This window comes from Malus sylvestris, chromosome 9 (genome assembly GCF_916048215.2).
Source record: "Malus sylvestris chromosome 9, drMalSylv7.2, whole genome shotgun sequence".
Classification (NCBI taxonomy): domain Eukaryota; kingdom Viridiplantae; phylum Streptophyta; class Magnoliopsida; order Rosales; family Rosaceae; genus Malus; species Malus sylvestris.
The window spans coordinates 3,100,079-3,171,620 of NC_062268.1; the positions used below are offsets into that span (position 1 = coordinate 3,100,079).

At 37.8% G+C, this 71,542-nt stretch overlaps 5 protein-coding genes, 1 long non-coding RNA gene and 1 pseudogene across 8 annotated transcripts; 3 read left to right on the plus strand and 4 right to left on the minus strand.

Annotated features, from left to right (window-relative positions):
• Positions 1-2,240: 2,240 nt before the first annotated feature.
• On the minus strand, positions 2,241-6,895 carry LOC126582519 (uncharacterized; annotated as a pseudogene).
• Positions 6,896-7,047: 152 nt separating this feature from the next.
• Positions 7,048-10,013, plus strand: LOC126583687 (uncharacterized). 2 transcript variants are annotated; one of them, XM_050248185.1, is made up of 10 exons: positions 7,048-7,214; positions 7,328-7,564; positions 7,742-7,908; positions 8,007-8,105; positions 8,201-8,269; positions 8,349-8,489; positions 8,596-8,685; positions 9,321-9,488; positions 9,598-9,676; positions 9,781-10,013. In XM_050248185.1, exons 1-10 carry the CDS (start codon positions 7,085-7,087, stop codon positions 9,906-9,908), a joined length of 1,308 nt encoding a protein of 435 aa, XP_050104142.1. In that variant the 5' UTR covers positions 7,048-7,084; the 3' UTR covers positions 9,909-10,013. The 2 variants fall into 2 exon arrangements, with proteins under 2 accessions (XP_050104142.1, XP_050104143.1); XM_050248186.1 differs by having other exon boundaries at positions 7,076-7,214; positions 7,347-7,564.
• A 220-nt stretch (positions 10,014-10,233) lies between these two features.
• Positions 10,234-14,925, minus strand: LOC126583686 (serine/threonine-protein kinase PBL34-like). Its single transcript, XM_050248183.1, has 6 exons — positions 14,063-14,925; positions 12,392-12,729; positions 12,145-12,280; positions 11,412-11,548; positions 11,209-11,332; positions 10,234-11,075 (listed from the first exon to the last, which is right to left on the minus strand). Exons 1-6 carry the CDS (start codon positions 14,241-14,243, stop codon positions 10,555-10,557), a joined length of 1,437 nt encoding a protein of 478 aa, XP_050104140.1. The 5' UTR covers positions 14,244-14,925; the 3' UTR covers positions 10,234-10,554.
• A 16,513-nt stretch (positions 14,926-31,438) lies between these two features.
• On the minus strand, positions 31,439-33,860 carry LOC126583690 (homeobox-leucine zipper protein HAT7-like). The gene is made up of 3 exons (XM_050248188.1): positions 33,507-33,860; positions 32,966-33,375; positions 31,439-32,108 (listed from the first exon to the last, which is right to left on the minus strand). Exons 1-3 carry the CDS (start codon positions 33,604-33,606, stop codon positions 31,716-31,718), a joined length of 903 nt encoding a protein of 300 aa, XP_050104145.1. The 5' UTR covers positions 33,607-33,860; the 3' UTR covers positions 31,439-31,715.
• A 16,296-nt stretch (positions 33,861-50,156) lies between these two features.
• On the plus strand, positions 50,157-52,200 carry LOC126583691 (uncharacterized protein At5g39865-like). Its single transcript, XM_050248189.1, has one exon. It carries the CDS (start codon positions 50,653-50,655, stop codon positions 51,955-51,957), a length of 1,305 nt encoding a protein of 434 aa, XP_050104146.1. The 5' UTR covers positions 50,157-50,652; the 3' UTR covers positions 51,958-52,200.
• A 4,904-nt stretch (positions 52,201-57,104) lies between these two features.
• On the minus strand, positions 57,105-61,501 carry LOC126583692 (binding partner of ACD11 1-like). 2 transcript variants are annotated; one of them, XM_050248192.1, is made up of 5 exons: positions 61,297-61,501; positions 59,129-59,272; positions 58,430-58,505; positions 57,954-58,064; positions 57,105-57,835 (listed from the first exon to the last, which is right to left on the minus strand). In XM_050248192.1, exons 2-5 carry the CDS (start codon positions 59,242-59,244, stop codon positions 57,389-57,391), a joined length of 750 nt encoding a protein of 249 aa, XP_050104149.1. In that variant the 5' UTR covers positions 59,245-59,272; positions 61,297-61,501; the 3' UTR covers positions 57,105-57,388. The 2 variants fall into 2 exon arrangements, with proteins under 2 accessions (XP_050104149.1, XP_050104147.1); XM_050248190.1 differs by lacking the exon at positions 61,297-61,501 and adding an exon at positions 61,076-61,107.
• Positions 61,502-65,672: 4,171 nt separating this feature from the next.
• LOC126583693 (uncharacterized) lies at positions 65,673-67,584 on the plus strand. The gene is made up of 2 exons (XR_007609800.1): positions 65,673-65,913; positions 66,789-67,584. It is a non-coding gene; the product is annotated as an uncharacterized LOC126583693 (long non-coding RNA).
• The last annotated feature ends 3,958 nt before the right edge of the window (positions 67,585-71,542 follow it).

Here is a 71,542-nt window from a genome sequence, read left to right on the forward strand (position 1 = left end):
AACGGGTGTTACACGACACGACCCGTTAAGATATCGGGTATGACACAAAAATGACACGAATGCCAGGCCACACCTTCTCTGCTTCCCTACAATATATAATATATTGCAAAACAAACTAATTTGGCAAGAAATTTTGGCTTATCTAGTTAACATGATATAAGACTTTCTGCCTTGCTAATTAGATATACTGAAAATATGAGTATACCCCTTGGAATTCAATTTTCATTAACTAAAACCCCCAATTGTAAAATTTTCTGATAAAAACCCAATGACTAGGCTCCAACTAAGCAATATCCATAATTAAGTATCACTTGGCAAAATTGGTATTTTTGAATGTCTAAATTACCCCTAATATTATTGACTTTGGGTTTATTACTTGTTATCTACATTTATTTTATATTATTTCATTCAATTAAACGTTTTGAAATGTTTATGCAGATTTGGAAAAGAAAATTTTGAGTGTCATGATTTCAATGCATATTAATAACAAAAATTACATGACATTAAAGTTTTGTTTCCTTATATAGTTGTGTTCATATTTATGTAAAAATGAGCATTTTTTTCCTTTTCAAATAATTGTAACAAGTAAATTAGCATTTTTTTACAAATATAAAAATGTTATTTTATTCAAAATTACCAATATATTACATATATAAAATAACAATATAAGTTCCAGGTAAAATAATACATGCAAAATAATTTACCTACGTAATAAATAAATAAATACTGTTTGATTCAAAAGTTATTTAAGCTATTTGCATACACATATATATAATAATATCAAAATGTGCCTAACTTATGTAATAATACATGCAAAATAATTTACCTACAAAATAAATGAATGTTGATTGATTGCAAACAACACATAATAACAACAAATGTGCCTAGTATATGTAATAATACATGCAAAATTATTTACCTACAAAATAAAATAATGTTTTTAGCCAATTGATTCAAAGTTAATTAATTACCCTTATTCTACTTAAAAATATAGGTAATTTATTTCACACAGATATAATAACAACAAAATGTGCCTAACGTATACATGCAAAATAATTTACCTACAATGATTGTCAAACAAATAAAAGAAACGGAACAGATGATGGTAAGACAAGTATAAAGTAGATAATTTTGTAATAATAAAGCACTTATTTGCTATAATTATGGTGGTAATTAAATTCATCAACATAATTAGGGTGTTGTGGCACAATTGTATATATTTTGAAAATAATAGGTATTTATTTGTTTACATGGCAATTTATTTCAAATTTGGGTTTTATTTGAATGTTTAAAACGAGATGGGTTTTTGTTAAGAAAATAAGTGTTGCATGAGTTTATATCTAAAGAACCCTTAGATATATTCCGAGACTTCCAATATAAAGTAGTAAGAGATGTGGATGGTGTTTGGTCTTCAATATATATCATTTTTTTTATTGGTTGATGTATATAACCGTAACTATATCCCTTGATTTGGACGATTATACTGCAAAACTGTGCACGCATTGGTCGGCATCATGATTAAAAATTAAGTTGAATCATTCTGTATGGTACTATTCTATTATGTTGAAAAAGTAAAACGTGAACTGGATTATTAGATTAATATGTATTGTTACTGGCTTAAGCGGGAAGTCTTTGCCCTCAAAAAACAAGAAATGTGCATATTTTGGACTCAAATCTAAGAACCCGAATACAATATCAGCACAGAAACCTTCATATGTTCTACTAAGTGCTTCTCTAGAAGGGGGAAGTTGCTTTTATTTCACTACTAAGCTGTGCTTCTCTAGATGGGGGAAGTTGTTTTTATTTCATTACTAAGCCTTTAATGTAATTGTGAAAAGGTTGGAAGATCTGGCCAAAGAAGGTGATAGCCCTGTAGATTTGCTCCCATGGTTCAATCCTTCTCAGTAAAACGCCACGTGTTCGAATTCAATCGCTTTTACGCAAGAAAGGGGGACCGCCCTCTAAGCCTAAGTATTCCTGAATGACTGATAGCATGCAAGTACCGGGAGGATTCGAATAACTTAGATGCATGTATAAGATTGAATAAAAAGAAATTTAAGTGTGGGATATAAAACCTTACCATATAGTCTTATCTGTGTGACTCTTACTCTTCAAATTAAATTTTACTTGGTACATTTCCCTTCATGGGTTAACATCAAATATCATACAAGTGATGCTTTCTTATTCCATGGACTACAGAGATGCCTTATGAATTAACATTCTTCAATGAAAGTGTTCGATCATTTGACACAGAAGGCGAAAAGTGAGGTTCCGGCAGTAAACGTTGGATTTATAAATCTGAGATTAACTTTATACCCACTTCCGACGTAAATGCATCCATTGCTTATTGACATGCCATCATACACGGTTGCTCCGGTGTCATAAGACCACAGGATTTTTCCACTTCCTGTGTCCATTGCGTATATAGAATCTTGTGGATTTGGAGATCCAGCAAATAGAACGCCGTTGGCGACACTGACTGGGCTAGGAGAAGCTGCACCAATAGGGCTGGCAGTTGACCATATGATTTTTCCACTGAGGATTCATTGCCACCCATCCGCCACCAGTTGTTATGTTATTTGATGGTTTCAGAGTAAAGTTTTTACCATCAGCGTTACCGATGTTGGTGTACACCATTTTCTTGTCAGTAGCTGCTCCCCAAGTTCCTCCTTCTTGAATGCTTCCAGGCCCAGCCTCCTACATAGCACATAGATATCATTTAAAGATGACACACATAAGTGGAATTCATGTAGTGATTGATTTGAACCGAGTACTAATCTATCGTACCTGCTACACAACAATTTTGATATTTGATCGATATTTACATCAAACAAAATATCAATGAAGTATCAACATAATTGAACAACGTGTAAAGTAGGTATATTGCAAATTGATACCTTATACCAAACAATCTTTTACTATGTAAGTTGTGGTGGTTTTCATGCATGAGAGAATGATGAGTGAGTCCAAGTCAACTTACCGTTGACCACAAAAGGCTGCCATTATTCCGATCTAGAGCTCAAGCAAACCCACTTTTCTGAACGGCCACAACTATATCTCTATTGGTTCTATTGACACGAATACCGAGCATCATTGGTGCTTCTCCAAAGTCAGCATCCACGTTTGGTCCAGTAGGGCAAGTTGAAACGTTTAAGAAACAAGCAAGAAACCATACATCGTAGCCACCGAGCTGACGGCAGAGGGGGCGCTGCCAATTGCACAGGATTCCGAATTTGAAGGGACTTCCAAAATTTTTGTCATCTAATCTAATATTTATATGTAATAATGTTCTATATTTAAAAATTACTTTTGTTATGTAATAACGTTCTATATTTAAAATTTATTTTTGTTAGCACTTTAAAATTTCATTGTACACCCCTTATAAGCGTCTTTTTTTCCTTTCTAACACCTTAAAAATGGTACTCTTTTTTTTCAATTTTGTTATATAATAATGTTATATATTCAAGTGAAACTTTAAAGTTAGAAATTTTTAAATTTTTTTCCTTGTTTGGTTGTTTAAGATTAAACTGCTTTTTATTATTTAGTGAACGTTATATTGGTAGCCCTTTTTACTTATTATTAATGACATTTTTAAACTTGCAATCAATGAGTACTAAACTTTATTTTGATTAAGTGATTCTTTTCTAGCGTCAATACATTGTCCTACTTTTTTTTAAAACTATCTTAAGAGGGGCTCTTTCATAAATTTCGTACAGAGCCTCCAAAATCTCAGAGATAGTCATGGCTGATGGTACCACTTGATATCGCCGCTGTCCAAATCAAGGGCCAGAATTGAGTTGCCATGATTTTCCGGCTCAACACACGCATCTAGATGAGTGGGCATAGTTGAATTATTCTGATTGTCTTGGCATTGGCTTACATGTTCAGGAACTGAGTAGACATTTCCGGTAGCAATATACACGTGTTTTCTATGGACGTCAATGGACGGACCGCTTCCCCATATAGCTGCCCCGGCATACTGTCCTAGCTCTCCATGGTTATCGAGCAGCATGAAGGTCTGCCATAACACGGCACCGGATTTTACATCTAATTTCGCAAGGCTGCCGCCAAAGGTACACATGGCCGGGCCAGTTCCAGTGCGGGTAGGACAACCGTCCAAGGTCAAAAAAAATTGGGGCATCAAAATTATTAAGTTAGTATAATAATATATGTTTTAATAAGAGTATAAATTTATAAAATTTGATTTAGTGACAAAGAAATTTTACTAGAACTAGTGGTTTTGTTGTTTGAAATTAATGAGGAGGTCTTGGGTTTGCTTTCCAATTTTTACAAATTTCTTTGCATAAGAGTATAAATTTATAAAATTTGGCTAAATGATTAAGAAGTTTAATAAGAAGCAATGGTTTTTGTTGTTTAAAATTAACGAGAGGTTCTAACTTCGAAATGTTATGTGCATGCTTATTCTTTTCAATTTTTACGAATTTTTGTTTGTTTGTTAATTTATTTTTAATTACTAACTAGTAGCTATATGGGTTGCTATTTTTAAACATTCGCATTCGCTCCAATTCAAGTCTAATCTTCAACAAAGAGTAATGCGTTGACCAAATTTGCAAATCATATGACGTGTCATCAAAAGATTTAATTTAGTGGCTATTCATTACTTATACATATCAATTAAAGACTTGAAAGCATCATTATTTTTTTAGTCCTATATTGACAAGGTTAGTAAATAAGAAAAAACACCTCACGATTTATACAAAAACACAAAACTCATCATCTATCTACTTGTAAGCCCGGAGTTTTTTGGTTTCTTTCTCTCGATATAAAATAAAATAGTTTTTCTGTGTTTCTAAATTATTAATTTTGAAGTGCTTTTCTAAGTATAATTTTATTAATATCTGTTGACCCTAGAAATTACAAAGCCTACGTGGCGCGCAGGCCGAGTATATTCTAAGCTAACTACGTCCTTCGGTGATTGCGGGGCGTGCCAACTCGTCGGCCGAGGCTCGGCCGAGGAGTAAATTTGATGATGCTGCGTTGGGTCGCGCTACTGACTTCTGCGTCTTGCGATTGCGGCCGAGAAAGGAACACGTCTCGGCCTCTTGGGTTCTCGAGCCTGAAGACAAGGCTGCTATTTCTTACAAAGTTCACGAACCGAATTCGGCTTGCAATGTGCCGAATGTAATAACTGTGACACCTCACCTCGCCGAGAAGGCTAATGAGATGACCTCGACCAACAAGGATTCGAAAACCCTTCTCGACCGAGACTTGGATAGGTAATCGACCGTTCTCGCCGCAGTGCTGTTGATGCCAACGGAAGATACTGCGAGACCGACCGATTCTACGGTGACAGAGCTATCTATGCCGACTTAAGATATCACCGGTTGCTTCCACAGTGCTGTTGATGCCAACGGAAGATGTGTCAGCGAAAAAGGAAAAGAAAAAGATCTCAAGTTGTGAGAGTTTGCGCAGGGCAATTTTGTGTTGATTTGCAGGGTCTTTCTAAATGGTGCTTGCAGCCTGGTATTTATAGAAGCAGATGTGTGCCGTTGCTTCACCAATATAGAATTTGATTTTAACTCAAACTCGTCAACTAGAATTTCAGTCAAATGCTTCCAACAGCTTATCTTTTAGATGCCATGCTGGAACCAAAGCGTTATCTCCTATTTATTTCAACGGCCTTGTTCGAGCCGATAATGTAAAATCGGGTCCAAACAATATCTTAGTGTGAAAACAAATAATTTTCCTATATGAAGTGAGGGCACATTTTTTGGCTTTGTCCCAAACCTCAAAAATCTCTAGACCGACCCTGAAGGTACAACATTCCTCAGGGCTAGACCCTTCTGCAAGTGATGTTGTTCCAATGTAGATGCTCCTGTAATAATTGGACTAGATTAATATGTGATATATATGTGTGTGTGTGTGTACATAGAGGTGGATTTTATTTACAAATGAAAAAAAATATCACTAAATCTTTCGTGGCTTCCCAATTTTCGTTTCTCTTAGGAGTTTTCTTAATTGTTATTTGTTTTTAATAGCTTTCTACTTCTTATTAAAGTTTGGCTTCATGTCCCCTCTAACTTATTGTATTTTTATTTTTCTTCTTCTTTAATATATTCACAATATTGTCTTTTTTCATGACAGCAATGCTAGAGTGATGACATTGCTGTTTTCACTAATGTCTAACAAGTTAGCCACCTCATTCCCACCGGCAAAATAGCTTTCGTAAAAGGAACCCCGTACAACTTCCTCAAGCCTGATGCTGTGGGAAGCAGGATCAACAACTGCCTCAACAGCTGCGCAGGCAACAAACCGAAGCCCGCCACGGTGGTGCACGACAAGAAGTCCGGGAGGGTTTTAGAGCTGTCGACGAATGCACCCGGTTTGCAGTCCTACACGAGAGAACCTTCTCAAGGATGTGAAGGGGAAAGGAGCCTTTGTGTATGAACCGCATGCAGCGTTGTGTTTGGAGACTCGAGGGTTTCCGGATTCTGTCAATCACCCTAATTTCCCTTCCACAATTGTGACTCCTAAAAAGTCTTACAAGCCTTGTATGCATTTTAAGTTTTGAATTAAAGCTAAAGCTTCATTTGTCTTATCGGTTGTAGTAAACGCAGGAAAAGTCGAATTACTCATGTAACAGTAAATACGTTAAGAATTGAGAATGAAAAGAATTTAAATTCTCATTTCAAGTACGTAAACATGTTCTCGAATGATGTACACTAAAATTGTCATAATCTTAAGATTGTACAATGGACGGCTTATTAAAAACCTCTTAAAACAACCCCTACCCCAAAATTTGGAAAGATTTTTTAGTGTGCCAAGAAGACAACATGTTACATTAAGTGTCATGATGCAAGTTGTTGACATTTTTTTTATTTTAAATATCCATCTATTTATATTATGACACTTATTATACAATGTTCGGAACCATGTTTCTAGTACATGAAAAATTGCTCCAAAGTTTGATCAACCGAAGGGCTCGTTTTGACGATCCATAAGCTGAACCGTGACTCGTTCTGGGTCGACCCTCAACTTTCCGGTTCAATTCGGGTCGTTATTAGAAGTTAGAAAACGTTAGTTTGTTGTGATTTCCTGTCGATACAAAAACGCCGTTAAAACGATGGCAGTTGAGGTCCTTGGCGCGCACCGGATTATATCTCCAAGACTCCATAGACGAAAAAGAAAGATGGCTGCTGGTGTGCTGCATTCTGCTTCCTTGGCCGGAATCTGCTCCTTCACTCCCACCACAGGTTGCTGTGCATCCTCGCCTCCCATGCCACCAAAATATCAGAAAGCGAATATTTTCAGTCAATTTAATTATTAATTTTCATTATATTTTTTGTTTGCTGATTAATGTTTGCAGATAAATGGAACATTTGCAGATTGATTTCATCGCACAGACACTCAATGGTTTCCCAGAACTCTTCCTCCGCCGCCGCTATTGGGTTTTCCACGACGTCGTCTTCGGGGACGTACGGCGAGTCGAAGAGGGTGTGGGTGTGGACGGAGAGCAAGCAGGTCATGACGGCCGCCGTCGAGAGAGGCTGGAACACCTTCGTCTTCCCCTCTCAAAGCCGTGAACTTGCCGATGAGTGGTCCTGTAAGCTCATTCAAACTTTTTAAGTTTTGGGTTTTGCTGTAATTAATTGAAGGTAAAGGGGAAAACTTTACAATTTTAGGGTTGCCATTTGGGAATTTTTGTGGAATTCCATATAATTTCACCTTAGAATTTGTTTTTTTTCTCACTTTTGATGATTTGGGTGTGGAATGCGAGCAGCAATTGCATTGATAGATACTCTCTTTATCGAAGAGGGAGCGATTTTGGATGGTGAGAACAGAAGAGTTGCCACAATGCTTGAGGTCGCCAACCCCAAGGAGTTGGAGCTGCTTCAACCCGAAAAAGCGCTTGGCGAAAATTTAGTTGTTGATTTGCTAGATTGGCAGGTATGTTGTTTATTGATTACGAAAATGTAGTTTGTTGCTTTTTATTTCGGTTTCTAAACCTTCCCAGGTATTTTTTTTACGTTGTTTTTGTTTCTTAGGTCATACCTGCAGAGAATATAGTTGCTGCATTTCAAGGGAGTGGGAAAACAGTGTTTGCTGTTTCGAAAACCGCATTGGAAGCTCAAGTCTTCTTTGAGGTATATATCAAACTTTTCAAGATTGAACTTCGGACTATCGCCTAGATTCTATGCATCCTTAACTACTGTTCGTGTTCATTATTTTGCGCTTGTAGGCCCTCGAGCATGGTTTGGGTGGAGTTATCTTAAAAATTGAAGAAGTAAAAGCTCTTCTCGACCTAAAGGTAATTAGTTACTGGCTAAGGGCTTGTTGGGCTTATGGAAAGCATTTTTTCTTCTTCTTATATTGGTTATTATTATCAGGACTATTTTGACAGAAGAGATGAAGTGAGCAACATATTGAGCCTGACAAAAGCCGTTGTAAATCGAGTCCAAGTAGCTGGAATGGGGGATCGAGTTTGCGTTGATCTCTGTAGTCTCATGAGGCCCGGGGAAGGACTACTTGTATGCTGTCACTCTACTTTCTGTTATCATGCTGCTCTTTTTATTCAGATTGAGTTGGTTATCGATGATTGTCGTTCTTATAGTCTAATGTTTTATTATCGTCAAGGTTGGCTCCTTTGCCAGAGGATTATTCCTCGTTCATTCGGAGTGCTTGGAATCAAATTACATTGCAAGCAGGCCTTTTCGTGTGAATGCGGTGAGTTTGGTTTTGAGTTTCCTGGAAATGTTATAAAGAACTGTGATCATGTAAATTGGTGCTTGCTGCAACAGTCATCATTCCCATTACACAGCATATTTACAGAGGATTGATTGCATTAAGTTACTTATCCGGAGCATTTAGGGTTAAAGGGTTTTCATTTATAAATGATATAATTATAAAAGCTTTACCATATTCCATATCATATCTATCAGGCCTGCTCACTTTCGCTTCAATAACTATTGAGATGATTCCTTCGTAAGTAAAAACTATTAAAATGCAATGGAAGTCGAGAATAAATCCTTTCAGTTTCATGCAATTTCCACTTACCTTCTATATATTTGGTACCATAAGGCTATGAGATCACCTGCTTTTGTTATTTAGACAAATCGAGACGAAAATGAATAAGGATGTTAACATTATTTCTTTATGTTCTGTTTTTCCTTACTCGTCAATCTTATTATTGCTTGCATCTCTGCAAGTAAAGTTGATAATGTGTGCGGCTTATTCCTAGACAAACAAATAAACTTTCTTATCAGAAGAGTCATTGGATTATTTTGGAGCTACTTTTTGGGTGGCTTTAAAATTTTACTTTCCATTGCCTATTTTACCAAATGTATGTGCGAAATGTGCAGGGACCTGTGCATGCTTATGTTGCTGTTCCAGGCGGAAAAACGAGCTACCTCTCAGAATTGAAAGCAGGTAAGGAGGTGATCCTGGTTGATCAGAAAGGCCATCAACGAACAGCAATTGTTGGGCGTGTAAAGATAGAGACTAGACCGCTAATCCTTGTAGAGGCAAAGGTCTGTAACAGCTACGTTCGCAAAATTTGATTAATCTTTTAATTAGAGTTGGGTACTTTTGCTGGTTAGTAAACTTTATTGTTGATACTGGTAATATTTTTGCCTTCAGAGAGATTCGGATGATCAAACTTTCTACAGCATCCTTGTACAGAATGCGGAAACAGTTGCCTTGGTTTGTCCCTCCAAAGGTCTTCCTCAACTCTCGTAACCGGTTTCTTAAGTTGAATTATATTGTTTTTCCTATTCTCCGTTCATCTTACAGTCGCTGAACCTTCACTTACACTTGCTGCAGAACGCGAACTGCAAAAAACTGCAATCCCTGTGACTTCGCTTAAAGTTGGAGATGAAATTTTAGTTCGATTACAGGGAGGGGCTCGGCATACGGGAATTGAAATTCAAGAATTCATTGTGGAGAAATAAGAAATGGAAGATGATGTGAACATGAAATTTGTCGAGAATTCTTACAGCTATGTAAATTTGTAACTGACATAACTGATATAACTAGATCATTTTTTGGCCGTGAAATTGCTTGTGTACTACTTTAGTCCTGTTTCTTCCTCAGCAGAATATACAACCCAAGTGCAAATGCAAGGAACAATTAACCACGTGCGCGTGCACAATTTTCCGCCGTGGATGTGTTTGCTGCTTTGAAACTTCTGGCAGTTTCATGCACATCCACGGTTGGCAATTGCTCAGGCAGTTCACGTATGACGCAAATAAATCGATGAGAAACACAGATTGCAGATTACCGACAAAGACAGTTACCAAGGAAGAAACAAGAAACATATGAAACCTTTTACAATTGACATGCAACAACCACCTATAGATTCTTTTCTTTGGCTATTTTAAATGTTCCTTTGGTAAATTTCTATGCTCAATATCTATGTCTAGCCATACAAGTTAAGCTTGATGGCAAAACCCTATAAACTCGACTCTACGAAGAACACATTGACATTTAACTCAATACAACAACTGAGGTCTTTTCTTTTCCCACTATCTGTCATATCCCTTAAACGATAACTTCTGACGCAAGGAAACGAAATGGATATCAAAGAGGAGCTCAATCTTACGATTGTGCAGATTGCGAAATAGGTCTGGGTGATCGGTTAAGATGGTATAGGTGAAATGGTGAGGCATGCGGACCATTTGGCATGGATCGGGTTCTCGTTGGTTGTCCGTTCCTTGAAACCCTGACCAGCCCTCTACCGCCATTTCGAGAATTTGGATTAGACCCAGGAGCTTGCAAGGCTTGGTAGTAATATGAGGATCTGGCCATGTCATTGAGGTCAGGAAGAGGCTTCAGCACTTCAACAACTTCACTCATCAGAGGTCTAGCCTTGGGGTCACGGCTAAGACAACGGGCAGCCAAATGAAACGCCTTCTGAGCACCTTTGATAGAGAAGTGGCCTTCAAGTCTAGGATCTATTAGACGGTAGAACCTTTGCCTGTCTCCCAGATGCGGGCGTGCCCACTCAACCAAGTTATGCTCCCCATTGGGTCGGTTTTTGTCCATAGATCTTTTACCAACCAACATTTCAAGCAAAACCACCCCGAAGCTATAGACATCGCTTTTTGAAGTGAGGTGTCCTGATAGAAGATGGCTCACATTATATAAATTACTTTACATTCCATGAAAGCAAAAGAGCATAAATGACGAGATGCAGTCAGGACTGTTGAGAACAAGGCAAAAAAAGAGATTCATATGGTTTATGATACCAACCTGTCATTACGTACTCAGGGGCTGCATAACCGTAAGTGCCCATAACTCGAGTGGAGACGTGAGTTTTGTCTCCCTCTGGAGCATCTTTCGCGAGCCCAAAATCAGAAAGCTTAGCGGTGTAGTCCTGGAAGAGTAAATCATTGATTAGAACAATAGGTATCAGGTAAAAACAATGACATTCAAACCCGAGCTCATTAACGCACCGCATCCAGCAGTATATTAGATGTTTTGAAATCTCGATAAATCACTGGCCTTTTGGCTTCCTCATGAAGAAAGGTAAGACCCTGTGCAGCACCAAGAGCTATTTTCATCCGGATAGGCCAAGGGAGCGGCAAGGTCCCTGAAATGGGGGGAAAAATTATTACTGAAGCATGTGACAAATCAAACTACCAGAACTTGTACTGCACACTCTCATACACATTTTACTTCCCCTTTTTTGTTTTTCTAAGGAAACATCTCATGGAAATTTTTCAAGGTGTGGCGATTTGAACTCTAGCTTTTTTACCACCTCACCGTATTTAATTGTGATGTGCCCCCAACTTTGGTAAGTTTTAACCCCTTTCTTTATTTAGATGTAAACAGGAAATAAATCGTAATCTACAACCTCCAAACATAAATTTAAGATTGTCGTATCACATTTTGCATATGAATGGCATCTAAAACATAGAAACTTTTCTTTCCTAAGAGAAACACTTTCAAACACACTATTAACAAGCAAAAAACCTCTAGGACCTGTGCTAAAACAGTATCCACACGTCAACACTAATACTAATAGAAAACCGGTTAAATTCAGTAGGAGTCACAATAGTTCAAATCACTCGCAAGCATTAAAAAGTGAGCATAAATCTTCGAGCCAAAAGAAAAAACATGTTTAATCACTTGTCACAAGGAAATACCATATTCAAATTTCGAGGAGATATAGTTTTGAGCACATACTTCTAAAGAGGTGATTCTCCAAGCTTCCTCGAGGCATAAACTCATAGACAAGTAACCTTTGATCATCCTCAATGCAATAACCATATAGCTTGACTAAATTTGGATGAAGTAGGTTGCCAAGATAATTAACTTCAGCCTACAACACGGAAAAGACACAATGTTATCTTTCATCCACAAAAGTGAATAACAAACACGCCATAATTCTAATTAGTGGTAACGGACAAAAAGTGGTAATGAGGTTCCATACCAGCCATTCTTTATGACCTTGAAGTCCCTCATGGTTCAGAGTCTTTACGGCAACTGCAAGCCCAGCTCCAGGTTTTACTGGAGTAGTTCCATGTTCGTCAATCCAGCCTTTATATACACAACCAAATCCACCCTCGCCTAGAAGATTCACAGGTCTAAAATTCCTTGTTACAGACTTAAGCTCATCAAAGGTGAATTTTCGTAGCTGAGAAGCAACTTTCAGTTCCTCAGCTTCCTTGGGAGTAGACACAGTACTTCCTGTGTTACTGGTGGATGAAGACGAAGCAACCGGAGCAGCTGGCTGGTCTTTGATCGAGTCATTTGCACCTTTACTTTCCCCTGGTTTACAAATGGCACCACGTCAAATCATCAGGTATAATTTAAGACAATCAGCTTAGCTTTATATAAAGAGTAGGCACAGATTCTAAATTTGGCACAACTAGGATATGTAGATGCATTGATAGAGAAGTCTGCATAATTATCAACCATTGATAAGGTATTTTATGCACCAGAACGCGTAATAAGAAAATGCTCTGCCAATGTGAGTATCCCGTTAAATGTTTGCCTTGTCTAATTTTGTTTTTTATTATGGGAAGCATACTTTGTGGATATGTGGAATTGTTTACAGATTAACATCTAGATGATCATAAAAAATTGGACAAGGCTATTTGAAGGAGTAGCTGACCATGATAAGAGCCCTCCCTACTAAAGATAAGCTTGCTAAACAGTTAAACGGACACAGGTAACACAGAGTCACACCTACGTTACTTTCATGAAAGAGTTTTGTTTCAGTCAGTTGCCCACGTGCACGTGGAGAGTAATTGACACAAGCATTGTCGTTACAAAATGTACATATAGAGAGACACGTCTCATCACATTAGAGATGCATTAATTGTCAAGACAACTCTAAAATCTTCTACTAAATGCGGAAACATAATCATTTCACATAGCGCACGTCCAAATTAACACGTGCACAGAATTTATACATAACGATGAAAGGGTACTACCTGCGCATCCCTCTTATCCCGCACTCAGTGACACGAGTCAAAAAAATCTACCCATATTTCATATAGAACAGAGCGAATCAAACACGTGCACAGCATATATCCAAAACCACAAAAGAATGATCTAGCTCTATATCCTTATGTTTGGGAGCATCCAGAAAACACAAGTCAAAGTCGAATCTAGATAACAGAACATACTTAAAAGTCAAAATCAAACATGCTGGAAATACTTATGCACGTTGGAATGTTCGGTAGAATTAGTACAATTCTAATTAGAACACCTCATGGTTGAACTTTCGAAAGCTCTTAGCCATTCTTGATTAAGAAGCAACAAAACTACCAACTAAAGAAACCTTATCACTGGATAAAACTAAAACCTGGAAACAATGCACCAACAGATACGATCACAGAATAATCGATTTATCCAACCAGAATAACAAATGCAGAACCGAATGAAGATTTGATGAGCCTAATAAGCTATTTTAAACCAAACATCTATATCTATATGCACGGCGCACCGACGTGCTAAATAACATGATCACACTAGTACATTGTCAAGGAATCAATCCATATCTAATCTGAAAGTAAAACCGCAACAATTGAGACAAATTGTATGAGGAAAACATCGTAAGACAAAACGAAATTTTAAGGAATGAATTGAATTATACCAGCTGGTGAGGTAGTTCCACTTGTAGGCGTATTCAGTTTGGTCTTTGGAGACATGCACATCCCCATGAACCTTAACTTCATCCAACATCCTGTCACTTCATCTTGATCATCTTTCCTTTTCTTTCCCTTCGATTTTCCGACATTCTTAGATACAACAGAAGCACCACGTCCCAATCCCATGCTGTCAAAACCCTAAATTAAGCAACCAACCTTTCAATCCCCTTTGAAGACAAACAAATATGGAATTCAGAGAACAACTTCGAAAGAGAAAAACTGCCCAAAAAATCAAAATTCTAGGAAACGCAATGGGCCCTTTTCAGATATGAGGATCCTGAATTCAAAAAACCCCAAAAAACACAGAAACCAACTTGAAAAATCGAGCTTTTTTGCTTGAAATCACTCCACCGGACAGAACCCTCGCAAGAAAAACGACATGCAAGCCAAAACGACGACCGCCTAGTAAAATTTGCAGCTAAAACATAAGAGAAAGCCGGACTCAAAACGAGCAAAAAAAACCCAGAAACAGAATCTCAGAGGGCGACGAGTTCGAAGAGAAAGAACACATTTTGCACTAAAAAATCATCACTTCGTCTCTCCCGGCAAAACAGAAAAAACACACGCATTCACTAACACAAAAAAAAAGACATAGAGACACAGTGACAGAACGAAAACAACTGCGAAATCGTGTCGAGGTTAAGCTAACCAGAAACCTAAGAACAATGCGGTTTGGTTTGGTGGGAGAGAGACACAGAGAGAGAGGAGGTAAACGAGCGTTAAGCATGAAAAGGAGTGAAGGACAAGGGTGAGGACTGAGGAGGATGTTTGAAAGGCGTTTTAAGAGAGAGAGAGAGAGAGAGAGAGAGAGAGAGAAAGAAAGAGAGGGGAGGGGAAAGTGTAAAACAACAGGCATTGAGTGAGCCCCAAAAAAAAAAAAAACGGTTGCTGGGCATCCTCCAACTTGTGACTCTGAAGCGTTACCATGCCAGTGCTCGTTTGCCACAATTCATGTGTTCTTTGGTTAAAAACGAAATAAATTTGAAAATTTAAAAAGATACTTACATATTTTGATGATGACGTGGAGCTCATGCAGATGCTCAACATGTCGTTTGATTGCATAATTATGGTGTTATTGGGACTTAATTTGTCCTATTATTGCTTATTAAGATAGGATTCTGCTATCCACACACCATTCTCAATTTGCGATCATCGAGTCGAATAGACTAAAGAAAATTAATGATAAAAAATTAACAAGGTGCGAGAAAGTTAAAATGGGTGTGTGAATACCACTTTCGGTTGAGATAAGGGTTTTTCTTTGCAAATTTGGATTAGGCCAATGTTAACTGAGTTCAAATTTCTCTTATTGTAAATTAGAGTAACTTAAACAGGCTAACAATAATGTTGTTTACATACATAAAATTAACAGACTTGTTGACACACTCTCTAATCTAGGTATTTTTTCTATTATATGTCTAGATTAGTTGTGTATCAATTAGAAACATAAAACTGATATCATTGTTCACACACTGTGGAGATCTCATATCGTTCTAATGCTATTTAGACACACTTGATGACACACTGGTAAATTTCACATCAGCGTAATGCTATTTAGACATAGATAGTGTTATTCTCACAGCTAATTGTACTTCCTACACACCCTTACTAATTTTTGTTCATTAATCTTCTTCAATTCATCCGATCTGACAATCGAAAATTGAGAAGGGTGTGTGAGAGTTAAAAATGAATGTGTAGATAACACCACTCTTTAGACACACTCAATGACACATTAAATGTAGTTAGATAAGTCCCATCTCATTAAATAGTGTGTCAGCAATGTAAAACGTTTTGTGTGTCTAAATTGCTTTTTAAAAAATTAGAAGAAAAAAGGCAGAGGTTTTTTCTTTTTACTTTATCTTTTAGTGGTGTGGTTTTATGGTATTAACTTTCTGCTATCTTTTTTTTTTTATGGATAACTTTCTGCTATCTTTTTTAATTTTCTGTCGAGGACCCTTTTAATGCATTTTTGTCGGATTTTTTAAACTTTTGTTCTTGTTTTTGTGATGCAATCCCATTTGCCACTCACCACGCGCGCGTAACGGGTTCTCTTCAGATTTTCCCTCCTTCCTTTTATATTTGGGCCATTTTCAAAGAAGCCCATATTTTCTTTCTTGGGTTTACTTGTTTGTTGGCCCACTCAACAACTCGAATTATATATTTTGTTTTTAATGGACTCAAATTAAAATTGGAAATAATGGTAATAGTTTTGTAGATAAGGAGGCTATGAACAAAATAATAGTGCCATACATCATTTGTTAATTTGATTGCATGACTTTTAAGGTCGTGAAATAAATGCGGGTATAGTTATATTAGTTAGAATTGATATCTTGCTTTTTATGTATTCTAATTTAATTTTTATTTTCGTGGAATTTAGATTAAATTATTTCGGATTTTAGTTTCCCTTTGGAGCTATGGCTTGCTTAGACTCTTAGATATATAAACAACTTTTAGGGTTGTATTCCTCAATACATTCATACTATTGTCAATTAACCTTAGAGTTTTCTCTATTTTTTTAGTGGATTCTGGATCGCTGATGGACTTCAGCTTATGTTCTAAGATTTAATGATGATCGATCCTACCTATCCCCTTTTTCGCTATGTCAACTATTGTCATGAATGATTTTTTCTTTTCATCTTTTAAGAAGAACCAATAGTAGACATGAATAATTTTTTTTTTCTTAATGCCGTTAATAAAAACTACATTGTCAATTTCATCAACATGTTCGTTTCTTGTTCTCATAAAAAGTAATACTTTGGCGTATCTTTTGGTAGTTACTCTGTTTTTGATGTCCCTCCATAAAATCACTTATAAAAACGAGAATGCTACTCTTTCCAAATGGGCCCTAAAATCATTATCACATGCCTCCCCATGAAGTTGGGCTTACACTAAACGAGGCCACATCTCCATCTATGGATCTGGGCTACAAAATTATGAAAGTATATAATTTTTGGGTTTTTTCCACTTTACCCAAAAAGAAAAGAAAAAAAAACTAATGAAAATGAGTTGAAAACTTTGAGTTTTAAATATAAGAATAAAATAAATGGTAAAGTGAATAGTACCATGATTGACTTTTTAGTGTAAAAATGTGATTTTTTGTTGAAATAAACAATACCTGAAGCTTTTCTAAAAAAAAATTGAGAAAAAAGAAAAACTCTGGTGGATTGTACAGCCAATGGCGGGAGTGGAGGGAGAGAGTTGCACACCACCGTTCATTAGTCCGACTCCGACATGCATCAAGAAAGTACAATGCCCAATGCATCAAACCGCTGCGATACAGACTTTAGAAACATGCTCCTTCAGAATTTATATTGTTATATATAATACATATTATAGAGAGAGAGAGAGAGAGAGAGAGAGAGAGAGAGAGAGAGATTTGATCAGATCGACAAACAACATGCAACTGCAAGTACGGTGTTCAAGACTTAGGCATCCATTGTGTAATCAACGATTTAAAATGTAAATTTAAAGATATTTGAATACTTTCTTTTTTGTTAATTATTCTTTCGTTTAAATCTGATCTACATACAAATATAATATTCTTTGTCAATCAAAAGAGGGTAAAGGACTATTCAACATAACAAAATTTTGTTATTTTTTGTTTAAGTCTCACATACAGTGATTTTTGTTAGAGTATAATCAAGGATAGATATGGTGCCACCTGTCAACTCCATATAGGTGTAGTTAGTTGGGATTGTTAGAAAGGTGGTTATGATGTATGGTCCTTATATAAATATCAGTACAATGTAATAATTTTAGTAAGAAGAAATAAGAAGAACAGTTTTACAGAAAATATCTCTCTCTCTCTCTTAAGCTTTCTCCTTCTCTCTCTAAGTTCTTTAGATTCTTCATTAGTTTGTTAATGGTTAACATGGTATCCATCGCCGGTGTTGCTTGCGCATCTTCGATTCTCTAGTTGCTTCCGCTACTCGCTACTTGTTGCTCATTGTGTTCTTCGTCTTCTTTCCACAGCGATTTCTGTCATTTGTGTTGTGGTTCTTTCAAGATTGGTATCTTCTCCTTCGATTACTAGGGTTTCTGGTACCGTTCTCTTCGATTCTCTTCAACAGTACACATTGTTTGTTCTGCCTGCCAGGTGTTTGTAGTATTGTCTCAATTGATTTACGACATTATGGTGACTGCTTCTCAACTTCAGATTGTTCAATCTCCCATAACATCTCTTGTTTCCACTATTTCTGCATCTGTTCATGTGAAATTGGATGATTCTAATTACCTTAATTGGCAATTTCAAATGCAATTGTTGTTGGAAGGCCATGGGATTACGGGATTTGTTGATGGGTCTACTCCTTGTCCTGTTTGATTTGTTCAACATTCAGGAACTTCTACGGTTGATAGTAATGCTGAGGCTTGTTCATCTACTGTTGAAAATGAGTCTTACACTGTCTGGAAAATGCATGATCGAGCTTTAATGCAGTTGATTACTGCAACTTTATCTCCGGTTGCTATCTCCTGTGCTATTGGCAGTGTCAGTTCTCACGATTTATGGACTCGATTAAAGGAACAATTCTCCACTGTTTCTCGCACTAGTATCTTCCAAATGAAGTCCAATCTCCAAACAATCAGGAAAGGGTCTGATAATGTGTCTCAGTATTTGCAAAAGATTAAAGAAGCTCGAGATTATCTTTCTGCTGCTGGGGTACATTTTGCGGATGAGGATATTGTGATTCTTGCCCTTAAAGGGTTACCTCCTGAATATAATACTTTTCGATGTGTGATTCGGGGTCGTGAGAATGTTATCTCTCTTAAGGAGTTCCGATCTCAACTTCTTGCTGAGGAGCTTATTGTTGACAGTCATGTTCATAATCCCCTTTTGTCTGCTATGGTTGCAGATCATTCTTCTGCTACCAAAGGGTCTCCGTCTCCATTTCAACATAATTCAGGTCCATCGACTTTCTTCTCAGGAGGGACCCGTCAGTTTAATCATACCAAACAAAAGGGCAGGGGCAAGTATAATCAAGGTGTAAAATTCAACAAACAGTCTTATAATGTGTATCCTAATTCTACCTCCGGGGTTATTGGGTCTTCTCCAACTTTGCCTAATGGTGGATCTCCTTCAGTTATATGTCAACTGTGTAACACATATGGGCACTCTGCAGTTTTTTGTGGATCGAGATCTCCTTCGAAACAAGGCTGTCATATCTGTGGAAAAACAAACCACTCCACTTGGTTTTGTTTTTATAATGACAAAGGGCCCAATTATATCGGTGCTTCTCAATCTCAGTCGATCATTGCTTCTTATGCATCTGCTGGATATCCCTTACAAGGGCCACTGTCTTATACTCCATCTTCAGCTCCACCTCATTTACATGCTATGAATACTGTGGATCTTCAACAACCACACAGCTCATCTTCTCAGACCTCTCCTCAGTTTTGGCTTGCGGATTCAGGAGCTTCCAACCATATGACTGCCGATCTTAAAAACCTGTCTCTGGCATCTCCATATCCAACTGCTGAGCTTGTGCAGACTGCAAATGGTGAAGGTTTGACTGTGTCTCATGTTGGCAGCAGTGTTATTCAGCCTTCCACTTCTCTTATTAAACTGAATTCCATTTTATATGTACCCCAGTTAACTCATAACCTGTTATCAGTTCATCAAATCTGCCTTGATAACAATTGTTGGCTCATTTTTTATGCCTATTGTTTTTGGATCCAGGACAAAGCCACATGGAGGATTTTACACAAAGGACCGTGCAGTAATGGACTTTATCCCATACCAGCTCGTGCTTCATCTAGACCTTCACTTCCTCAAGCTAGTGCATGTCTTGGACAGCTTATCAATTCCAGTGTTTGGCACAAACGTTTAGGTCATCCTTCTAATAATACTACCTCATTGATGCTGAAAAATGCCAATATTCCATGTGATAACGATGTTACTTCCACTGCGTGTCAGAGTTGTTTAGAGGGTAAATTCACTAGGTTATCTTTTTCACCTAGAACTCATCACTCTTCTATTCCATTTGAAATTGTACACAGTGACCTTTGGGGTCCTACTCCTTGTACTTCCATAGATGGTTTCATATATTATGTCACATTAATTGATGAGTGTACTCGGTTTTGTTGGATCTTCCCTCTTATAAATAAATCTGATTTCTTTGACACCTTTGTGCGGTTCTGCTCTTTTGTCCATACTCAATTTTCTACTACTGTCAGAACATTACAAACTGATGGTGGTGGTGAGTTTGTTAATCACAAGATGCATTCTTTCTTAGAACACCATGGCATTTTACATCACAAATCTTGCCCTTATACCCCTCAACAAAATGGTTTGGCGGAGCGAAAACACAGGCATGTTCTTGAAACCACAATCACACTACTTCAACATGTTTCTCTACCTTCCAAGTTTTGGTCTTTTGGTTGTCAAACTGCTGTTTACCTTATCAACCGAATGCCTACCTCCACCCTACACTATAAATCTCCTTTTGAAGCTTTGTATGGCACACTCCCCATTATTTCCCATCTTAAGATCTTTGGCTGTTCCTGTTTCCCATTTCTTCGACCTTATAATGAAACCAAATTACATGGGACAGAGCAAATAGGCTTACTGACGCTCCGATTAGAAGATGCGACTATGGGACAGAGGTTCAGGGCCGAAGGGGTAGAGGAAGACCTAGGAAAACTTTGGAAGAGACTCTAAGAAAAGACTTAGAGTACTTGGATCTAATGAAGGACATGACACAGGATCGAGCACAATGGCGTTCTAAGATTCATATAGCCGATCCCACTCAGTGACTTGGATTTTCCAAGTCTCCAACCGAGAAGTTTTCCTCACTCGGGAAATTAAGGGAACACTACCCCAACCTACATGCTCCACTCAGAAAGCTTCAACATATAAGCTTCAACAAAAGAAAATTCAAAGAACTTAGCGAAGAAGGCTTTGGTGTATTTAACACAATACGTTGAAATGAAGGAAAGCTTATTTATTGATCTCCCCGATAAGCTACAAATATGTACATATGCATGAGTCAAAATAAACACACAAGAGGGAGCCTTCACAAAGGTTGCTTAGGAGAAGTCTCAGCAGTCGGTAGAGCCCCAGAAAGAGAAGGCACCGGAGGGGGATCATTTGGAGCCTCAGTACTGGACAGAACCCTAGAAGGAAGAGGCATCAGAGGTTGATCATTCGGAGCCTCATTATGCGGTACAGCCCCAGAAGACGAAGGCAATAAATGCCTTTGGAACAAACCCACAAATCTCTGATGATCAAGTAAAACCTGACCATCAGTTTCCTTCATCTGGTCAAGCTTCCTCTTCATGTTTGTAGCATAGTCATGTGCGAGCCGGTGCAACTGTTTATTCTCATGCTTGAGCCCCCTAATCTCCTGTTTGAGACTCATCACTTCAGCCGCCAATGATTCAACTTGGCGGGTTCGAGCAAATAGGCGTTGGGCCATATTAGACACAGAACCTGCACACTGAACACTGAGAGCCAGCAAATCCTTAACAGCTAACTCATCAGACCGTTTGGAAAGTAGTCTGTTATCTTTGGGAGTGAGAAGGTTCCTGGCCACCACCGCAGCGGTCATATCATTCTTCATCACGGAATCCCCAACGGTAAGATGACCAGTAGGGGAGACGAAGGATGGGCGCCATATGTTGTCTGGAGAAGGCGGGGCTGCCTCTTCAACAAGGTTCAAGTCAAAACGACGGTCGGAGGGGCCAGACATTTTCAAAGGTGTTGAAGAGAGAAGAGGTCGGACAAATCAAGATCTTAGAAGTGCAAGAATGAAGCTTCTACTGGTGGAGATTCAAGTGTGCTTTGGAACTTAATGCCAGCCCCTATAAAAATCTGCACTCGACGGAGCTTCAGAAATCGAAGAGGCGCCTGCTCAGAAATCGAAGAGGCGTTTGCTTTCTCAAAAGTTGGGCTGCTTAGAGATCACGAGGGTTGATCTCAGAAATCGAAGAGGCGTTTGCTTTCTCAAAAGTTGGGCTGCTCAAAGACCACGAAGGCCGATCTCAGAAATCGAAGAGGCGCTCGCTTTCTCAAAAGCTGGGCTCCCCAGAGACCACGAGGGCCGATCTCAGAAATCGAAGAGGCACCTACTTTTCCAGCCTTGTCAGCACCTGTCACACGCACACTCAGCTTTGCGGAAATTATGGGCATTCTGTCGAAGACTTTTGGGGAAGTAGAAAACACATGAATCTTACTGTTCAATCACCCACTTCCCACACGCAACAATAGCTCACGGGTACCACAGATAACTTTGCCAAAGTTCTCTGCCAAAGTTGAGCACGTGAAGCTTGCAGCTCCCACTACATCGCTCTGACCAAGAAGGGTAAAAGAATAGCAAAGAAACAGCACTAACAAAGTTTAGACCCATAAATTTTGAAGGTCTAGCTACCATATTATTACCCACAATGGTAAAGGAACAGTACCACTGCTGGATAATTGGAAAGTCCATGTGTGTCAACCTCTGTGCACAAAAGCTGGGCTGCTCAGAGACCACGAGGGCCGATCTCAGAAATCGAAGAGGCACCTACTTTTCTAGCCTTGTCAGCACCTGTCACACGCAACAATAGCTCATGGGTACCACAGATAACTTTGCCAAAGTTCTCTGCCAAAGTTGAGCACGTGAAGCTTGCAGCTCCCGCTACATCGCTCTGACCAAGAAAGGTAAAAGAATAGCAAAGAAACAGCACTAACAAAGTTTAGACACATAAATTTTGAAGGTCTAGCTACCATATTATTACCCATAAGGGTAAAGGAACAGTACCACTGCTGGATAATTGGAAAGTCCCTGTGTGTCAACCTCTGTGCTTCGTGGCAAGGTAGACTAGCAAACATGCCCAACCTTTACTCACATTCGAGAAAACACTCCCAATAAGATTGCTTGCTCCAAAATCGAAGAGGCACCGTCCTCCGAATCTCGAGAGCCAGACTCCCAACATGACTACTTTCTCAAAAGCGAAGAGAGGGTAAAGGAACAGTACCATTGCTGGATAATTGGAAAGTCCCTGTGTGTCAACCTCTGTGCTTCGTGGCAAGGTAGACTAGCAAACATGCCCAACCTTTACTCACATTCGAGACAACACTCCCAACAGGATTGCTTGCTCCAAAATCGAAGAGGCACCGCCCTCCGAATCTCAAGAGCCAGACTCCCAACATGATTACTTCCTCAAAAATCGAAGAGACACTGCTCTTCGAATCTCGAGAGCCAGACCCCCAGCATGATTGCTTTCTCAAAAATCGAAGAGGCATCGTTTTCCGAATCTCAAGAGCCAGATACCACAGACCACTTTTTCAAAGTGCTCTGACAGAGTTAAAACATGTGAAACTGGCAGCTCCCACTACCGTGCTATGACCAAGCAGGGTAAAGGAATAGCATTACTACTTGTTGTTAGGGAGACTCCTATATATGTCGACATCCATCCCCAACGGACAGGCAGACCTGCAAAAATGCTCAACCCTTCATCATATCTGAGAGGGCACTCCCAACGAAGCCTTTCGAAATATTCAGCTTTCTTTCCCCCCGATAATACCTCTGCAAACAAGCTATACTAGAGCAAGAATATCTCATATCATCAGGGTTAAAAGCAAGAGTATCCCATATCATGCTTTTTCCCAGTCTTTTCCTTTGGCCTTGTTTTTACCTGCAAGACAAGGAGAAAGAGAGCAATCAGTCAGCACTTGGAATCAAGCTTCCAGCCAGGAACTGACTGCCTGGAACCCCTTACTTGATTACTTACCTGGCATTGCTCTCGAGTACTCATCTTCAACATGTTATGTTTCCAGGGAAGATTCCGCATCTGCTTGAGGAACAGATAGGGCAAGTGCGAAGGATACAAGGAAGCATGTGGAGACAAGCGTAACAGCACACGTGCCGATACATCCATTACTCTGTCAAAAGCAAAAGTATCCCATATCAGCAGGGTGGAACGTACTCTAGATTTGATGGACTTGTTTTGACCCTCAAATTCTTCAGTCGGCCTTATACTCTGGAGGAAACCAGAAAACCCTCCAACTCAGTTCAAGAATAAGCCTGTGGAAAGTTACTTCTTCAAAAGCAAAAGTATCTCATATCATCTCTTCTCATTTTTCTTCTCTTTATCCTTCATGCTGCTGCAAGATGGGGAGAAGGTGAACAATCAGTCGGAGCTCTGATTGCTTACCTTGTCTGTCACCTCTTTCAGCAGACCCCCTAGCTCGGCGACTTGGGGGACTCCTACTACATGGTTTGTATCGCGCTTGACCAAGCCTGAAACTACAAGTAAGCTTCAAGTGAAATTGATACATTACCTTGTGCATCTCCACCAGTTAAAGATACCACCCCTGGATGGAGGAAGAGTACTTCCAGAGAAGATGCCACATCTACCTATGAGACAGATAAGGCAAGTCAAGACGACACCACACTCCGATACTTAGAAGTTTCGTGATTACGAGATCATTCTCCCACAATATTTCCTAATGTCATTTGAACTAAATCATTCACTTGTACTCACTAAAGGAGAGCTTGAACCTATGTACTTGTGTAAACCCTTCACAATTAATGAGAACTCTTCTATTCCGTGGACGTAGCCAATCTGGGTGAACCACGTACATCTTGTGTTTGCTTTCCTATCTCTATCCATTTATATACTTATCCACACTAATGACCGGAGCAATCTAGCGAAGATCACAAAAAGCGACCGTTTTCGCTACCTAGGATCTATCTTGCAAGAGAACGGAGAATTAGATGGAGATCTCAACCATAGAATACGAGCTGGATGGATGAAGTGTAAGAGTGCATCCGGCGTGTTGTGTGACCGTCGTAGGCCACTGAAGCTCAAGAGAAAATTTTATAGGACGGCAATAAGGCCAGCGATGTTTTATGGCACAGAATGTTGGGCGGTGAAGCATCAACACGTACACAAAATGGGTGTAGCGGAGATGAGGATGCTTCGTGGGATGTGTGGGCACACGAGAAAGGATAAGATTGGGAATGAGGATATCCGAGGTAAAGTAGGAGTAGCCGAAATTGTAGGAAAGATGAGAGAAAATCGGCTCCGGTGATTTGGACATGTGCAAAGAAGGCCGACTGACGCTCCGGTTCGAAGATGTGACTACGGGACAGAGGTTCAGGGCCGAAGGGGTAGAGGAAGACCTAGGAAAACTTTGGAAGAGACTCTAAGAAAATACTTAGAGTACTTGGATCTAACGGAGGACATGACACAAAACCGAGCGCAATGGCGTTCTAGGATTCATATAGCCGACCCCACTTAGTGGGAAAAGGCTTTGTTGTTGTTGTTGTTGTTGTTGTTGTATGCTTCTCAGTACAAGGGCTATATTTGTTTTGATGTTTCTCGAAACAAATTTTACATATCTCGGCATGTGGTGTTCAATGAGTTAGACTTTCCATATACCGACTTGATTTCTTCCACTACTAAGTCTTCCCTGCCTGTGGCTACCAGTAGTCTTTCTCATTCCACTTGCATTCCCAACATGAATAACATTTTAGTTTCTGATTTATCTTCATCCCCTCATTCACTATCACTGGCACCCGTGTCTCCTGCAGTCTCTTCTTCCCCTGTTTCTCAGCACCATTTACCCTCACAGTCCATTACTGCTGGCCTCGGTTCTTCCTCTCCACTCCCTGTGGATTCTCTACTGGATTCTTCACATGGTCTTGAGGGTTCTATACCTGTTGAGGGTTCTGAGAATTTGCAAGTGGTTCTTCCTATTGCTCCCATTAACTTGCATCATATGCAAACACGGAGCAAAAGTGGTATCATCAAACGCAAGGCCTTTCTTGCTGCTTTGGCAGACTCTAGTGAAGTGGATCTCTCAGTTATTGAACCTACATCTTATAAGAATGCTCTTAAGGTGTCAGTTTGGTACAATGTTATGCAGGAGGAAATAAATGCTCTTCATTCTCAAGGTACTTGGTCATTGGTTTCTTTACCATCTCAGAAGAATCTTGTAGGCTGTAAGTGGGTGTTTAAACTCAAACGGAATGCTGATGGTTCCATTGCAAGACATAAGGCTCGTTTGGTTGCAAAAGGGTTTAGCCAAGAACCTGGTTTAGATTTTGGTGAAACTTTTAGTCCTGTGGTCAAACCAACCACAGTGAGGTTAGTTTTATCTCTTGCTGCTCATTTTGGTTGGCCTCTTCGGCAGTTAGATGTCAAAAATGCTTTTTTGCATGGTTTACTGCACGAAGAGGTCTACATGTCACAACCTCCAGGGTTTGAGGATCCTAGTCATCCGCATCTTGTGTGTAAGCTTCACAAGTCTCTCTATGGCTTGAAACAAGCCCCTCGTGCATGGAATGAAAGATTCACTTCCTTTCTCCCACAAATAGGGTTCAAATCCACATACTATGATTCCTCTCTGTTCATCAATACAGTTGGCAGTGCAGTTGTGGTTCTATTGTTATATGTTGATGATATTATCATTACTGGCAGTTCTTTGCCGGCTATACAACAGGTTATTGGTTCCCTTACTTCTGAGTTTGACCTTAAAGATCTTGGGGAGTTACATTATTTTCTTGGTATTCAGATCACTCGAACAGCTTCTGGATTGTTTCTATCACAGGCTAAATATATTCAAGATCTTTTGCAGAAGACAGAAATGGTTGATTCCAAGTCTTGTGAAACTCCTTGCTTACCATATAATCGTTTATTGAAGGATGATGGCATTCCATATACCAATCCTACTGCCTATCGCAGCATTGTGGGTGCCTTACAATACCTTACATTTACTCGTCCCGATATATCTTTCTATGTGCACCATGTTTGTCAGTTTATGCAAAACCCTATGGTGTCTCACTTCACTGCAGTCAAGCGGATATTACGATATTTGAAAGGCACCATGCAGTTTGGTCTTACTTACTCTAAGAGTGATTTGACAAATCGGGCTTTTAGTGATGCCGATTGGGCAGGTGATCCGAATGATCGACGGTCAACTACTGGAATGGTGGTCTTTCTTGGTGCTAATCCTATCTCCTGGTCTTCCAAGAAACAGTAAACTGTCTCTCGCTCTTCCACAGAGGCTGAATACCGTGCCATGTCTATTACCACTGCTGAGATTGATTGGATCTTACAACTTCTCTCATTTCTGCAGGTTCACATCCCTTCGTCCCCTATTCTTTTCTGTGACAACTTATTTGCCATAGCCTTATCATTTAATCCTGTCCAACATCAAAAGACGAAACATATCGAGGTGGATGTTCATTTCGTCAGGGAGCGGATTGCACAAAAACAGCTTGCAGTTCAGTTTGTGTCTTCTCGTGAACAGTTTGCTGATATCTTCACTAAGGGACTCAGTGCACCCTTATTCCACACTCATTGTCACAATCTCATGCTTGGTTCATCCAACCATGATCTTGCGGGGGGATGTTAGAGTATAATCAAGGATAGATATGGTGCCACCTGTCAACTCCATATAGGTGTAGTTAGTTGGGATTGTTAGAAAGGTGGTTATGATGTATGGTCCTTATATAAATATCAGTACAATGTAATAATTTTAGTAAGAAGAAATAAGAAGAACAGTTTTACAGAAAATATCTCTCTCTCTCTCTTAAGCTTTCTCCTTCTCTCTCTAAGTTCTTTAGATTCTTCATTAGTTTGTTAATGGTGATTTTAACATCTATAATTAAAAAAAATTAAAAAATATACACTAACTATACTTTTTCCGCGATTTCTTATGGGCACACTCTGTATTTTTCACTTTTTTTTTTACTTCATCTTAAATATTCCACTAAATACATACTTGTTACTCAATAAATAGTAATACATTATAAAGATTTTCTTAATGCTCACGGAGAATATTTCGAGAAAATAAAAAATTTGCATTTTTGACCAAACAAACTTGGATAAGGACTCACGGTTTTTCAGTTGGTTTTGCAAATTCGTACATAAATAACCGTTCAATTTATTTATTTTCATTTTCGTCTCACTATGAAGTTTTAAAAATTAAGATGAGACTTTCCGTTGAGATTCCTGAGTGTCGAACCCTATTTGACAATGTTATGGGCCTCACTGTCACTACTATGTTTTTCACTTATTTTTTTAGTTTTTGGCTCAAATATTATACTAAATATACATTTTATGCACAATTAATTGTAAAATCACATCTAACTTCCTTAAAAAGTTTGGCTAAATGCTCAGGAAAAATATTTTGCAAAAATAAAAAATTTGCATTTTTGTCAAAAAAATATGGGTGTTAGGCTGGCTAGATCATGCAAAACGAGGCGGATCATGGCAAGCAAAACAAGAAGGTGTCCGCTCACAAAAAACGGGGCAGATTTATAGGATGCAAAACGAGGAGAGCTCGCACACGAAAAACGAGGTAGGATATGACACACAAATCGAGGCAGCCATGCGCATGGAAAACGAGGCTATCTCCGTGCACGCCAAAACTATATTTTTGTTGTAGTGGTAATAAAAGAAAAATTAACAAAAGTGTAGAAAAATGACTCAAAGTCTAGGAGTGGTGACTTTTTGGCTACCCCACAAAGCCGTGTGACTTTTTGCCACCCCTAGACTTTGAGTATTTTTGTACATTTTTCTTTTATTTCTCTAACCACTACAAGAAATTGTCATGCTCATGCTCTTCAAAATATGCTCTTCTGTGCAATTTTTTTTTTATTAATTTGAAGATATTTGAATTTGTCTTTTTGTTAATTTTTCTTTTATTTAAATCTAAACTGCATATTAATCGAACTCTTTTTGTCAACAAAAAGAGGGTGAATGACTATTTAACAAAACAAAATATTGCTCTTTTATGTATACGCCTCACCTACAACTAATTCTAACATCTCTAATTTTAGAAAAAAATATATACACTAAATATACATTTTAGCACTCTGTATTTTTCATTTATTTTTTTACTTTTTGGCTTTAATATTCTACTAAATATACACTTGTTGCTCAAAAAATCGTAAATCCACTTCCAAATACATTTTAAAGATTTCCTTAATGCTCACGGAAAATATTTCGAGAAAATATAAAATTTGCATTTTTTACAAAAAAAAACGTGGATTAAACACTCACAGTTTTCAATCGTTTTTGCAAATTTGTACATAAATCACCGTTCATTCTTCTTTTTTTACCATCGCTTCACTATAGTTTTTAAAATTAAGGTGAGACTTTCCGTTGAGATTCTTCAGTGTCGAACCCTGTTTGACAATGTTTTGGACCTCACTATGATGTTTTTTTTTTTTAGTTATCAGCTCAAATATGCTACTAAATATACCCTTGTTGATCAATAAACTATAAATCTGCTTCCAAATTGCTTAAAAAGTTTGACTTAATGCACATGAAATACATATTATTTATAAGCACCCCTCTAATGTTGTGATGATCATGTCAATCGTATACTGCAATTTCATGCCAGTTGAAACTTGTCACTAAACTGAATTGTTGAAGAAAATTGAGGTTCCACCATAAAACTAGTTGGCTACATGAGAAGTAGCCCAACTTACTTAAAAGCACATGTAGGTCCCTTCTTTCCCCTATGTGAGATTCAATAAGCCTCTCACGTGTGGTAAATTTTCAAGCCAAACACGTAAACAACACAAACGGGATGGTGTAGAGCATGTGTGGTAGTTGGGCGTCACTTACCTACTCTAATACCATTAAAAAATTAAGATTTCACTCTAAACCCAATTCATTTTAAGGAAAACTAATGAAAATACCTTGAAAACTTTGAGTTTTTACGATAAGGACAAAATAAAGGGTAAAGTGAATAGTATCAGGATTAACTTTTTAGTGTAAAAATGTGGTTTTTCGTTAAAATGAACAGTAGCAGGAGCTTTTTGTTAAAGTTCCTTTGATTTTATGGTGGAACCCTAACTTTCTTCAATTCTTATGGTCTAAATTGGAGGAGACAAAAGCCTTACATTTTCTCATGTACTCCTACACAAGCTTAAGCTAGTACTAGTATATGTGTCTTGCCAAGCGTATACATAATCGTAAAACTTGCGTGTTGTTCAACAGTTTTGCGATTACAACTTAAAGAAATCGAACTATTGATTTAGCCTAATTCTAACTCATTCACTCACCGACCCTCACTGCATATCCCAGGCTTATATATATATTGGATTAATTAGTGGGTTGACTGTTGTGAACTCTTTTTCATTAGTTAACTTGATATGATCATTTCGGTCTCCTAAACACCAACCCAACAACACAAATCTATATTAAATCCTATTAAAAATGATACGAAGATTACACAGGAAAAGAGATCTTTCGTAATAGTGCCTAACTCAAGAAAACTACATATATAGAACTTGAATGATGTGACGACTCAGAAAATAAGTACTCGGGTACTCTGTTGAAAATAGATATATCATGAAAAGTATTGCAAAATAATTACGTAGGCAAATTAACCAACTTTAATATTATGAAGGTAATTGAGGTTTCGTCTTAAAGTCAATTAGCAATAGAGGAGTATTTGAATTATTTTTAAGTTCATACAAAGTTTTCTAATTACTCTAACGCGAAACTCACACTCTTAACAGAAGTATTGTCGTAATGATATTTTCGTTGTATGAATGTGCGGTGTAAAGTAAGACGCATGTAGTTGCGTTGAATGAAGGATAGGAAGGGATTCACATTTGGTGTGGCAGTAGGTCACATGGATAAGATAGTACACAGTTAGATACTTTCTCTTGTCAGATGGAAATGTACAGTTAGATACTTCCTCTTGTCAGATGGAAATTTACAGTCCAATGACCATTTCCTAACTCCATTTGTTTTCTTTCTCCTCCCATCTCTTTGGCTTCTTTCTACTTGGAATGTGTGCTCAGAATCTACCGCTCAACCCTATTTTCTCCACCTCTTTCATTGGCCCTTCGATCTTTACCTCCCACAGTGATTTTCCTCAGAGTTACCTTTAAGGCTTTAATCTTCATGAATATTTCTGTAGCTAATCTGCTACGTGAAGTCAGCCTTTTTCTCATCACTGCAAGTCTGCAACTTATTTTCGCAGAGCAATTCTATATATAGAATTTTTTTAATTATATTACAATATCATGATTCCCAAAGAACCAACAAACAAAGAAATTAGAAGTAAAATTGAAAATTTTGCCGGGTAAGAGAATCCCTTTGATCTTATTCATATCCCATATGCTCCATGGCAGTGCTGGAAATCCACTCACTGGCACATGCATATATATCCATTTATCTTAATTATTTAGTAGTGCACTATACAACATTTTGCGAAATTGAGCGTAACTAAGTTGTTATTAATTCTTTTGCACTCAAAATTGAATATCTTCATGTAGATTAGATTAGACTATAACATCGCTCGAACAAGAAAAATTCTTAATATGATCTAAAGCCCAAACTAGAAAATTAATAAGCCTAGACAATCAAGAAAAATATAGGATAGAAACTATAAAGTGTATTATTCAGAGCCAAATCCTACACTTATTTTTCAGCCCAACCGATGAAATTGATGGAGCAAAAATATTGATCTCTGTACATCAATAAATCTACAGCAAAAAAAAAAAAAAACTTGAATATTTAATTGAAACTCATAGGAAAAAAAATTCCTAATTTTTAATTAATTACTTGTCTGATCACAGAGCCTTTGCCAAACTTGCTTCAGAATAATGTAATTAATCTTCAGGGTTTGGAAATAATTGGATGATCAATTTATTAATGAAAATGGTGCTGCTCAGGCCATGGCCAAAACCCTTGATGCTCCTGATCAATCCCATTGAACATGCTGCACAAGCCTTCATCCTGAATCATCTGATCAACTTTGAGGCACTGAAGATCTGACCGTGATGATCCTTGGAGGGGTTGGGTTATGCTTGCAGACCTGAGGGAGGAGGAGGACGGTGGGAAGAGGTTTTTTCCATTCATCTCATGCGGAGAATCAGAAGGCGGGCTGCTGGTGGTTGTCGGTGTTCTTGAAATTTCTAGGTTGAGATGGTGGTGGTGGCCTGAACTGTTCTCACTTCCATTGCTCCAAGAACCCTGGTCAGTTTCTTTCTTGAAATTAAACCCCCCTTCATTTGATGAATCTTTGCTTTTTAGAGCCAATAACTGCATCATAATTAATTTTAAACCAGACAAATATAAATATGTAAATAATCGGAATGGAAAATGTAAGGAACATCTTTTTGTAAACCACATTACATGACAGTTAATGGCTAGATTTTTTTGTTTAAATAATTAAATAATTTCAACCATCAAGTACCATGATGTGTGATCTTCAAAATATAATTTAAGTAAATAATATCTCTAGCATAATCTAATTGGAATTAGGTTAACTATTCAAGCAACTAAGATTAAAATACCTTTGTTCATTCAGATGCACATCTGACAGACTGGCACTGATTAAGAGGAATTAATTAAGGAATATTACTACGATTTTTATGCTAATTTTATATTTTTATGTGCATTGGATCAAGAGCAGATCCGGCAACCAGTAGAATTAAGATTAAGATGTCCTAGTAATCATAGTGCACCATAATCCATGCTGATGCTATAGATAAATATTCCTCTTACAATAATAATTTATTAAATGTTCAAAAGAGAAATTAAATTAGCATTTCCCTAGCTACTTCAAACTGTACATCTCAGAAAACCTAAGAGGAAGGAAGAACAAAATCAATCTGCAATGAAATTATCGAGAGGGAGATTCAAACTGCAAATTTTGTATTTATCCCAGAAGAAGAATGAGAAATATAAGAGAAAGTCAGTCTGCGATATTCTATTTTAATCTAATATAGATTAGACGAAATTCAATTTAGAGTGCAGAGTAAGAGTACATCTGCTCTATCCAGCTTGGTTATGCTAAGGATACAACAATTTATTCTTCAAAACTTGCTCAGTGCTTGCGCTAAGGGCCTATAGAAAGAATTAAGTTAAAAGCTTGAGCTAAAAACTTAATAGATTACCTCAGCTTGAAGCTTCTTATTGTGAGCCTGAAGAGCATCATTGTCAGCCTTAAGAGCATCAAATTTTTTCTTCAAAACATCATAGTCTTTCTCCAACTGCTTTGTCTTCCACCTCGCCCTCCTGTTCTGAAACCATATAGCAACCTGTCTCGGTTGCAAACCAAGCGCCTTAGCCAGCTGCATTTTTCTCTCCGGTTCTAGCTTGTTCCCGATTTCGAAGCTCTTCTCCAGAGTCTTGACCTGCTCAAGATTCAGCCTCTTCTTCTTTTCTCCCATCTGGGATCCGTCGTCCGACAAATCATCCTCTCCTCCTCCATGCAGCGCCGCTTCTTGGTCGTGATGGTGGCATTTATTGTTCTCAACACCTGAAAACGATAGTGATCTCTTCATCATAAAAGGCATCCCACCACCTGTAAAGACCCCACACAAAAACCACACAAATTAATCAATAATTAAACACCCCGTTTATTCATAAATAATTTTGATTAATCACAAACTATACAAATGAAGAAAAAAATAAGAGAGAGAAAGAGAGAGAGACCATGGAAGTGTTGAGGGGGGCAAGAGGAATTAGCAAGGTGGAGGTCTGGATCTTCATGGTTTTGAAACATGAAAGTGTGACAAGGAGGGAAGGCCATCATATGTGATGTGAGCTATGAATAATTATAATATTATGATTTTTTTTCATGCAGGAATGAAAAGCATAGCATAGAAATATGGAGGCATCATGTACTAAAAATCCCAATTGGCACTGTGAGCTTTTTGGGACAAATTTTATAAGGGAGGGAGCTTTGGATTATGGTGGTGCTGGCTCTCACTCTCATGGCTGACAGGGCTTTCAGAAAGAGAAAGGGGATGGGTGAGATGGGTGCACAGACTGAAAGACAGCGATTTTTAGGTGAGTAGAGAGAGAGAGAGAGAGAGAGAGAGAGAGAGAGAGAGAGAGAGAGAGAAAGAAAGAGATAGAGATCCATATCCTAGGTTGGGTCCACGAAAGCTCCCCTCCAATATTATACACAAATACCTCACACTCAATTTACTGAGAAATCTTTAATTAACTATGGTGAAATATTTTAAAAACTCTCCCCTGAAAAGTGTAACAAGACTAAATAATAGTAAAACTAATTCTAACTTTCAATTTTTACACTCTGGTTTTCTCTTCATGTAAAAAAATGTAAAAAGAGGAAAGTATAGTGTGAAACATTAGTACAATTTAACATAGGACAATACTTCCGTCATTTTCAAGAAGGAGAGCATTTAGTTCTTTTTATAAATATCTAAAGATCCTTTAAAAAAATTCATTTTATTTGGGACTGTTTAGTCATCTATGTCGAACAAATATGGTAACAAGTAGAATTCTAATTATGAACCATCAAATTCTAGAATTCATATAGATGTGCTTTATGTAAAAAAAATCTCACATAGACCATCCTAAAATAATTGTATGAAGGCATTTTGCATAAAAACCCCACATACCTATTGCTTGCACATAAGGTTAATTAAGTAGGAAAAGTATTGATGCAATTAGTGGTGGACTGTGGTCAACCTCTTTGAAAACTTTAACTTAGAATTAGAGCACTACTTTAACTTTGTATTTGATGCGCATTTCTTTGAAACTTTAATATGGTATCAGACCAGGTTTCAAATATGAATTTGAATTATTAGATTCATATATCGCCCATGCTACAAAGCAAATCACAACTTATATCAAATCATTCCCTACTTAATTATATCGGACGTTTTGCATTAAAAACTCCACCCCTATTGGTTGTATGGGTATTGAAGTGGAGACAATATTGCAATTAGTGGTGAACCGTACGTCTCGTCTTTTTAAATTTTAACTGAGTGACCAAATGGTCTTGAAATTGAATGATCAGATGATGATGATAAAGAGAATGAGCAATTTCAATTTTAATGTTTATATAGTGAAACAATGTTATGTTAGTGTGAAAGGCCCTCTATCATGAGAATGAGGGAAGTTTTGTATTTTAATTTAGAGTAGTGATATTCACACACCTTGTTAAGTTTTATGCTTTGATCCTCTTCAATTTATTTGGTCTGACGATCGTAATTCAGAGTAATGTGTGAAAGGTAATTACAAAGAATGTGTGAATATAGCACCACTCTTAGTTTATTATAAATTGATTAAAGGAAAAATGAGTGGAAAAATAGGGCAACATGAAAAAACCACAAAAGAAGAAAATCATTTGGACATCAAATACTTCCCACATGCATCGAAAGATCACATCATGTGCGACGACGAGGAAACTGGGCATGCATGCAACATGAGAACCCAGAATCCAAGGGGAGAAAAATAATAGACAATGATCATGGCTATGACTACGTGTTTCAGTCGTTTAATAGGTTAACGTTTCATCATCGTGGACCTTGCAGTTGCATTATCAATTGGTTAATTAATTCGGGTCTGGCATTTGCTGGAGAATTTTGGTTATTTTTATCAAACGTTATGGAATATTTTATATGAGCTGTTCTTGTGTCACCTTGGGATTTGAAACATAGTTACTATATAGGAGGAATAAAATCATTAACAATTCATTTTAGCATGGTATTTTTATAAAATTCAAGCATTTTAACCTATACTCTCAGATATCATACATGGTAGATATTGAAGAATACTTGATTCCTTACGTATAAATAATTATTTTTCTTTACAGACTAATCACAGTTTGAAACACATAAAAAAAATTATTGCTTATGTTTTATGATCTGATTCAATTGTAATATAGATACTTTAGTAATGAATAAGTACATTTGTTGATGGCTAAATACAGAGTCTTGTTTCTTTTTTACCGTTTTGTGCGTGTTAGAGAATAAGACTATTTTTGTAGTTCGATAACCAGCATTATGAGTAGTTCGACTTGTCTAATCCTACATCATCCTCATTAAAATAAATAAATAAAGTACATTTGCTTGGCTAGCTAAAATGCCTATAAGAAACACTAGGCTGTTTAGGGTGATATCTTAATTAGTAGACCTAATTAATTAAATCCCAGCTATGTAACCACCCCGACATATATTGTCGAAAACATAATTGAGGTGGGAATTGCAGAACGCATGAGGTTCCACATTGGTTGAAATTAGGGCAGCTCTCTCTCTCTCTCTCTCTTTAATGTAACGGGCACACATGATGGTACACTACGTATCAGTACACAAATTGTGAGATATGTGTGTTAAAATGTTAATAACTTAAAAAATAAAATTTCCCACCACTTACATAAAACATGTGGTGTACCATCCGTATTCCCGTCACAATGTAAAATTTCTCCTCTCTCTCTCTCTCTCACATTAGTCCTTTATGGGATATGTGTGTTAAAATGTTAATAACTTAAAAAATAAAATTTCTCACTACTTACATAAAAACACGTGGTGTATTATCCGTATTCTCGTCACAATAAAAAATTTATCCCCTCTCTCTCTCATAATATTATGGTTTGAAAGCTGAGCAGATAGGCCTTCAAAAGGAAAATGGATCGGATTTGTTGCTTTCACTTTTCTTGTGTTAATACCTACAACCATAAGCCCGACTGTGAATTGTTGTGTCCAGAGACCAAGGAGGGATAGGGCCACCATCTCCACTTCTTCAAGAAGAATTTTTGAATAACGGGAAATTCATTACATTTGTATCTTAAGTTGCATTGTCAGTGAAAAAAATTAAAACGTATAACATAGCATATTTGACTTCAGAGACTACCAAAATAACGTTCCTCGCTACATACAAGTGATAAGGTGTATGTTTGAGAGTGTATTGGTATGGATGCAAAATTTGTTGTTGCTAGAGACCCACCTAGGGCTAGGGCTACCACCACCACCCTACTTCTTGAAGACGAATTTATTATTGATGGAGATTTCGTTGCAACAATTTTATTTCTAATTAATCACATACTGTTACGATGAAAAATTAAAATGTCTGATAATACACATGTTCAGCCTCACATACCGCAGCAGTAATACCTTTCTCGTTACATTATGTGATGGTACGGTAAAGAAGTGGGGTTTTTGGGGCAATGTGGGACCTACTAATGGTACAGCATTTGGGCTGCCCTACAACAAAGCTCCTCTTACAATCACATGCCTTTATTAGAAGTTGAGAGGGTAACCCCTTGGGAGAAGGGTGTGTCCATGTTATTCCTTTGTTGATCACACTTCAAAAATAAATTAAAGAAAGAGAGCTTTGAATCTTCTCCACATGGCCTCCTGTTTCCATGTGCCCTGCTTCCAACTCCTTCCTCTTCCTTCTTTCTCTGATAGGGATTCTTCAACCATCTTGTTATTTAATATATATTGTTATGTTCATTGTGCTTCTTCTATTCTCCAACCATGAAAATATTTTATTGCTTTTTTTTAATTGTTTATTACATATATAATATTTTATGGGGTTGTTTTGATACATAAAACTTATTAATCAAATCATTTAATCTGAGGTGGTACACTGAAAAATCATCTTTGAAAAGAAAAACTTCCTTTTCATCCAAATGAGAGATTTCTTATTGTGTTAAGAGCACGAGACGGTACGTACATATAATTATACAACTAAAAGAATACTTTAAAAAATAGAACTTTATTTCCACCACTTGTATAGTAATATGTGGTGCATTATGAGCATATTGAAAAATTCCTCCATCCAAAGAGATGAGAAACAAAAATACAAGCATTGAAATTGTGGCATCCACAAGGTATCGTGAAATCGACCTAAACAGGTGGGGTACCCCTCAGATGGGAAAGAAGAATAGACACATTTGAAAGCTTACACTGTTTTTGCATCCACTAATTAAAACCAACAAGAGAGACAGAAGTTTTTCAAAACATAATCAAGGAAAATAAAATGATTTTCACACGCTCTTTTACTTTGTTCTTCACTTTCAAATCTTTCACAAAATCGGGTCATGGGTTTTAATTGGGTTTGCAAAATTTTAAATCTTAAACACTTGTTTCTTCTCTTCATCGTTGAATATGTTATGCTCATTTTCATGTACCCGCTCTCTCAGAACATCTTCTTTCCAGATTGAAAAAAAATGATGCTTGTATTCATTTGTGTTCTACCTCCTAGCTTGAATAGGATCATGCGATACGCCCTTAATTAAGGGAATTGGAAAGGATCATAGAGTTTGCAAGATCTATTTTTATTTTTATTTTTATTTTATTTTATAATGTTTTTGAGAAACTTTGTTTACCTCAGTCTTTTGCCTTTTCTGCTGTGTCTAGCCCTCCCCCAATTTTGTTTGGCATCGTAGACTAGGACATATTTCGTGGCTTGTAACATTTTTCTTATTACGCACACAAGAGAAATAACGAAAAAACCAGTTTCAGTCCATAAATGGACCTTCAACCTCATATGTTCCTTAGAGAAAGCCCAAAATATTTGAGTCCATTTTGCAGATGGATTAATGGTCTAGAGCCAAGAGTTGCTAGAAGAAACCCAAAATTGTTGCTGAAAATATGGACATTTCCATTTGGCAGCACAGACTACAATATCTACGCTGGCCCAAGCGAGCATTGTAGACTTATTCCTCTAAAATAAGAAGCCAATCCAGCTGCCCAATTGATGCCGAAAACATGAGAGAGATTCTACCCTATCCGAGATATATACCTGAGCGATGATTGATATTGGAGAAATTGAGGTTTCATCGTAAAATTAATTAGGAATATATGGAGTAGCTTAACTTCTTACAAGCTCTTACAAAGTTTTTCTTTTCACCGATATGAGATTCTTTTATCTTCACATCCTTGCACGCCCCCTTACATGTGGCAATTTTTTAAGTCAAACATGTGGATAACACAAATTAGATGACATGTAGCACGTGTGACCATTTAGCTTCATACGTGAGTCAACCTTCTCTGATACCATGAAGAAGTTGAGGTTCTACTATAAAACCGACAATATGAGTAGTAGCCCAATCTCTTATAAACCTTTGCAAAGTTTTTTTTTTCACCGATGTGAACTTTTTTATCTTCACATCCTCATAGATATACACTTGATAACCTAGTAATAAAAATTTCAATCACGTAATTCGTAAGACACTCACATAAGCCCGTATCTTCTTTGACGTCCAAGATTTTCCTTCGAAATAGGACTTTGCCAAGAATTTCTTGATTAGTCCATTAGTGAGTAAAGGGTTAAGTCTCCATTGGAGAACAAGAGATTCAGTGAAGCAATTAGGACTTATAATCTTAAACATCAACATACAACATTCCAATGAAACATATTGTAATGCAACTTGGGGTTCAAAACACGTGTAAACTAGTTCGTTTGATTGTCATCTCAAAAAATTAGATCAAACAGAGACAATCTGAACCGTCCGATCTAAGTCCCAAATGTCTAACCCCGATATACAATTTCCCCCAAAAACACCTAGTAGGATATTTTATTAGGACATGCTTAGTATTTTTTTTAGTAACAGAAAGTTTAGGAGGAGAAGAGGCTACACTATTCTAGGGTCAGGACATATCGTAAATCTTTTTGAAGACCTACAAAGGGAATTTTAGTACTTTTTTTTGTTTTTACAAATTACCCACGAATATGAAGTGCCAGTAGCGAAATTTGAATTTAGGCCTTAGTTTAACAAAAAAAATGATAAATTCCAATTCAACTAACCCTCTGACATGATTAGTATTTACTTGGATAGTGGAAGCCATGAACTTAAACAAGAAGAACGCAGACAAACATTCCGTCCAAGAAGCCACTCACCCACAAAACGTGCCCAAGTTCCACTAATTTAATCATTTTGGGCAATTGATTATGATTCTTTATTTCAAAATGTATTCACTTTTTGAATCATTTTTCCTTTGCTATTTTTTGGAGTTAAATATGAATTGTGTATTCACTCCCTTATTGTAACACAATGTTTCTTCGCTATAATAATATTTAGAATAAAGTTATAACTAGTTCATCAACTACAATATATTACTTGAGGGTTTGAATTTAACAAAATGTGTACTATTTGTCCATGTTGTAAATTTGAATAAAAAGTACAATTAGTATTGATGTGACACACATGCAAAATTAATCGAAAATCAATTCTAACTTTTATCTAATACTTTTATTTCAAGCTTCATGATTTATTCGGAATCATTTAGAAGTAAACTATACCATTTTGCTTGTGTTTCACTCAAATTTTGCATTTGAAGTAGATCTTTTCATACTTTCCATCGTGCCATTCCTACAAAAACGGATCACAATGCTCCTCCCTCTATACTAATATGCATATGAAGTTCTGGGATCAACCTAAGATAATTTAAAAATGCATGATTCAAACTACTTTCGTTTGTGTTTCGCTCAAATTTTGCACTTTAAGTAGATCTTTTTGTAACACAATATTTCTTCACTATAATAATATTTAGATAAAACTAGAATTAGTCCATGAACTAAAAATATATTAATTGAAGTTTTGAATTTAACAAAACGTGTACTATTGGTTCATGCCGTAAACTTGAATAAAAATTCAGTTAATATGATGATGTGATACACATGTGAAATTAATTCAAAATCAATTCTAAATAGAGTAAAAGTTCACAGAATAAGTTAGTATCTAATATATGTATTTCAAGTTTCATGATTTATTCAAAATCATTTAGAAGTGAATCATATACTATTTCAGCATTTCATTTGTGTTTCGCTTAATTTTACGTCTAAAGTAGATCATTTCATAGTCTCCGTCATGTCATTTCTATAAAAACAGATCACAATGCTCCTATATACTAATACATATATGAAGCTTTGCGATCGACCCAAGATCATTTTTAAAATACACCATTCAAACTACTTCATCTGTATTCTGCTTCAATCTAACGCTTCTTTTCCATTTTTTGAGTTTATTGGAAGTGGCATGCACGTCAATTACATGTAGTCGGCATCATCGTACAGAGGATGTACTCCTACCCTCCATTATGGTCATCTTATTGTTCCCATACGTACCTAATAAATCTTCAATTAGCTTTTAATCTCGAAGCATAATGAAGTGGTTCCTTGTTCGGTTGCAGCCATCATGAAAAGCAAATATAAGGGTCCGGATTCGAAAAGCAATTTAAGCTGTCTGGTGGCTCTTGGAAACTGCATAGAAGAAGTGTCCACGTGCCCTCACGTGGAGGGTGCTAAATCACCAAGCCTATGTAATAATGAGAACCAATCCCCAAGCTCTAACCTAGCTGTAAATTTTCGATGTCCACCCCTTATTTTCCGTTCATTCTTTCTGTTCGTTGGTTCTTCTTTTTGTTGACGGCGGCTTGAGAATACTGATGCAGCTATTTTGGTGGAGGAGGCTGGTTCTTGTTTCCAGTTCTAGGGTTTTCGGCTTAGACTTTGTTATGGGCTTACTTTCAGAGCTTGTTTCTCTTTTTTACTTTTGTAATGGGCTCCAATTTTACCTAAGTGTTGTGAGTTGTCTTTAGACTTTCCTCACTATGTATTAGTGTGTTTCGTTTTTTAATAAAATTAGTTGCTTAACCAAAAAAAAATACTGTTGAATTTTTCTAGCAAATTTAAACTTAATCAAGTTAGTCAGAATAATGTATTTGTTGTGGCCTATATTTAATAGATAGGTGCGGCAAAGAGAAGAAGAGAGAATGGAGAATAGGTTTGAGGAATTGTGTGTTAATTCCCCAGTCCTTGTGCCTTTATTTATAGTAATTAGGAGGAGAGAAACTTGCTCTCCAAGTAATACAAAGTATATTAGGAAAGATCTTCTAGATCCCAAAGGATTCCTATTTTATCTCTACTTAGGATTTACACAATCACATATTGATAAGAACATATGTCACAACACTCCCCCTTGAGTGTGCAAATACTCAAGTAGATGGCGCATCAGATCTTCAGGCAAATGTAGAAGTAGTGGATGAAATCGTCTCGTTTAGTCGGCACAAGTAACGAATGCGAGTCTCAAAAGACGGATGAATGCAGGAGTGGTAAAACTCACAAAACCTTACTATGGCAAAACCCAAGGTGGGAGAAAAACCCATAGGCTAAGGAGAAAAGTGAGAAGTTGCATTAAGTCAAAACTATACGTCTTCTGGACGCAAGTAGAAGAGCTCACAAGGGTATGATCAGCCCAGGATGGGTGCCTCGTTAAAACCTAGTTAGGTAGCAAAAACCCAGTGGGAAAAATGCTCCTAATCGTAGGGAAAAAGAGTACATTAAGATCAAGTGAGTATACTTCTAGATACTCCCCCTGAGTTTGACAAAACTTCCAAATGAAACTACAAGCATTACAAATGAGAAAGTTACGCATACCAATTCATTGGACAAGCTTCTGGAAGGTAGACTTTGTGTAGATGTTAGTAAGGTTGTCTGGGATTGGACTGCTTGACTTCAATCTTCTGATGCTCATGCTGATGTAGACACAATATGCTTGGTGTTGACTTTGTTGGATGTATCATGATCTGGTCGATACATACAGCGTTGTATTCATGGATCGTTGTTGGGACTCAACGATGGATGAAAATCGCAAGGATTTTGAATATGCTCAACAAGAATTCTTGACTACATCTTTCACGTGATGAGATATAGTGAGTCTTGGAACGATTCAAAGTTTCGCAACAAAAAGGTCTATCTAGTTAACCTCCAAGATATTGTGGTGTTCCTTAATGGTAAAGACATAACCATGCGGGAACGTACCTTGTGCGGTCAGACAAATGGTCTGATTCAGCGAATCCCACAAGGTAGGCATCATTCCGAAGATCAAGGGGGTGTGATCTATTCTGAGATGCATAGGGAATAAGCCCAAATCCGTAGTAACAGAAAAACGTCTTTAACACCAAATTTGGTGGTGGCGTGTTAGGCGCAGTGCTGCTTTATGCCAAAAGATTATCAGCACATAAGATGTCTGATCTAGTGCATTTGAGCTAAGTACAACAAACGCCAATGGTACTTAGATATGGCTGCCTCACGTTCCAATATGGAACCTTATGCTCCATACCCTCCGTAAAGGTCTCATTTGCATCTAGCATACAGATGATCAGGATATACTCAGACGTAACACCTTCTGGGTCTAGTTTGAGTGGTGGACCAGAATACCATCAAAACTAGCTCGAAACTTCAGGTCGAGGTAATGTCAAGTTCTCCCAAGATCATTCATCTTATAGTCCGATATGCGAGTTAATTTTCTCAACTTTAGCAATTTCGGATTTTATACACGCAGGGGCATATATCCCTAACTGATCAAATATTCACTTAGACGGGTATACCACATCTGCCCGGATAGTTCTGCATCCGTAAAGTGAAGGCCGCTTGAGAATCAAGAGGATGTTCTTGTGGTCTAGAACTATTTGAATCAGTACATGTAAGTCCTTTGGAAACTCCACGTAGGTTCATATCACGATCCCAGAGATACTACAACCACATTTGTAATGCTGCAATCAATCACATGGCGTATGAGAGAAACCTTGCGCCACAAGGCGTCATATTGCACTATTTCATTCATCTCATTCGTCATAGATTGATTCTTTTAGTTGACCAATCAGTTCTACGTTGATATTAATCAACGGAACGCGATTCGTTATCGTCGCTTTTCATTTATGTCGATACCATATAAATGAAACATCATTTATGATAATCTCATTCCAATTCCATATCTCATCCAAACTAGTATACTGGACCAAGAACTTCAGGTCTCGGGAGTAATCCGGATTTAATCTCATGAGATGAAAAGGTCTGAGACAACGATCGAGGGTCGGATTCATTCGTGCCACGTTCCTCCTCTTTTGGGGAGGTGAATCCTCGAACCGAGTGATCTACCATGCTTCTGGCATAAGATAGATTGATTGGCTAGCCGCCAATGTACGAGGGTCGGCCATAATTGTGGCTTTCCTACTTTCAGGACAAAGGTCCGAAATACATTTGGTACACATCTTTGCAGGCACATTTGCAGCTGGTATATGTGATCTCGTCACTTTTTCTAGATCAGAGGAAATGTCTGGTTAAACTCTGACGATCTAGATTGGGATCGATATGAGACATAGTGGGGACGTCCACGATAATTCGCGTCGTTCTTTAGGAACGGTGACGTTCTTATCTCCCCCTAACGACGGGAAGACTGTCTCATAAAAGTGACAATCCGCAAAATGAGCGGTAAAGAGATCGTCTGTCAAAGGTTATTTAGTAACGAATATTAGAAGGAGAATCATAACAGACATAGATTTCCATCCTTCCCTGAGGACCCCTTTGTTTTTGTGTACGTAAGGGCGGCGCAAAATGGCACATAGACCGCACAACCAAAGACGCGCAGATGCGATATGTCGGGTTCGTATCTGGTAACCAACTGACACGCGCTTTATAAGGTTGGGTCGTGACGGGCCTCAGGTAGACCAACATGGTTGCTTGCAATATTGCATGGCCCCAAGCAGAGGTCGGGAACTGTGGTACGTATGACCAGTCGACCACACAATCATTTGAAGGCGTTTAATGAATACTTCTGCTGGGTCGTTCTGGGTATGAACATGGGACTGGATGTTCAACTTTCAAAAACCCAACCGACATGCAATATCCATCGAGATTTAAATTGTTCGATGTAAATGTCGATGTAAATTCTCCAACTTATCCAATCAAATAAATTTGATCAGATAATCAGGGTGGTGAGCCCTGAGCTTGTTAATATGAGCTACCAGTGTGGAGAATGCAACTTGTGGACAACAACCACACGTGTGACAAACGTGTAGAAGCATCAACCAATACTATAGAATATTTAAATGGTCCGTAGGGTGGTTGAATCTATCCACAAATGTCCCATTTGAATCCTTTGTAAAAAGATGGAGGGTGCTAAGGTATAATACGTGTCCAGGTATGATTTCTTTACTTCTGGTAAAAGGATGCCCAAAACGGCGCATCACGAATCATCCTAGATATCCCAAACGTACATCCATAGCGAAAATTCCTTAGGAATCGCGGGCTTCTGGCCGGCCACATAGTGGACTTGAATGGATGTAATCCATTCGTTAAGCGTTCCATCTTTTCTAGAATATGCATTTAACTATATTCGTAAGAAGTGCAAAATGGTAATATGCCAAGGAATTTTACTCCATTTTTCTACATTGGTTTCAATATGGTAATAATACTCTCGAATATCCTTAAAGCTCAAAAATGCGTTCTTCCGGAACGAAGTGAGTATAAGGCTTCCCTTTATGGTAAAGTTAATACCATTGGACAATATAGGGCAGTGCCATGCCCCACAATCAAGTTGGATAAGCCTGAAAGGTTGTCGGGGGATGATTAGGTATGAAGTTAGCATAGAACCAGACAGCTAACTTCCCCACAAAACATACCTAACCATGAGTTAATTGTAGTCACATGTGGTAATCTTCGTTAATTAACTCTTTTATTCGAGAATAATGGTGACATCCAAACACTAATCTTAAATCCGAGAACAAAATAAATTATTCACAAAATAAACCAAAAAAAACAATGGGGTTCGGCCAATAGGCCGTCCATGTCAAATTTCGCTCTTCCAAATGTATTAGGTGGAGCAAAATGAGTCTCACAAATGGACTACGAGAATTGTACCTATTCATGGACGTAACAGTTTCAATCATGTTTTGCTTCAGGCAAAAATTCATCTTTGCATGATTTGAAACAGTCCATAACGGATTTGAAGAGTCATGGAGTCCTCAGCAGGGAGGTACTTCCATTGGATATGCTTCAGGCATAATTCTTCGAATAAGGATCATGGCGGATGCTTATTCACGTCTTGTATCCACATAAAGTAGTTTACTATTCGAAACTTCCAAATCAGTGAAATCGAACTTGTTACGGTTCGACAATACGCTGAATGGAGGAAACAAGAATGTGATTGGTATTTTAGGAAATAAAATTTCCATAAACAACAAATTTAGAACATTCAGGTTCTAAGACATGGTTTGGTTTAAACGGATTTAAGCATGGAGAACTTCGGGTCTCAACATGAGTGTTGCGCATTAAGAAACTTCAGGTTCATATGGCACTTTTCCGAAACTTCGGGTTCGGAAGTATGAATTTTAAGTTCATAATATCTGCAGGCAAACACAAATATATATGCAAGCAAATATGCAACAAGTATGTGCAAAAATATAACTTTTAGGTGGATAATTATAATTGAATTAATTTATTTGGACTTCGGGCCAAATTAAAATGTGGGTGAAAAAATATAAAACCCATTGGGCCTAAAATAATTAGGCGAATAAAATTCGGGAGCCCAAAAAAAATAAGTCCACGGGGTCGCTTAATAAAATGGGTGCCGTGTGACCTAGGCCCAAAAGTGGGCTAGGGTCTCGGGTGGGGCTGCAGGCCCACGGGAAAAAAAAAAGCTGGGCTGCTGTAGACAGCCAAAACAAAAAAAACTTTTGTTTTTCACGGGGCCGCTGCAGGCGAGCCATAGAAATTTTTTTTTCTTTTATTTACTTCTACGGGCCGTGATAATGGGCTGCAATCTAGGAGCCCAGATTGCAAATTTTTCGAACAAAACACCAAAGCCCAAAGGGCTGGTGTTGGACTGAATGCAGCAAAAACCCTAATGGGTTCGGGTCTGAGGCAAAAAAAACATCCCAGTCGGAGCTGGGTGTGTGTCGCCGGGGAAGAACACTGGTTTTGATCGACGGCGCCATGTCAGACAACGTTGCCACCGTCAAGGCAAGCCTGTGGGTTGACAAAAACTCAAATAGGAACGGAGATTTGAAAAAAAAATCTCGACATTCTTAAAAAAATCTCGACTTCGAGTCATCGACGACATGAACCAAAGATTCGAGACAATGGCTGCAAGCCATGTCGTGATCGAGAACAAGGACACCATCGATGGGTGTCGAGTTTGCTGAGTTTTTGAGGCTCGGAGCTTCTGGCTCCGTGGGTTTTCTGGGGAAGAGGAGAGCTGCAGACTCTCGGATTTGGGTATGGAATTGGATGCAGGCTGCAGGCCTGGCTGAGGGACGTTCTGGGCCATCGCAGTTTGCGGGCATGGTGGCTTGGTGCAAAGACACGGGTTCGAACAGAACCCTAGTTCCCAATTCCAATCTTTTTCCAATTCAATTATATTATATGCATGTATAATTCAATGAATCACATATTTACGTTGATGCATATGCAAATAATAGTTTCAATGCATGTACATATGTAAGATTCAATTCATGGCAAATATCAAATTCACATAATTGCATCAATTTTGGTTATGAGGCATACACAATTTATGTAGAATCTAAAATACGTTAAACGTAAAGTTGGGTCATGCATCATGGTGAATGTTCATGCTATCAGGGCTTCAAAAATATCGAGTTAAAAGCCGTTGTTTTAGAAGAACCTGATTGCGTGATGATATGAATGAACTGGTTTGATGCAGAAAAATTATTTCTTCAATTTCGGCTTTCATCTTCAAGCTTGTATCACGTTCAACATAAGAAGAAAAATAAATTGAATCAATAAAAGAATATGAATTCAATAAAATTAAAATTTAATCAATTAAAAATAATTGAAACGTAATACTCCCCTGATTGAAGATGAATAAATTCCCTTTAAATTCTTCTAAGCACAGCGTGAAGAGCGTGCTGATAACGTGTTGTGGCCTATATTTAATAGATAGGTGCGGCAAAGAGAAGAAGAGAGAATGGAGAATAGGTTTGAGGAATTGTGTGTTAATTCCCCAGTCCTTGTGCCTTTATTTATAGTAATTAGGAGGAGAGAAACTTGCTCTCCAAGTAATACAAAGTATATTAGGAAAGATCTTCTAGATCCCAAAGGATTCCTATTTTATCTCTACTTAGGATTTACACAATCACATATTGATAAGAACATATGTCACAACAGTATTTCTTTTTTTTAAGCACGATTCATGTGTTTATTGACAATCAAATGAATGAAAAAGTAAGTAGACCCCATTGATTTTAGGTATAACATGCAAAAAAAAAAAAAAAAAAGTTAAGTAGATGCCATTGATTTTAGGTGTAACATGCTTAAAAAAATGGAACTTTAATGAAAAGTTCCTAGTACTGTTCACTTTAACGAAAAACCACATTTTTACACTAAAAATCCAATATTGGTATTATTCACTTTACCCTTTATTTTGTTCTTATCGTTAAAACTCAAAGTTTTCAAGCCCTTTTCATTAGCTTTCCTAAAAAAAAAAAAGAAGTTAAGGAGATGCCATTGATTTGTCAAATTAAGTTCTTTTTTTTTGTCTAATATTTTGATTAACCAAAGTGGTATGTTTTCCCCAATATATCACTTCCATCGATTTTTTTTTGACAAAATTAAGCTATTATTGTTAAATTATACATTAGTAAATTACACTAACTAAATTACAAAGGATCAAAGGTTTGGGATCCTGTCGACAGGAATTCAACATGAACATGATAATAATAAACTCAAACAATACACAATTCAATTGTCATCGACCTGCGGGATTTATTGCTTGAATGGCTGCACAGGACTGAAGTCGGACGAGACAGCAGCACCATTAATTCTCTGCTTGACTCTTGAGACTGTGATATGATTTAGGCGGAGGTTCAGGAATTGTGGCCCCTTGTGTTGTGCTCTTGTTGTAATTTTGCTGTTGGAATTCAGCTGCGTGTGGTGACTGGTGCCTAAGGATTCAAGTAGATTTTTGAATTTTTGGTCAATATGATATGGACTTGATCTTAAAACTATAAATGTTGGTGCGTAAGCTAGAATTTTGAAATTGGTAAATTACATGGACTAAATTGCGAGATATAAAACTCTGGGGATTGAAGTGGAACATCATCAAAATTCAATTAACTAGCATCGCACTTTTGAGCATATTTTTAGTGTACTCCACTCCCCTGGGCGATATGGGATGCCATACCTAAAACACCAACAAATATGTTATATATCAATGTATAAATAAATTGAAAACGGACAGATACACTATATGAGATACCGTCCCGTGTTTCTGGTGCAATGAAAAATCTCTCTACAGTTTGGCCTCTTTTTATTGATTAGTTTATCTAAATTATCTCGTGGACTGTGTAACAGTGTTCTACATATGAACTATTATATATGACCAAAGAAAATATTATGGTAATTCAAGCAAAAATTATTGTATTATTTTTTAAGTAATAAAGAAAGTTAAACTACTATTTCATTAGTTTAGCAAATAAAATAAAATAAATTGTACTAATGGTTTCCATAACTTATTAGGAATTTCACTTTTATCCATGTAGGTTTGTTATGTTGTTCTTTTATTGGGGATTGGATCCTCTTCGAGGCAATGCCTCGGGATCCTACTGATCGGACAACATGGACCGTTGGATTTTGATTCAACAACTACAATTATTATAACTTTAGAGAGACCTCCCTGTTTGTAACTATTTGATCAAAATCCAACGACCTATGTTGTCCGGTCAATAGGATCCTGAGGCATTACCTCGGAGAGGATCCAATTCCCTTTTCTTGTAGTTTAATTTTGTTAGCATTATTAATCCAATCCGTTAAATGAGGCAAAATCCCTTTCAAATTGGATTTTTGAAATGAGAAGATATGAACAAAAAATGAATGACAAAGCAACTTTGTTGACAATCAAGACTAAAGTTAAAAAAGAACAACGGACGAAGATGCAAGAAAGTCAAGATTGAAAGCCAAAATTCAAATAAATTACGAGGATGATTAATGTTATGTGGCTAAAAAGTAACACGTGTATTTTTTTTATTATTAAAGGGAGGGAAGAGAATTCGAAAAATTTCGAAGATCGTGTAATCATGTTCTTTTATCGTACATCTTGCGATCATAAATTATTTAAAATTTAAAATTTAAAATTAAATATAAATAGTTACTAATGAAAATTGACCGCATAATGTACGATGAAAAAACATGATTACACGATCTCCGGAGTCCCCAGGAAAAGGATATCCTTTTCCAATTCGAAATTGTTATATTTATTAAGATGAGAGAAGAATTTCGAACCCGAAAAAGTAAGTAAATTTTTTATTAAGATATTGGACCATATGCAATAATTGTATTTTTTTTAACAAACGATATTATCTAAACCAAGAAAAAGAGTATGGGCTTAACCTCACAATGAATTAGCAATAATATGGTTCAAATTCGCATGTACCGAAAATCAAATATAAAACCTATCACTTACAAGAAACTATTTTCATCAGCATTGGGTGAAAATTCAAGTAAACTACGAGGACTTTTCCAGTAAAAACTTTAATTTGTTACCAAGTCAAGACACCATATATATATATTGACACAATCTTTCGGAGAATGTTTGGGTTCTTGCTTCCACCCCATTGCAGTTTTCCCATTTTCTTTTCTTGAGACGGGTGTGGGGATCGGAGGTGGGAACTTAATCACAATGGTCTTCGCCCTCGTTCTTTGACTCTTCCATTCGATTCATTCCATTTCCCCTTCCCAACTTTTTATTCCCTTTTCCTTCTGGAATTTCATGCGTTTGTCCTCTCCCTCACGGACTGCAAATTCCACGACCGTCCAAGAAAATCCACACCTTCGTCGTCTTTCTCCTCCAGGCTAGTCGCAGATTGGCTACACAGTTTCGAGTCTCTCCGCCATTAATGCGAGTTTCTTCTCACGTGTGTCTATTTCTCTCGTTACGTGAATAAACGGAGAAAGAAGAATGATTCCAAATCCTTTTTGATAATCCTACAGTTTACCATTTCTCCCTAAAGAAATTCCGTTTCCGATCATTTAGAAAAACACCCGTTTGAATATCTGTTCGTATTGGATCGAGGTTTGGGGTCCGATGGGTTGCGCAACCTCGAAGGAAAAGCGGTGCCGGCACTGCGAGAGCGCCTATTCTCCGATTTCCCGAAGCTACTCAATGGACGTCCACCACCCGCCGCAGACCAAAGGTGACAGCTACCATGTCGTCGCCCTCACCTCCTCCACCTTAGGCTCTATCAATCGCCCTGAAAACAGAGTAATTGTTAACGGATGCGATGATACCAACAACAAGAAGGAGAACCTAATCGGTTACGGTCGCGAAAAGGATAATGGACACGAGAACAAGGAATTCTCAATGGGATTGATCGAAGCCAAGACGTGGTCGAACATGATCGACGCGAAAATCCCAAAAATAATGCCGAAAACACCCACCAGGACGCCGCCGGGCGAGCCGGAGACGATCAATACATGGGAGTTAATGGAAGGCCTCGAGGACATAAGCCCTCTCCGGTCACCAGCTAATCACCTCCGGAGCTTTTCGTTCCACGTTGTTCGGGACCCGTGTCCGAGGCCGATTTCCCCTTCCGACAGCCCGAAATCGAGGTTCCAAGAAAATGGGAACTCCCCGCCTAAGCCGCAGCCCATGTGGCTTCAAATGTCGGATGAAAATGGTCAGGTGAAATCCAATTCTTTGATTGCGGATTTTGATCCGGATGTGATATCCGCGTTTAGGAAATCATTGTCGGAGATCAAATCAGAGGAAGATCCTTCCGATTTAGAGCATTTGGTTGTCAGAAAGGAGCCGGCTTGGGCCTGCGATGACGTGTTGGAGGCCCAGGACAAGAAGGACAGGGACAGAGTGGTGTTGTACTTCACGAGCCTCAGAGGGGTACGAAAGACGTACGAGGACTGTTGCCACGTTCGGGTGATACTGAAGGGCATAGGGGTCCGGGTGGACGAGCGGGACGTGTCGATGCATTCGGGGTTCAAGGAGGAGCTGAGGGAGCTTCTGAAGGAGGGGTACCATGCGGCTGCATTGCCCAGAGTGTTTGTGGGGAATAAGTACATTGGTGGAGCTGATGAGATTCGGCAATTGCACGAAGACGGGAAGCTCGAAAAGTTGCTTCAATATTGTGAAAAACTGGATGGCGGAGGTTGCGGCGGCGGCGGTGGCGGTGGAGTTTGTGATGCTTGTGGGGATATAAGGTTTGTGCCATGTGAAACATGTTCAGGGAGCTGTAAAATATATTACGAAGACATTGATCACGACGAAGAAGAAGAGGAGGAGGAGGAGGAGGAGGCGGAGGAGTGTGAATCGGGGTTCCAACGCTGCCCGGATTGTAATGAGAACGGCCTAATACGCTGCCCCATATGTTGCTATTAGTCCTGAATTCAGGTACTCATTAGTTTTGACCATTTTTGTGCTTATTTTCCTTCCTTTATTTTCGTGAGTTGTTTGTTGTACAGTAAAGAGTTTTGGTACATTTGATGAGAAAAGAAAAAAAAAACTTCAATGGGAAATAGTGGAATAATGTTTTAAGGAGAAGCAGGTTCCCTCAACCTATATGAGAATTGTAACACTATGTATGATCCTCTACAAGAATGAAATGCATAATATTATCAGATATTTGTTCTTGTTTCACTTCCCTAAAACCCCGATATGACCTATTATATAGGCAACTCTCACGTCAAATGAGACTAATCAAAATATACTGTTGTGAGAAGTTCTCGATGAATAACATGGTTGGTTGCCTCAACACAAATTTTTCTCCTTCTTCACCATCTTTCAGAACTTTCTTTTCCTAATTACCAGTCACATTTCATGAAAGTAGCATCTAACTTAAAGTTTATGCCCAAACTGTCATCGACGACAAATCTACCCTACCACCTATTGTACAACCATTGACACCTATGAATTTTGTTAACGAGTCCCTCAACTTCTTGCTTAGGTTTCTTAGTTAGGACCATCAAACAATGTATACATTTATCTCAACATTCAAAAATTTGAGTGCACTCCCGAGCATCTCATAAATAATCTGAATATTTCAGCCATTCGATCTTAGTTTTTATACTTTTAAACAAAAATTTGACAGTTAAACATAAAAACATCTCATAGATACGTACCGTAAAAAAGTACATCCACGTTGGAAATGGATCATCTCCGGATCCATTCCTCATAATCCATCAAGTCCGAGGATCCGAACCATTAAAATTTGATCTAACGGCTAAAGTTATTATAATTTTTAAAGTGGACCCCTACTTGTAACCGTTTGATCAAATTTTAATGGTTCGGACCTCTAACTTTGATTGATTAGGTGGAAGGAATCCAGAGATGATCTCTTTCCCTCCACGTTAACCCCATATAAAGGGCGCTGCAGTTCTAAAAGGGTAGCAGAATTGCTAGAGTGCTAGTGGTAATGCAGGCACATTGTTTCATAGATGTGGACGGCTGTACTCATTAGCACAAACTTCTGCACATATATATTATAGAAGAAGCAAATATAATTATAGTTAAGTGTGAAATTGTGGCATGTTGGTCATTTGGTTGAATAATTTATACTCAATAATATTTTTATGGTGTATTGTATGTATAGAAGTAGTTGGCTTCATCCATCTCAGAGATGGGAAGGATCATCCAACATCCTTTGATGCTTCATGCCAAGCAAATTAGGTGATGAAATCATCGAAGGGTCAATGTCGGCGAAACAAAATAATGTTGAGTGCCCTGGTCAATCCACCGTGTTTCGACTTCTGATCGGTTTGAAATTAGTGGCTATTTTCACAGATAAATTATAATTTGACATGCGTTATAAGAAACTCAACAATATTTCACATATCGACTGCCTTAGATCATTTCTTTTTACAAGGCTACTCAACAATCAATAAGACTAAACCATCATGAGCTGGTCTAGTGGTTGGGACGAATTCAATTTTCAAGTATGTCTTCCACATAACAAGTCTTGAATTTGATTTTTAGTGTTGATGAATCATACAATGTTTGAGAAAAGTTGAAATACCTGACCTCCGAAAAAATAGATTGACATGATAGAGCCAACAACTTGTCCCTTTTTCTTAAAAAAAAAAAAAAAACCAATAAGACTATCGGGAACTTTAATGAAAAGTTTTCGGTACTGTTCATTTAACGAAAAACCATATTTTTACACTAAAAAGTCAATTCTGGTACTATTCACTTTACCCTTTATTTTGTCTTTATCATTAAAATTCAAAGTTTTCAAACTCTTTTCATTAGTTTTCTATAATACTTTCACATTCTAAACCCAAGGAAAAGGAGTTCGAATTATTAGTAATATAAAATAAAATATTCTGAAAATTCGATTCTACAAAATAAAGAACTGATTAATTATCTTAGCTGTGGACTGGGGGACTGGGGAGGACGGCTCTAACCAAATTAAGAGATATACTAGGCAGAATATAATAACATGACATGGTGCCATGTACATATGGTGGTGCCACTAAGGGACACCAGCATAAGACAAATTAATCTCAATAATGAGTGCCAAAAATGTTGCCATCTCAACTTCGATAATCTCATCTTTCATCGTTTGGGCAATCCAAGTCATATTAGGGTTTTCAAGCGAAGATTTTTACATATAATTGAGATATATTATTTTAAGTCGACAAAACTTAACACGTATTTTTTTTATTTGAGCACTCATCACATGATGAATGTTGCAAACTTCGCTCATGACATTGAATTCTCTCATCTCGAGGCCCTTAACATAATGAAATTGTTTTGGTTATGGTGATCCGATCACATCATCAGTAACACATTCTCATGAATTTATAAAATTATATTTTAGTCTCATCAGCTCTACATTAACCTTACACGATGTAAGAACTGTCATCGTTAGACAACACTACTATTATTTCTCTCTAACATCGAAAATAACAATTGGCTACGAGACGCATGCAATCAAATCATATCAATTTGGGTTGTTAAGAATTAGAAGCCACATTAATGTGGTGACAAAGGGATAGGAAGAAAAGAGTGTTATGAACAACTGTTTCTTGTCAAAAATATTATGGGTTTGTTTGTAACTACTTTTAAAATGGGTGAAAGCACTTTTAAAGTGGCTAAAAGCGTTTATAATAAAAACGAATTGGTGTTTCTTGTAGGAAGCACTTTAAATGCTTTTGGAATCCAAAAACACTTTCAGTCATTTTAAAAGTGTTTCTAAACAAGCTCTAGGTCATTAAACAGCTGAAATAAAACAGTCCCTAGAGTAACGACATTATCTAAAAGTTGCATTTGGGACCAGTCCTCTGTCCTCCTCTATTTGTAAAAGAAAATTGAAGAAGAAAGTTGAATCTTCATATATTGTTGGATCGATAAGGTTGCCCCATATTCGGCGGATTCCCTGGAAAGTGATTCCCATAAGTGAAAAGGGCGACAAGTTCCAGCATTTTTGCTTTCTAGTTGTATGATATGATTTGGATGATGGGAGTTTTAGAGCTCGTTTGAAAATACTTTTAAAATGATTGAAAACGTTTCTGATGAAAATGTTTCTAGGACCAATTTTCCATAAAAATGCAAATGAATCCTCAAAATGCACTTAAAAGTGATTCATGCAAAAAGCACACAATTAATGTTTCTTGCAGGAAGCATTTTAAATGCTTTTATAACCCAAAAATATTTTCGCTAAAAACACTTTTAGTTATTTTAAAACCACTTCCAAACAAGCTCTTACACAACCATGTTTACAGTATACGTTTTCCTCCTAAACCAAACAATGCTTAGGAGGAGCAAAGTCGGTGGACGTTCACAGTCTGCCATCAAGCTGAGACCTTATGATCCAAAAACCAATTGATTAATCAATCTCATTAAGCATGATTGTTGTGGATTAGGGGGATGGAAACACCTCATCTCGACTGCCTTGTCACACCACCCGTCCACTTAAAACAAACAAGGAGGACTTTTGCATTCGAGTTCACTAAAATGGGCCCGAATGCTGGAATCCCCCAGTTGTATGTCTTGGGGCAAATGAGTGAATATGATAGGGCAACTTGTTGAAGTTTATGACGGATTAGGGCATCATAAACCAAAGAAAAAGAAAGGAAGAATTCTAAATTAAAATAGCGAATAGGAAGTCAAGGATTTGCGGAACTCTAAGAGCAAGTCCACACCAAGTGTTTGGGAGGGGTGGACTTGCTCTAAAAACCGGGTAGGAGATGTGTAGGGCGGTGGCACAAATCCTTGGGCGTGGGTTTTATTTGGCCGAATTCTTAGGTGCACATGTCATATGCGGCAACACATTCACAAAAGGTGGGACCGAGTCGCCGTCTTTTGTGGCAACACGTCACAAAAAGATAAGATATGAATTTCAGTGTAACTATTTAATTAGGGCAAATCTTACATTGAGTGAGATCAACGTGAGATCAGATGAGACTAAAATACATCAAATCTTATGCTTTTGTAGAACGTGTCATATTGTAACTATGACATAATTTTTTTTCGAGAGTAGGACACCATGCATTTTGACCCACCCGCTCCCACCCGTACGCACAGCGTCCTGCCTGCCGCAACCTACAACTGCTCCGTAGATGGTGGCTCGAAAAACAACATGACTTTAAAGTGGAACATCACGGAGTCGTTTGGAAGTAAAGACTTGGGCAATAGTAGCTGCTGCAATGCTGAATACGTGTATAATGATTGTTGGCAGATGAAGAACATCATAAAAAAATTAGGAAGTAGTTGATGGGGAGGCAGAGGGAGTTGGGAAGATTAAACCTTTATTACGAAGACTAACAACCACAATCTTTGATGAAATTAATAATGTTTGAAATATTTTAACATTAATTGTGGTGGTTAACTAGAGTCGAGTCTCAGTTGCTGATCATCTACCAGGGTGCTTGCTGATTGCTTGCCTTCCAAGAATTGTTGGTTTGAATAATTGGGTCAAAAGTGTGGATGGAGCATATTGAATGGGTCGTCTTATTAGGGTCATCACCAATTAGATTGCTTTCTGTGTTCATGCAACAATGTTTTCACTAAATTAATTACTTTAAACCAAATAAACGTAGAAAAACTAGCATGTCATGACTTCATATTCTCTCTCTTTATGTTAAAATAATCGGGTGAGGCGAGAGATGAAAAATTGGAAGTTACGAATCGAGAAAGTGAAAGAAAGAATGGGCGTGAGATCAACTAAGAGGATGATTCATCTAACTACTGATGTTAAGTTTTTTTATTACAGACTTCAACGTGGAACGCACGATTTTTTTTTAAATCCTTACATGTCAATATACTCAGAGAAAGCAAACTTTTTTTTGTCAGCAAAGCAAATTATGGCCGATGGTTAGTGTCATTTGTAAATAAGAGCAGTTAGATCATTTAACCTAATAAGATCATTTGTGAGTAATGACTTGTTTAAATATGTAACTTAAATGTGCACTGGATAAAGCTTGGCTTGGTATTATTTAACGCAAAATAAAATCATAAAAATTATGAATAAAAACGGCCCATTTGTAACTTTGGGCTTAGGCCTCATTCTGTATTGGTCCGGCACGGGATAGCTAAAATTTTCCGGTTTTTCTTCAGTATGTGTTCATAATAAGTATCAAGTACAACGCTTTTTACATATCGGAGTGGTACATTACACGTCACTTTCAACACCAAACACTTGCATGTGAGTACAGTACGACTTTAAACACCAACAATACCTCAGTACCTCGTAAAGAAGGAAAATCGAAGTTTTTCTTCACAACAATTTCTAACCTAGGTTGGCATGTAACAAAAGTTGATTTATTTGGAGAGAAATCAGTAGACACAAAACGTTCTAGACAAATGTTGGAGATTAGTTACCGCCATGACTACCCAAATCAGCTGCAGCCTTGCTTGCACGAGTCAATACATCTGAAAACCAAAGAGCTCCCTTGGCAAAGTAGCTGCTGTTGACCACAGCGCTTCCTGCTGCCACAGCTGCTTCCCCAGTATACGTAGCTGCCACCACCACCGCCGTTCCAGTAACGGTTGCAGCTGATTTGGTGATATCCGAAACATGGAACTTCTCGTCCACAGTTTTGACAACTTCCCTGCCTGCGTGAATTTTTTCAGTGAGGCCGATTCTGTCGCTGAGCTCACAAACCTTGGCTGCTGCAGTTGCTGAGAGTTGATGGGACTCGTCGAAAGCTTTGGCCTTGGTTAATGCGTCTTTTCCCAAAACATATCCCTTGGATGCCAGTGTTTTGACTACCGTTACTGCTTCTCCGGGGGTAGAGACGAACTGACTCGAGTGATAAGTCTGATAACATTGTACAAGATTTAAGAAATAATTAAGTTTACATGAAAGACTGTTGTGCTAAGCTTGTGCTGTGATAAATCTTCAACCAAAACAGTCCAAGTTGTTAATTTACACCTACCGTTGAGCTAGTATTGCCTTCGGGATAAGTAGAACCGTTCCAAGCATCGGATTCATCGATATAACTTCCCCAACTTGTTATGCATACACATTGATCTACGATCCTAGCTCCCTGAAATTTAAAAACAAGGAAGAAAGGAAAACTCAGTAAGCAACCAATATCAAATACCTGAGGCATTGTGACGCTAAAATTCATCCATGTGAAAATGTAATCGTCTTTGTTAGACTGACATCCGGTATTCCTGATCTAGATTCCATGCAGGCAAATTTCAACAAATATGTGGGTTCTTCGCCATTTACTATCTCGACAAATTGTGCAATTCCATCATCAAACCGAGCATTATGCAATTCCAAGTTCGGACTGACTTATTATGGATCTAGAGACAATGAATCTCTAACAGAGAACGCAAACTACCAACTTGATTGACCGAATTAAGCATGAAAAGCAACTTTTGGGTTCAGTGACTGGCAACTTACGCTGAGTAATATCGCAGTTTGCAGAGCAAAAGCATCTCTGAATGTCACATATGCAGTAGAGGCATATTCACCGGATCTGTTATCAATAACAAAAGCATTCTCCCAATCAGATAATACATTCATTAAGAAAATTTAGAGGACTTAACTCGATTAACATTTGGAAACTAGAACTCGTGCAAACATATGACTTCATGTATCTCATGACAGATGCTCTTATATTTTCTCGCAAAGCAAGCTTTCTTTGAGTGAGAGCAGTTAGTTATCAAATGCGAAGTTTCTGCTGAAGTACTGAAAATAGTTCTTCATGTATACAAATGTTTACAGATTTTGTTACTATGGATGAGTGTTATGAACACAAAAATTTGGTTCGGTGAAAATCACAACAACGAACACAACTAAAAGCCAAAACAATCACTTCTGAACTTGTGGAAATCTCACATCATACCATTGGTACCATTGTTTACGCTGCTAACTTCAATTTCTTTAACAACTAAGATAAAGAAATTGAAGAGCCTTCACGAACGGCGTTGTTCCTTTTGACCAATTTCCAAAAACAAACTGCTTCTGACTGATTCAAGCAGTTTAAGGTGGATAAACCCCATATATAAACATGACCAAACAACCATTTTCTGAATTCAGTACAAAAACTCGGAAGCATTCTCAATAATTAGAAGCAGGGGAAAATGAATTATACGGTACCTGATGATTTCAACATGCTCAACTGCACCACAATGACCGAAAAAATTGTAAACATCCTCCTCTGTAGCTTTAGGGGACAAACTTGTAACTTCAGCGGTGTAACCACCCGGATACATTTTCCCGAAAAAACCGGATTGAGAGAACCTGGGAAAATGAAAGAACAATAAAAACCAGCTTATACAACAAACATAACTTGGACTCACAACAGCATTTCACAGCAAGGCTTCAACTGTCATTGCATAGAATTCCTCAATGGAGGAACAAACGAAAGGGATAAGAATATTATCAGAAACAGATAGAAGGCATTGTCATGTTTCAATCCATATGTCATGTGATGATCATCCATCCCTCTAAGTGGTCCATACTGACGAACATAATTTAACAGGAAGAACAAGAAAAAATTGAATGCTTCTAACATCAAGTGAAAGCCATGAGTTTTACAATGAGACCTTGATTACTCAAAAATTAAAGTTAAAACTTAAATCCGTCAACGCCATGTGGTGCTACTAATTCAGGTGGCGGTGTAACAGTTACTCTGAAAATGCAAGCATAATTACTGATTATAATTCTGAAAGAAATAAAGAAAGAGGGCAATCCTCAGAACCACCAAAGAATGTCAAATTCCTAAGAAACCAATGTCAACTCGCATTATAGAATCAAAGAACGTCAAAGAATCATTAGTGGGAAAGTGATAAACTTGAGCTATGATTAATTGCCGTGACTAATAAAGTCAAAGCTGCCTGTTGACCGTAGAAATTACAAAATCTATGGCTGAGTAACTACTGAGCTAATTATGCTAACCACTCACTACTGAGCTCGGTCGGGCGAAAGAGATGGATGTGATAATGTGGTGATGAAATGTATTGCTGACTTCTACACCGAGCCACTTCAGCCAAGGAAGGAACACTCTCGGCTTTGGGTTCTAAAACCTGAAGACAAGGTTATGCCTTGTGCTATAAAGGCACTATATTCGATTGCTTCAACTATATTCGTGCAAATATAGGTGCGCCAAATCAGTATCAGGCTGTACGAACAAAGATACTCAAAGGAGATGAGTGTGTTTAAGGTAATAGTGGTTCGGCCGTTTGAATGCCGAACTCTAAAATGCCCTTATCAGTAAACAATCATAGAACACCTCACTTTGTTGGTGAAATGACCTCGTACGGGGAAAGAATCGTAGACTCTTTACCGGATGACACTTGGAGTTAACCAACTGAACTAAAAGTAGTGTTGTTTAACCAAATTGAAGGTACTCCTAGATCAACTCTCTACGGCTTCAGTGATGTTCACCCGAACTGAATATGTTGCCGGTTTATCAACCCAATGATGATTGAATGTGTGTAGGATTAGTGAAGCAGTTAGTGTTTTTCTCAGGGTATGAGAAGGTTTCGCGTAGAGCGTTTGTTTGTATGTTGAGTTGAAGGTCCTAACCACTTCTATTTTTAAGGACATGCATGCCTTGGTTGATAAGTTCCATAACCAATTCGAATTCGATCATACTATTAGAACTCTATCACTGATCAAGCTTCTGCAAAGCGTTAATCCTTATCACATCTCCACGACATAGTACGTGCCGAGCATCACCGAACCACCACCACATGCTAATCATCATCCCATCTTCGTCTAATCATTATTTAGATCAATGATTTATCTCACAAATAATCATATGGATTTGGTGGTTACAGCATGACCATTCATTGGTGATGATGATTATCCCTTTACAAGCCTAACAATCCAATCCAATGCACTGCATGCTGGCAAACAAGACTACATAGCAAATTTGATGGAATTGCATCACTAATTAACATAAACCACACGTGAATAAACACATGTATGGACCAAATCATCCCATTCGTTGATTACACCAAGACTACATAGCAAATTCGATGATTATCCCTTTACTATGATTATAAAAGAAATCATAATAATATCCACATAAAAAGTTACCTTAACAGTTCTTCCATCCAACGGCTTAGAACTTTGTTCATTCAACGGTCTTAATTCCACGAGGCCGATGGTGTAATATTGAGTTCAAACACTACCTTAATCTTATACTATGAGAATCTAATTCGAAAGATGATTCTTGTAATGACAATTGGGAAAATCAATGAACCGAAAACCCCAGATAGAAAAGTTCATAAATTTGATAATTGGTGCAGTTTACATACCAGTTTTTGAATCGGGAGCACTGTGAGAGGCTCCAACGAAGAAGAAGAGGAGCGTGGCGTTCGATTGCCGTTGGAGGAGCGTGGGCTAATCCCTTTGTGCCGCCGTCGGAGACCTTTACGATCCGATTGGCGGGGAATGATCTAGTTTTCTGTTGGGTAGAATAATCATAAAGCCAAAAAGGTTCTTTTTTCGTAAAATTAACAAAAAGAAATAGGTAAAAAGTGTTGACCAAATGAAATGATTCACGAAAACGGTGGCGTATTGCTTTAATGTCCAAAGATCGTTCTTTTTTTATTAAATGTCTAAAGATTGTTATTCGTTTGAAAGCAAAGTCCATGGGATACTATTTGGTTTTCCAATTTATCATAATTAATGTTAGATTTTCTACAAGATTGAAGCCTGGTTTGGTACTGAGGGGCTTCTGAAAAAAGTGGGTATCAAAAAAAGTTAAGAGCTTTTTTGTATTTGGTAAACATTCAGCTTCAATTTTTTTTCACAGTTTTGAGTGAAAAAAGCCAAAAAACACAAAGCTGCAAAACCCAGCTTTGAAAAAACGGTTTTTTTTTCACATCTGTTACATAAAAGTTTACCAAGCACTATAATACTTTTTTTTTCAAAAGCACTTTTACAAAAAAGTTTACCAAACACTCTGCTGCTTTATTTCACAGCTGTTTATTCTCACAGCACAGCAGAATCAGTTTTTTTTTCAAAGCACAACAATACCAAACGAGCCCTGAGAGTCTTTGGAATTTCGATTCCAAAAGTAAGAAAAAGGTATAGAATTTTTAATGAGAAATTTTATTTAGATTCATTTATCTTTTTTCTGCACTTAAACTTGTTATTTTTTATTTTGAAATTCCGAATGTGTCCAATAATTCTCTCTTTACACCCAAAATGCAAAAAAATAAAAATAAAATTCAAGCACTAGAAAACTCTGGCCACCCTATCTTTCCAAATCCCAACCACTCTCAATTTCTACCTTTCCCTAACCCCCCCCCCCAAGTGCCACATTCCCTACCGTCCACAATGAAAACCCAAAATATCTAACCATCACTACCCCCTTCCAATCTTTCTTAGTATATTGGCTCTCTTGCCACTCAAGCATGCAGCAACTAAAAGTATTTTTTCTAGTTGATGGTGGTATCTCTCGGCGTTTACCATAACTCTCAACTTCGATCCCATCTAAACTTTAGATACTTCAAATGGGTGAATCATGTGTTGGCGAAACATAAAGACCCGAACGTAGAACAACTCAAGGCTTGCTTCTTTCTAGGTTTTTACAATGCAAAAGTTCCATTGATAGCCGGATTCAATTTGCATTAGAAAAGAGAGTTCAAACACTTGAGTTGGAGTTTTTCGCTGACGGTTTTGTTTCCAACGATATGCATTTGCTCGCAAGCTATTATGTATTAGTATCAGTGCAAATAAAGGGTTTATGTTGGAGCAGTTTTTGCATTATGCATGGGAGAACTTGATGAGTTTTGACAATTCAAGTCTACACTCTTGTAGACACACTCCTAGTTTCAAGTCCCTCAAAGTTCTTCATTTCCGACAAATTAGAGCGAGTGATAAAGTTCCCGAGTAATCTAACTATCCAATCCTTGAACGACAAGTTAGAGTGATGAATGAGATCTTTGGGGTTTTCATTGTGGGTGGTAGGAGAGGTGGTGGTGGGGGGTTAGGGACGGGTAGAAATTGGGGGTGGTAGGGGTTTGGAGAGATGGGGTGGCTTAAATTTCTTAGTGTTATAATTTTATTTTTTATTTTTTATTTTCTTTTTCATTATGAGTGTAAAAGGAGAATTGTTGGGCACTTTTGGAATTTCAAGACAAAAAAAAATAAGCTGGGTGTAAAAAAAGGATAAATGGGTCTAAATAAAATTTTCAATTTTTAATTCTTAAGGTTACTTCATAATGCATTTCAACGAATGGAAAACGTCTATAATTTAGGTTTGTTGGAAATTTTAATATTATTATTATTATATTAAATTAAATAATTGAATGGAAATTGAAAGTGATGCCTTTAGGTGGAAAGATATGTTTATCTTGAAGAGTTGCAACTTTTGACTCTTCATGAATGGTCACATGTTTTTCAAAGAGGTATCTCAAATTCTATAAATAGGGAAGCCCCCTATAATTATTTAACAACTTTTACATTCACATATTCATACACTTAGTGCACTACTGTTAGAGAGTTTTGTAGTGTCATATTCAGTTCATATGAGATAATATTCAACACAATCGTGGTTCATTGGAGTCTTATGATTTGGAGTGCTACTATTATAAGGATATGGTCGTTGTATCTTAGAAGACAAGCGTCGTTCAACCATAAGCACCGTATTGGGGTATAAACTTGTCTTAAAGGACAAAGTGTCCAACACTTGCCTCGACCATATTGAAGGTTTTTCTAATCCATTATGTTATGTTCATTTAACATTGGTTACTCATGTGCATTACTTTGATATATAATTGCATGAATTATTTCTTGATTTTTTATGTGATTTAATATAACAATTAAACCCTAATTTTTTCCAGCAAAGTTCTCATTCAAGATTTGTCTCTATCAAAGTGATTCAAATTCATAATTTTTTTATCATCTAAAATGTGAAAATAATGTTTGATTTAGAAAAAATTGAAATGAAAATACGGATAAAAGCAGCAAAAATTATCAATTTACATCTTTTTTTTTTAACAAACAATATTATTTACACTAAACGGGAGGAGTGGGCTATTAGCCTCATAATAGGCTAGCATAAGGTGGTTCAAATTTGCCCTTGGCAAAAATCGAACCTAAGACCTCTTACTTACAAGTGAAGATAAATACTACTAGATCGTAGTATTAAGTGGCAAGTTGTGGACATTGTAATTGTAGAAAGCTTGTCATGAGCAATATGTATATGCACCTCTAAGGTATATATTTATCTACATCCACTTAGCTAATAAATAAATAAATCATATACTATACTCTTCGCTAGATCAGGGCCTAAGTTTGAGTTCCATTGCCGACAATTCCTCTTGGTGGGCGATCTGTAAAAATCAAAAGAAGGGCTAAGACCCTGTAAGTCTTAAAAAAGACTTGTGGTATGCCTTGGTCTTGGGATGGAGTAGCCTCCCCTCCCCCTAAACTTTTTTTTTTTTTTTTAAGTTAAGGAGATGAAAGAGATACAAATATGGAGTGCGAGGAGAAAGTAAGTGGAGTGGCGGATCTATAAATTTTCTTGTTGGGAGGCAAGAGCCAAACCCCACACCAATTTTCCCCTTCATGCGCATTGTTCACTATCCTTTTTTTTAGTATACTGGGAACATGATTCAGTACATCAAGAGTCATAATATATTTGGTTAGATATTTTTTTAAAGTTTCCAACCAATTGTATTAATATACTTGGTATGCCATGCCGCATTTCCGACGCACTAAAAAATATCTCACAAAGACAACTTGGCCCTCTCAAATAAAAGATAATGTTAGGAAAATCAAAAATTTAAACTAAATTGTAAAGTAAATGACGTGGCATCAATAAAAAATACACGTTAATCAAATCATCAATCATCACATCATTTAGTTTACTTTAAAATTTAAATATCCTTAACATTTCTCATAAAAAAAATCTTCTATATAAAATTCGAAACATCGTAAATAGCAAAACACACGAATAGGGGCAATAGCCTTAGGCCATCTCTAACCGAGGACTGGCCAGATGGCTCGTTTTAGCCCTCTGGCCCTCCAAGATTCTCCAAGATATTAATATTTTAATGAACAGTACATGGCCATATTTGCCTCCGTCTCCAACCGAGGGCCAAAGTGTCACAGCCCGTCCTGGAATTTTAATTCCGAGGACGTGAAAAGACGAAAATGCCCTTAAACGGGACTAAGGGGCGAAAAATTTAACAATTGGTTTTACTTAAAGTTCCTAAGTTATTTGGTTTTAGGAACTTAAACTAGGCTTAAGTTTGGATTTTTATGTTGGAACTTATGAAATTGGGATTGGGTTGGACACATGGGATCCCCACACCTCAAAACCCTCCCCATAACCCGTAACATTGTCTCTCTCTCTCCTCCCTCACGATTTCTCTCAGTTTTCTCTCCCTCTCCTTCGAACTCACACGGACCACCACAAAACCACCCTAAATCTATACCAACGACGGAGTTAAGACCACCATCGAACTCCTGGAACCTCCACGATCACGTAGACACCATTTTCAGGTAACATCTCCTTCAGAAAACCTAGTTTCTAAAGTCCCCGTGAATGTGCACTGTTCATGCACACGTAAATTCTTATGTTTTTGGGATTTTGAAGCTTGTAGGAAGATTAGTGAGGTCCCAAGGAAGCTCGAAGTGCTTCGTTGGAAGTTTTTGGACGTAAGAACACGGAGATCCGACCGTTGGATGGTGATGAAATTTTAGGATGTTATCCTAGAGGTATAATGTGGACCTCTGGAAGTTATGGATTTAAAATCTGAGTGGCAGATCTTCCGGATCGAACTACGTAGTGACGTATTTTATATAAGTTATATATTCTATCACTATGAATTCTGAGGTTGGAATTAATTATTGTTTTAGGCGCCGATCGTCATGACGCCTTGGCGTATTGTGCTAGGGAGTTGTAGGGCGAACTCCAGGTGAGTGGGCAGTTTTGTTTTCCGTATATATATATACTTGACGTTTTCCCAGAAATTGAAAATGCATGAAATTATGTTTTAAATGAAAGGTATATAGAATTATATAAAAACGTGAATTGAAAGGTCATGCATAGAAGTATATGAAATATATATGGAAATGTAAATCGAATTGCCATGCATGAAATGATATGAATCAAATGATATGAATTGTTATATGATGCATATGAATGAATGGTGCGGCGGACGCACAGGTGAGTATCAGGTGAGTATTTAATTACTGTTATGATGATGATGATATATATTGAGCTCAAATCCTGCACCATGGTTTAGTGCTTATAGTATTCACCGCATCGCACGCTCGCCTTGGATCCAAGTAGATGCTGGTCGCACAGTCCACGCGGAGTGGGTGCGACGGGCCAGTCGAAGAGTGTTAGTGAGATTTCGACTGGTGGGTGACCTTAGATTATGTGCACAGATGATTGATGAGAAAGCACTAGAGCGTAACTTGTGTGCAGAAGGCCGGACAGGTCACAGAGGTGACTCCGGTAGAGTGAGAGTGATAGAATTTGAGCTCTAGGTTCAACCGTACAGGGCTATTAGAGGGCCTCCGGTTGATTACTTTCTTGCACCTGATATGATTATTGTTGATGCATCTATACTTAACTGTTGAATTAGACATGGCATGGCATGATTGATAAAGAAAAATGTTGAGATAGTAAAAATGAAGTTTTGAGAATATATATGTATATTTATATTTTACATTTCTGGGAAAGTATACAAGTTTTACGGAGAGGGGTTACAACGTTTTGAGAAAGTTGGATTTGGAAAAGAATTGTTTTACTGACCCACTCAATTTTGGTTTTGCGCCCCTCCAGGTTCAGGAATCACAAAGGTGTGGTGACTAAGAGGAATTTGACGGTGTTCTGACAGATTGAACAAAATTAGGACTCACCTTCGGGTGTATCAACTTAAATTGTATCTTAAAGCTTCCGTACTGTGCAAATGGTTACGTCACTCTCACGTGACGGCCAGCATGCCCTCCTTCGGGACGGGGTGTGTCAGTTGGTATCAGAGCATGGTTGCAATCTTGGACATTTTGAGAAGTTTCTAGTGAATTCTGTCAGAACTACACCGCCTCGTAGCAAACCATGTAGTTAGAGGAACTTAGTCTCCCTGATTTAGCGGGTTAGGGGAAACTATTATTATGGTGATTCAGTATATTATCAAAATGGAAATTTTAAGATGGGTAATGAGTTGAACTTGAATCACCTTATGAAATGATGAACCTGAGGGAACGAAGTGACGGTTTAACCGTTTGGAAAAGATGTTTCGGAATATGCAAGTTAAAGGAAATTTCCTTCTGACAGGTGGGTCGAGACGACTACCTGGTTTGAGTTATGAACGTGTATCCTGATGGAAGCAGGAGTATTAATTGTTGTCACCAGAGGAAGCAGCCGATTTAAAATTGTTTAAGGACTTGTTTAAGGAAAAGTTTATCCCTCTGGCATTTATCGATGGTAGTAAACAAGAGTTTACAAATATGAGACAAGGAAGGTGATGATCGAGGGATATTATAGAAAGTTTTCAGACTTGCCTCGTTCCATCCAGATATTGTTGTTAATTTGGTGGAGGTGTTATGTTGTTTTAAGCTGGGTGGCAAAAGGGAAGTGGTATTTTGGGTGACCACTATCCATTGTACTTCTTACCAGGAATATACGAGATGCTGTTGAGTCTTGAGGACTCTGAGAACATGAGCAACGAGAATAAAGAAGAATAAAAAAAAAATTGGCTAAGGTGCATAATGTATTATATTTCGATGCGTTGTCACTAGGTGGCAGATTCGTCACATGGGATTCTGGTGTAACTATTGAGAATTAAGACAAAGTAAGTGGTAAAAATTTTGTGAAGAAAATCATTCAGTAGAAAATTATATTGGAGAAAGAGAATCGGATGAGAGAGATTTACCCGAGGACATTTTATGAGTATTGGTGGATTATGATTGTATGAAATTTCGGGGACGAAATTTTATAAGGAGGGGAGATTGTCACAGCCCGTCCCGGAATTTTAATTCCGAGGACGTGAAAAGATGAAAATGCCCTTAAACGGGACTAAGGGGCGAAAAATTTAACAATTGGTTTTACTTAAAGTTCCTAAGTTATTTGGTTTTAGGAACTTAAACTAGGCTTAAGTTTGGATTTTTATGTTGGAACTTATGAAATTGGGATTGGGTTGGACACGTGGGATCCCCACACCTCAAAACCCTCCCCATAACCCGTAACATTGTTTCTCTCTCTCCTCCCTCACGATTTCTCTCAGTTTTCTCTCCCTCTCCTTCGAACTCACACGGACCACCACAAAACCACCCTAAATCTATACCAACGACGGAGTTAAGACCACCATCGAACTCCTGGAACCTCCACGATCACGTAGACACCATTTTCAGGTAACATCTCCTTCAGAAAACCTAGTTTCTAAAGTCCCCGTGAATGTGCACTGTTCATGCACACGTAAATTCTTATGTTTTTGGGATTTTGAAGCTTGTAGGAAGATTAGTGAGGTCCCAAGGAAGCTCGGAGTGCTTCGTTGGAAGTTTTTGGACGTAAGAACACGGAGATCCGACCGTTGGATGGTGATGAAATTTTAGGATGTTATCCTAGAGGTATAATGTGGACATCTGGAAGTTATGGATTTAAAATCTGAGTGGCAGATCTTCCGGATCGAACTACGTAGTGACGTATTTTATATAAGTTATATATTCTATCACTATGAATTCTGAGGTTGGAATTAATTATTGTTTTAGGCGCCGATCGTCATGACGCCTTGGCGTATTGTGCTAGGGAGTTGTAGGGCGAACTCCAGGTGAGTGGGCAGTTTTGTTTTCCGTATATATATATACTTGACGTTTTCCCAGAAATTGAAAATGCATGAAATTATGTTTTAAATGAAAGGTATATAGAATTATATAAAAACGTGAATTGAAAGGTCATGCATAGAAGTATATGAAATATATATGGAAATGTAAATCGAATTGCCATGCATGAAATGATATGAATCAAATGATATGAATTGTTATATGATGCATATGAATGAATGGTGCGGCGGACGCACAGGTGAGTATCAGGTGAGTATTTAATTACTGTTATGATGATGATGATATATATTGAGCTCAAATCCTGCACCATGGTTTAGTGCTTATAGTATTCACCGCATCGCACGCTCGCCTTGGATCCAAGTAGATGCTGGTCGCACAGTCCACGCGGAGTGGGTGCGACGGGCCAGTCGAAGAGTGTTAGTGAGATTTCGACTGGTGGGTGACCTTAGATTATGTGCACAGATGATTGATGAGAAAGCACTAGAGCGTAACTTGTGTGCAGAAGGCCGGACAGGTCACAGAGGTGACTCCGGTAGAGTGAGAGTGATAGAATTTGAGCTCTAGGTTCAACCGTACAGGGCTATTAGAGGGCCTCCGGTTGATTACTTTCTTGCACCTGATATGATTATTGTTGATGCATCCATACTTAACTGTTGAATTAGACATGGCATGGCATGATTGATAAAGAAAAATGTTGAGATAGTAAAAATGAAGTTTTGAGAATATATATGTATATTTATATTTTACATTTCTGGGAAAGTATACAAGTTTTACGGAGAGGGGTTACAACGTTTTGAGAAAGTTGGATTTGGAAAAGAATTGTTTTACTGACCCACTCAATTTTGGTTTTGCGCCCCTCCAGGTTCAGGAATCACAAAGGTGTGGTGACTAAGAGGAATTTGACGGTGTTCTGACAGATTGAACAAAATTAGGACTCACCTTCGGGTGTATCAACTTAAATTGTATCTTAAAGCTTCCGTACTGTGCAAATGGTTACGTCACTCTCACGTGACGGCCAGCATGCCCTCCTTCGGGACGGGGTGTGTCACAAAGGGCCAGAGGGCTCGTTTTAGCCCTGTCACAAAAAACCGTCTCCAACCGAGGGCCAAACATAATTTATTATTTAAAAACTACAACTAAAATGTTGTTTAATGTTGTTTCATATTGTTTAATGTTGTTTCATGTTACTTAATTTAATTTAATGTTGTATAATGGCTTAGGAAGTTATAGGAAAAAAAAATAGAATTTAAAAAAAATATGAAACAAATTTTGTCAAATAGAAGTTCTAGGAAAAAAATGGAATTTAAAAAAAAATATGAAACAAATTTTGTGAAATAGAAGTTATAGGAAAAAAATGGAATTTAAAAAAAATATGAAATAAATTTTGTGAAATAGAAGTTATAGAAAAAAAATGGAATTTAAAAAAAAATAATAATAATGTAAAAAAAAAAAATCAAATCAAATGCAACGGCTAGTAGCCGTTTCATTTGAATTTTTTTTTAAAACAATCATGTCGGTTATAACCATGGAAGAAAATATCGATAATATTGGCGAAATATCGTCGATATTATCGGTTTTTCAGGTAATGGATATTTAAATAGGTATCCAAATGGTTTTCGGTAAAATATCGCGATATTATCGATAATATCAATAATATTGCGATATTTTGGAAATATCGCGATATTTTTTTAACCGTGCTACTCGGAGAAGAACGCAGGAGCTTCTACAGCTCCGGCCGACCACAAACAAGGGTTCTAGACCCCGATCTAGGTATCAAACAAAAGCACGAGACGAGAGGAGTGCGTTTATACCTTCCATTTGCCGTGAAACGACCCGTGGTGGTCGGAAAACCTCTCGACACCCACGGTCTCGCCGGAGATGGGTGCGCCTATTCCCGAGCTGATTCCGTGCTAAATCCTTGGTAAAAAGGACAGAATAACCTCAATAATCACATCCAAGCAACAAACCAACACGGAAAGAGAGGTTCGAGGCTTACCTAACCATAACCCATGAAGAACTCGCCGGAGGTTCTTGGGGTTTCGTCGAGTTGCGCAGCGACGGGAGAGAGAGAAAGAGAGAGAGAGAGACGACGGCGTGTAGAAGGTGATGACGATGCCGTCGACGGAGTACCACGAAGAGTGTGCGTGGGTGCTCTCGGGTGTGGGTCAAAGGGTGAAAGAGTGAGGGTCTTCGAGAGAGGGAGAGTGAGTGCAGAGAAGAAAGAAGGAGAAAGAGGTCACGGGGTGGGGAGAGAGAGAGATACGTGAGGGTGCTAGGGTGCTGCCATGTGGTAGCTTGAGAGAATTTGGAAATCAAGATGAATGGTCCAGATTTGGTTAAGATAGGGGACTAAAACGATAATTTCATAATTATTTGGGGAACCACGAAAATATATAAAAATTTGGGGTTGGGTTGTTACAGTGTGTCTGTGCGTGTGTGTGTAGAAGTGGGGTGCACTTTGAAGTGTGTGTGTGTAGAAGTGGGGTGTGTGTGTTATCCGAGAGAAGAAAAAAAAATCCAAACCTGCTTTCAAAATATCCAGGCTATGTATCAGTCTGTGTGTGTTATCTGAGAGAAAAAAAATGCAATATATAAAGTGTAAAATATTGTACTAATTCATTGTATATAATGATTGTGGTGTCTTTAAACTTTTTTCATTAATTACTACATATTTTTTACACTCACAATGTTTGCCAGCTCGCTATATAATCAATTTAAATCAGTTAAATCCATCATGCAATGCATTTCATTCCAATT

What these genes read in the sequence shown, in the direction of transcription:
- LOC126583687 (XM_050248185.1), top strand. Translation starts at nt 7,085, where the DNA reads ATGGCAGTTGAGGTCCTTGGCGCGCACCGGATTATATCTCCAAGACTC. An exon ending in ACTTGCCGATGAGTGGTCCT is followed by an intron (nt 7,565 to 7,741) that starts GTAAGCTCATTC and finishes GAATGCGAGCAG; the next exon opens with CAATTGCATTGATAGATACT. An exon ending in AAGCTCAAGTCTTCTTTGAG is followed by an intron (nt 8,106 to 8,200) that starts GTATATATCAAA and finishes TTGCGCTTGTAG; the next exon opens with GCCCTCGAGCATGGTTTGGG.
- LOC126583686 (XM_050248183.1), bottom strand. Translation starts at nt 14,243, where the DNA reads ATGGGATTGGGACGTGGTGCTTCTGTTGTATCTAAGAATGTCGGAAAA. An exon ending in AAGGTCATAAAGAATGGCTG is followed by an intron (nt 12,281 to 12,391) that starts GTATGGAACCTC and finishes TCCGTGTTGTAG; the next exon opens with GCTGAAGTTAATTATCTTGG. An exon ending in GGAGAATCACCTCTTTAGAA is followed by an intron (nt 11,549 to 12,144) that starts GTATGTGCTCAA and finishes CCCCCATTTCAG; the next exon opens with GGACCTTGCCGCTCCCTTGG.
- LOC126583690 (XM_050248188.1), bottom strand. Translation starts at nt 33,606, where the DNA reads ATGATGGCCTTCCCTCCTTGTCACACTTTCATGTTTCAAAACCATGAA. An exon ending in CCCCCCTCAACACTTCCATG is followed by an intron (nt 33,376 to 33,506) that starts GTCTCTCTCTCT and finishes GGGTCTTTACAG; the next exon opens with GTGGTGGGATGCCTTTTATG. An exon ending in ATAAGAAGCTTCAAGCTGAG is followed by an intron (nt 32,109 to 32,965) that starts GTAATCTATTAA and finishes ATTATGATGCAG; the next exon opens with TTATTGGCTCTAAAAAGCAA.
- LOC126583691 (XM_050248189.1), top strand. Translation starts at nt 50,653, where the DNA reads ATGGGTTGCGCAACCTCGAAGGAAAAGCGGTGCCGGCACTGCGAGAGC.
- LOC126583692 (XM_050248190.1), bottom strand. An exon ending in GAGCATGTTGAAATCATCAG is followed by an intron (nt 58,506 to 59,128) that starts GTACCGTATAAT and finishes TATTGATAACAG; the next exon opens with ATCCGGTGAATATGCCTCTA. An exon ending in AAGGCAATACTAGCTCAACG is followed by an intron (nt 57,836 to 57,953) that starts GTAGGTGTAAAT and finishes CAATGTTATCAG; the next exon opens with ACTTATCACTCGAGTCAGTT.